Here is a 72,089-nt window from a genome sequence, read left to right as displayed (position 1 = left end):
ATTCGATCCAGCAACCTTTCGGTTACTAGTCCAACACTCTAACCACTAGGCTACCTGCCTCCCCCCTCTAACCGCTAAGCTACCTGCCTCCCCCCTCTAACCGCTAGGCTACCTGCCTCCCCCCTCTAACCGCTAGGCTACCTGCCTCCCCCCTCTAACCGCTAGGCTACCTGCCTCCCCCCTCTAACCGCTAGGCTACCTGCCTCCCCCCTCTAACCGCTAGGCTACCTGCCTCCCCCCTCTAACCGCTAGGCTACCTGCCTCCCCCCTCTAACCGCTAGGCTACCTGCCTCCCCCCTCTAACCGCTAGGCTACCTGCCTCCCCCCTCTAACCGCTAGGCTACCTGCCTCCCCCCTCTAACCGCTAGGCTACCTGCCTCCCCCCTCTAACCGCTAGGCTACCTGCCTCCCCCCTCTAACCGCTAGGCTACCTGCCTCCCCCCTCTAACCGCTAGGCTACCTGCCTCCCCCCTCTAACCGCTAGGCTACCTGCCTCCCCCCTCTAACCGCTAGGCTACCTGCCTCCCCCCTCTAACCGCTAGGTTACCTGCCTCCCCCCTCTAACCACTAGACTACCTGCCTCCCCCCTCTAACCACTAGGCTACCTGCCGTCCCTCCACTCTAACCACTAGGCTACCTGCCGTCCCTCCACTCTAACCACTAGGCAACCTGCCGTCCCTCCACTCTAACCACTAGGCTACCTGCCGTCCCTCCACTCTAACCACTAGGCAACCTGCCGTCCCTCCACTCTAACCACTAGGCAACCTGCCGTCCCTCCACTCTAACCACTAGGCTACCTGCCGTCCCTCCACTCTAACCACTAGGCTACCTGCCGTCCCTCCCCTCTAACCACTAGGCTACCTGCCGCCCCTCCACTCTAACCACTAGGCTACCTGCCTCCCCCCTCTAACCACTAGGCTACCTGCCGTCCCTACACTCTAACCACTAGGCTACCTGCCATCCCTCCACTCTAACCACTAGGCTACCTGCCGTCCCTCCACTCTAACCACTAGGCTACCTGCCGTCCCTCCACTCTAACCACTAGGCTACCTGCCGTCCCTCCACTCTAACCACTAGGCTACCTGCCGTCCCTCCCCTCTAACCACTAGGCTACCTGCCGCCCCTCCACTCTAACCACTAGGCTACCTGCCTCCCCCCTCTAACCACTAGGCTACCTGCCGTCCCTACACTCTAACCACTAGGCTACCTGCCATCCCTCCACTCTAACCACTAGGCTACCTGCCGTCCCTCCACTCTAACCACTAGGCTACCTGCCGTCCCTCCACTCTAACCACTAGGCTACCTGCCGTCCCTCCACTCTAACCACTAGGCTACCTGCCGTCCCTCCCCTCTAACCACTAGGCTACCTGCCGCCCCTCCACTCTAACCACTAGGCTACCTGCCTCCCCTCCACTCTAACCACTAGGCTACCTGCCGTCCCTCCACTCTAACCACTAGACTACCTGCCGTCCCTCCACTCTAACCACTAGGCTACCTGCCGTCCCTCCCCTCTAACCACTAGACTACCTGCCGTCCCTCCACTCTAACCACTAGGCTACCTGCCTCCCCCCTCTAACCACTAGGCTACCTGCCGTCCCTCCACTCTAACCACTAGGTTACCTGCCTGCCCCCTCTAACCGCTAGGCTACCTGCCTCCCCCCTCTAACCGCTAGGCTACCTGCCTCCCCCCTCTAACCGCTAGGCTACCTGCCTCCCCCCTCTAACCGCTAGGCTACCTGCCTCCCCCCTCTAACCGCTAGGTTACCTGCCTGCCGCCCCCACTGTTCTCTGAAGTGCATCCAATAACTTCATTAATAGGTAAATTGTATCAAAACCTTTATTTAACTGACTGAAACAGATGAATCCCTTAAGTATAAATAAAGAGAGGTTTTTGTTACAGAAAACTTCAGAATACCACAATTCTGTGATGAACAAATACGATCAGACACGGCAGCAAGATAACATTTGGTCACAACAACAACAACAAGTCATGTTTTTTCCCTCAATGAATTCAAAAGTCAAATTATTATTGTCAGGATTGATGAGTTGGCGTATCCCAGAATGATGCCTTGGTAGTCTACCTCTTCTGTATCTGTCTCTTCATAATCTGATCTAAGATCAGGTCTCCCTGCTTCACGTCCGTGTTGCCACAGCCAACCACCGGACAGCTGTGGGACGGAGAAAGGAATATTATGCTAATCAATCAATCTGATGTTTTACTGCAACAGTTGTTTTAAGTGTAAAACAAGGTAGAGAGGACAGAGAGATGACATCACATCCTGATTGACAAGGTGCTATAGCAACAGGGGTAAAACAAGGTAGAGAGGACAGAGAGATGACATCACATCCTGATTGACAAGGTGCTATAGCAACAGGGGTAAAACAAGGTAGAGAGGACAGAGAGATGACATCACATCCTGATTGACAAGGTGCTATAGCAACAGGGGTAAAACAAGGTGAGAGGACAGAGATGACATCACATCCTGAATGACAAGGTGCTATAGCAACAGGGGTAAAACAAGGTGAGAGGACAGAGAGATGACATCACATCCTGATTGACAAGGTGCTATAGCAACAGGGGTAAAACAAGGTGAGAGGACGGAGAGATGACATCACATCCTGATTGACAAGGTGCTATAGCAACAGGGGTAGGACGGAGAGACGACATCACATCCTGATTGACAAGGTGCTATAGCAACAGGGGTAGGACAGAGAGATGACATCACATCCTGATTGACAAGGTGCTATAGCAACAGGGGTAAAACAAGGTGAGAAACAGAGATATGACATCACATCCTGATTGACAAGGTGCTATAGCAACAGGGGCAGGACAGAGAGATGACATCACATCCTGATTGACAAGGTGCTATAGCAACAGGGGTAAAACAAGGTAGAGAGGACAGAGAGATGACATCACATCCTGATTGACAAGGTGCTATAGCAACAGGGGTAGGACAGAGAGATGACATCACATCCTGATTGACAAGGTGCTATAGCAACAGGGGTAAAACAAGGTGAGAGGACAGAGAGATGACATCACATCCTGATTGACAAGGTGCTATAGCAACAGGGGCAGGACAGAGAGACGACATCACATCCTGATTGACAAGGTGCTATAGCAACAGGGGCAGGACAGAGAGACGACATCACATCCTGATTGACAAGGTGCTATAGCAACAGGGGCAGGACAGAGAGATGACATCACATCCTGATTGACAAGGTGCTATAGCAACAGGGGTAGGACAGAGAGACGACATCACATCCTGAATGACAAGGTGCTATAGCAACAGGGGCAGGACAGACTCAAGACAACAGATGTAGTGTAAATGAAATGACTAAACCAGCCAATAGGAGCATCACGTCTCACCGTAACTTCTTCTTCTGGTTTTGCCTGGCCTTGATCATCCCCATAATGGCGTCCCGGTCGTAGTGGTGGTTACACTTCTTGTTCTTCATTGGGTTCACCATCTCCACCTGCAGGGACACACAACAAAATGGACAAAACCAGACTGGAACGCTTTATGGTCCTGTTGCCGGGCAGTTTAGTTTACAGTGGTAAAGAAATACCAAACATACTCATTATGAATTAGTGAAATGGGAAAAACACAAGACAACAACCACATTCAAGTGAAATGGAGGTTGTCAGATGACAAGTCAAGACCTACATAGTAACAACACTGACAGGAGGAGTAGAGACCAACCTGAGTGAGGGGACAGGTTACCTACTGACAGGAGGAGTAGAGACCAACCTGAGTGAGGGGACAGGTTACCTACTGACAGGAGGAGTAGAGACCAACCTGAGTGAGGGGACAGGTTACCTACTGACAGGAGGAGTAGAGACCAACCTGAGTGAGGGGACAGGTTACCTACTGACAGGAGGAGTAGAGACCAACCTGAGTGAGGGGACAGGTTACCTACTGACAGGAGGAGTAGAGACCAACCTGAGTGAGGGGACAGGTTACCTACTGACAGGAGGAGTAGAGACCAACCTGAGTGAGGGGACAGGTTACCTACTGACAGGAGGAGTAGAGACCAACCTGAGTGAGGGGACAGGTTACCTACTGACAGGAGGAGTAGAGACCAACCTGAGTGAGGGGACAGGTTACCTACTGACAGGAGGAGTAGAGACCAACCTGAGTGAGGGGACAGGTTACCTACTGACAGGAGGAGTAGAGACCAACCTGAGTGAGGGGACAGGTTACCTACTGACAGGAGGAGTAGAGACCAACCTGAGTGAGGGGACAGGTTACCTACTGACAGGAGGAGTAGAGACCAACCTGAGTGAGGGGACAGGTTACCTACTGACAGGAGGAGTAGAGACCAACCTGAGTGAGGGGACAGGTTACCTACTGACAGGAGGAGTAGAGACCAACCTGAGTGAGGGGACAGGTTACCTACTGACAGGAGGAGTAGAGACCAACCTGAGTGAGGGGACAGGTTACCTACTGACAGGAGGAGTAGAGACCAACCTGAGTGAGGGGACAGGTTACCTACTGACAGGAGGAGTAGAGACCAACCTGAGTGAGGGGACAGGTTACCTACTGACAGGAGGAGTAGAGACCAACCTGAGTGAGGGGACAGGTTACCTACTGACAGGAGGAGTAGAGACCAACCTGAGTGAGGGGACAGGTTACCTACTGACAGGAGGAGTAGAGACCAACCTGAGTGAGGGGACAGGTTACCTACTGACAGGAGGAGTAGAGACCAACCTGAGTGAGGGGACAGGTTACCTACTGACAGGAGGAGTAGAGACCAACCTGAGTGAGGGGACAGGTTACCTACTGACAGGAGGAGTAGAGACCAACCTGAGTGAGGGGACAGGTTACCTACTGACAGGAGGAGTAGAGACCAACCTGAGTGAGGGGACAGGTTACCTACTGACAGGAGGAGTAGAGACCAACCTGAGTGAGGGGACAGGTTACCTACTGACAGGAGGAGTAGAGACCAACCTGAGTGAGGGGACAGGTTACCTACTGACAGGAGGAGTAGAGACCAACCTGAGTGAGGGGACAGGTTACCTACTGACAGGAGGAGTAGAGACCAACCTGAGTGAGGGGACAGGTTACCTACTGACAGGAGGAGTAGAGACCAACCTGAGTGAGGGGACAGGTTACCTACTGACAGGAGGAGTAGAGACCAACCTGAGTGAGGGGACAGGTTACCTACTGACAGGAGGAGTAGAGACCAACCTGAGTGAGGGGACAGGTTACCTACTGACAGGAGGAGTAGAGACCAACCTGAGTGAGGGGACAGGTTACCTACTGACAGGAGGAGTAGAGACCAACCTGAGTGAGGGGACAGGTTACCTACTGACAGGAGGAGTAGAGACCAACCTGAGTGAGGGGACAGGTTACCTACTGACAGGAGGAGTAGAGACCAACCTGAGTGAGGGGACAGGTTACCTACTGACAGGAGGAGTAGAGACCAACCTGAGTGAGGGGACAGGTTACCTACTGACAGGAGGAGTAGAGACCAACCTGAGTGAGGGGACAGGTTACCTACTGACAGGAGGAGTAGAGACCAACCTGAGTGAGGGGACAGGTTACCTACTGACAGGAGGAGTAGAGACCAACCTGAGTGAGGGGACAGGTTACCTACTGACAGGAGGAGTAGAGACCAACCTGAGTGAGGGGACAGGTTACCTACTGACAGGAGGAGTAGAGACCAACCTGAGTGAGGGGACAGGTTACCTACTGACAGGAGGAGTAGAGACCAACCTGAGTGAGGGGACAGGTTACCTACTGACAGGAGGAGTAGAGACCAACCTGAGTGAGGGGACAGGTTACCTACTGACAGGAGGAGTAGAGACCAACCTGAGTGAGGGGACAGGTTACCTACTGACAGGAGGAGTAGAGACCAACCTGAGTGAGGGGACAGGTTACCTACTGACAGGAGGAGTAGAGACCAACCTGAGTGAGGGGACAGGTTACCTACTGACAGGAGGAGTAGAGACCAACCTGAGTGAGGGGACAGGTTACCTACTGACAGGAGGAGTAGAGACCAACCTGAGTGAGGGGACAGGTTACCTACTGACAGGAGGAGTAGAGACCAACCTGAGTGAGGGGACAGGTTACCTACTGACAGGAGGAGTAGAGACCAACCTGAGTGAGGGGACAGGTTACCTACTGACAGGAGGAGTAGAGACCAACCTGAGTGAGGGGACAGGTTACCTACTGACAGGAGGAGTAGAGACCAACCTGAGTGAGGGGACAGGTTACCTACTGACAGGAGGAGTAGAGACCAACCTGAGTGAGGGGACAGGTTACCTACTGACAGGAGGAGTAGAGACCAACCTGAGTGAGGGGACAGGTTACCTACTGACAGGAGGAGTAGAGACCAACCTGAGTGAGGGGACAGGTTACCTACTGACAGGAGGAGTAGAGACCAACCTGAGTGAGGGGACAGGTTACCTACTGACAGGAGGAGTAGAGACCAACCTGAGTGAGGGGACAGGTTACCTACTGACAGGAGGAGTAGAGACCAACCTGAGTGAGGGGACAGGTTACCTACTGACAGGAGGAGTAGAGACCAACCTGAGTGAGGGGACAGGTTACCTACTGACAGGAGGAGTAGAGACCAACCTGAGTGAGGGGACAGGTTACCTACTGACAGGAGGAGTAGAGACCAACCTGAGTGAGGGGACAGGTTACCTACTGACAGGAGGAGTAGAGACCAACCTGAGTGAGGGGACAGGTTACCTACTGACAGGAGGAGTAGAGACCAACCTGAGTGAGGGGACAGGTGAAGTTAACCTCACTCTGCGTCACAGCAATGTCCTCATCCAGCTCCTCCTCCATATTCTCTGCTGCGTCGGGGTTCACTGATGGAGACAGAACATACACACAAGACAGGTTTACCAGTCACCATGTGGGACATGCTGCTAGTCTCTAGTCTACATACAACTTGTGTGTGTGTGTGTGTGTGTGTGTGTGTGTGTGTGTGTGTGTGTGTGTGTGTGTGTGTGTGTGTGTGCCTCACCCGTTTTGAGTGCGTTTGTGACGTTCTCCTTAAAGCTGACCATCTTGCCGTGGTTCTGTATCTCTCCCTCAGACAGTCTGCTGTGTCTCTCAGTGAACTTGTCCTTCACCAGAGACTTCAGTCTGAACATGGCCTCCGGCTCCTGGTTCCTCACCTGGAGAACAGGAGACAGGTATCATCAGACAGGTGCTGCTGGGGGCAGCAGACAGGTGCTGCTGGGGGCAGCAGACAGGTGCTGCTGGGGGCAGCAGACAGGTGCTGCTGGGGGCAGCTGGGGGCAGCAGACAGGTGCTCTGGGGGCAGCAGACAGGTGCTCTGGGGGCAGCAGACAGGTGCTGCTGGGGGCAGCAGACAGGTGCTGCTGGGGGCAGCAGACAGGTGCTCTGGGGGCAGCAGACAGGTGCTCTGGGGGCAGCAGACAGGTGCTGCTGGGGGCAGCAGACAGGTGCTGCAGGTGCTCTGGGGGCAGCAGACAGGTGCTCTGGGGGCAGCAGACAGGTGCTCTGGGAAGAGCAGACAGGTGCTCTGGGGGCAGACGACAGGTGCAGGGGGCAGACAGGTGAGTTAACCCTAACCTCCTGGTTCCTCAGCTGGTGGACAGGAGCCAATCAGCATATAATCATCAAGCTGTTGATTAGTTGAATCAGGGTCATATTCATTAGTGCACAGCGTAGCAAAAAGCTTAGCAATGGAAATTAAAACTAAGAGTTTCACATTGGACATGATCAGTTAGTCCCTCCCTGTTTCAGACGGCTCTGATACGTTTGGTGCCAAAGGAATTCGACCTGGGTGTTATAGAGCTCCACCGTGGAGGTGTCATAATACCCAGAAAACCTAGCGTTCAAACAGGGAAATGGTTCCAATCGTTTTCCCACCATACATTTTTCCCCATAGGGAGTTTTAGAAACATTTAAAATAAGGGCTGTGTTTGGTGTAGGTTTACCCCGGCGTGACGTTTTGATAACCGTGTAAATCTCTCTAGGACAAGGTGACTTTTATCAATATATTTGGCTCTATTTAGTCTCAGATTTGAAAATGCTAATTAGCATCAAAGTAGACATGCAAAACTACAAATCCCAGCATGCTCCTGCACGGCATCTCTAGCTGACACCTTTGCTAACAGGTATTATGCAATGACATTTTTTAAAGAAATGTAACAAATGTATTTATTACTACATTGTTCTATGGGCTTGTCTGGTTTAGTATAATAACACCATTACAGGACTAGTTAGATGTCTGGTTTAGTTTAATAACACCATTACAGGACTAGTTAGATGTCTGGTTTAGTTTAATAACACCATTACAGGACTAGTTAGATGTCTGGTTTAGTATAATAACACCATTACAGGACTAGTTAGATGTCTGGTTTAGTTTAATAACACCATTACAGGACTAGTTAGATGTCTGGTTTAGTTTAATAACACCATTACAGGACTAGTTAGATGTCTGGTTTAGTTTAATAACACCATTACAGGACTAGTTAGATGTCTGGTTTAGTTTAATAACACCATTACAGGACTAGTTAGATGTCTGGTTTAGTTTAATAACACCATTACAGGACTAGTTAGATGTCTGGTTTAGTTTAATAACACCATTACAGGACTAGTTAGATGTCTGGTTTAGTTTAATAACACCATTACAGGACTAGTTAGATGTCTGGTTTAGTTTAATAACACCATTACAGGACTAGTTAGATGTCTGGTTTAGTTTAATAACACCATTACAGGACTAGTTAGATGTCTGGTTTAGTTTAATAACACCATTACAGGACTAGTTAGATGTCTGGTTTAGTTTAATAACACCATTACAGGACTAGTTAGATGTCTGGTTTAGTTTAATAACACCATTACAGGACTAGTTAGATGTCTGGTTTAGTTTAATAACACCATTACAGGACTAGTTAGATGTCTGGTTTAGTTTAATAACACCATTACAGGACTAGTATCACTGGAAAGTGACATTCTGAGTGATAACGTAGAGGATTTGATGTACTTATCCAACAGCTACAGTAGACTACACACTGATCTCCAAAACGACATCTCCAGAATCCATCCGATGGGAGAAATCGGTCACGATGAAGGACAACTTCGACCTCTGCAGTGACACAGTTCACCACCTCACCTCCGCAGTGACACAGTTCACCACCTCATCTCCGCAGTGACAGTTCACCACCTCACCTCCGCAGTGACACAGTTCACCACCTCACCTCCGCAGTGACACAGTTCACCACCTCATCTCCGCAGTGACACAGTTCACCACCTCACCTCCGCAGTGACACAGTTCACCACCTCACCTCCGCAGTGACACAGTTCACCACCTCACCTCCGCAGTGACACAGTTCACCACCTCACCTCCGCAGTGACACAGTTCACCACCTCACCTCCGCAGTGACACAGTTCACCACCTCACCTCCGCAGTGACACAGTTCACCACCTCACCTCCGCAGTGACACAGTTCACCACCTCACCTCCGCAGTGACACAGTTCACCACCTCACCTCCGCAGTGACACAGTTCACCACCTCACCTCCGCAGTGACACAGTTCACCACCTCACCTCCGCAGTGACACAGTTCACCACCTCACCTCCGCAGTGACACAGTTCAGCACCTCACCTCCGCAGTGACACAGTTCACCACCTCACCTCCGCAGTGACACAGTTCACCACCTCACCTCCGCAGTGACACAGTTCACCACCTCACCTCCGCAGTGACACAGTTCACCACCTCATCTCCGCAGTGACACAGTTCACCACCTCACCTCCGCAGTGACACAGTTCACCACCTCACCTCCGCAGTGACACAGTTCACCACCTCACCTCCGCAGTGACACAGTTCACCACCTCACCTCCGCAGTGACACAGTTCACCACCTCACCTCCGCAGTGACACAGTTCACCACCTCACCTCCGCAGTGACACAGTTCACCACCTCACCTCCGCAGTGACACAGTTCACCACCTCACCTCCGCAGTGACACAGTTCACCACCTCACCTCCGCAGTGACACAGTTCACCACCTCACCTCCGCAGTGACACAGTTCACCACCTCACCTCCGCAGTGACACAGTTCACCACCTCACCTCCGCAGTGACACAGTTCACCACCTCACCTCCGCAGTGACACAGTTCACCACCTCACCTCCGCAGTGACACAGTTCACCACCTCACCTCCGCAGTGACACAGTTCACCACCTCACCTCCGCAGTGACACAGTTCACCACCTCACCTCTGCAGTGACACAGTTCACCACCTCACCTCCGCAGTGACACAGTTCACCACATCGACGAAGCAGTTGATCTCCTGGTCCAGTTTGGCACACTCCAGCATCATCAACTCCAGCTTCTTCAGGACTGCATCATTCTCACTTCCTGGAACAATAATAATAATAATAATAATAATAATACTAATACAAAATAATTCATATCTTGTATACTGTTGGTTATGGGGACACAAGCTTCCAAATGATGGAATGCCATAGCTCTCCGTCTTCTCTGTTCTTTGTAGAAATTAGAAAACCCCAAACTGGAATGCTATACTCACAACTCAATTATTGTTAAAGTACTTGAACTGGACAATTGTATGGGAGATGGACAGCTGTGTACCCAGGGATGAAAATTAAGGTATCCCGCTGGCTAGTGCTTTTCAGACCGAGCTAGTAGAAAATGCATCCAACTAGCCCGCTGGCTAGTGCTTTTCAGACCGAGCTAGTAGAAAATGCATCCAACTAGCCCGCTGGCTAGTGCTTTTCAGACCGAGCTAGTAGAAAATGCATCCAACTAGCCCGCTGGCTAGTGCTTTTCAGACCGAGCTAGTAGAAAATGCATCCAACTAGCCCGCTGGCTAGTGCTTTTCAGACCGAGCTAGTAGAAAATGCATCCAACTAGCCCGCTGGCTAGTGCTTTTCAGACCGAGCTAGTAGAAAATGCATCCAACTAGCCCGCTGGCTAGTGCTTTTCAGACCGAGCTAGTAGAAAATGCATCCAACTAGCCCACTGGCTAGTGCTTTTCAGACCGAGCTAGTAGAAAATGCATCCAACTAGGCCGCTGGCTAGTGCTTTTCAGACCGAGCTAGTAGAAAATGCATCCAACTAGGCCAATGGCTAGTGCTTTTCAGACCGAGCAAGTAGAAAATGCATACAACTAGGCTGCTGGCTAGTGCTTTTCAGACCGAGCTAGTAGAAAATGCATCCAACTAGCCCGCTGGCTAGTGCTTTTCAGACCGAGCTAGTAGAAAATGCATCCAACTAGCCCGCTGGCTAGTGCTTTTCAGACCGAGCTAGTAGAACATGCATCCAACTAGCCCGCTGGCTAGTGCTTTTCAGACCGAGCTAGTAGAACATGCATCCAACTAGCCCGCTGGCTAGTGCTTTTCAGACCGAGCTAGTAGAAAATATGTCCAACTAGCCCGCTGGCTAGTGCTTTTCAGACCGAGCTTGTAGAAAATGTGTCCAACTAGCCCGCTGGCTAGCGAGATTTAATATTTTCAAATACCACATGACACAGATTTTTGACCTGGATTAGTAAAAATATCAATATACTTGCACGGCTGACCAGTTCCCAAAATCCTGAAGTTACATCCTTGTGTGTACCGTTCCACTTCCTAGTTACATCCTTGTGTGTACCGTTCCACTTCCTAGTTACATCCTTGTGTGTACCGTTCCACTTCCTAGTTACATCCTTGTGTGTACCGTTCCACTTCCTAGTTACATCCTTGTGTGTACCGTTCCACTTCCTAGTTACATCCTTGTGTGTACCGTTCCACTTCCTAGTTACATCCTTGTGTGTACCGTTCCACTTCCTAGTTACATCCTTGTGTGTACCGTTCCACTTCCTAGTTACGTCAGTCAGTCTCAGCCAGCCAGCCAGCCAGTCCCATTGACTATATATACAAAGAGCCTGTCCAGTGAGAAGGATTCGACAAAGATATTATCAGCACAGTAAAGTGTCTCTCTGATAGAGATGTGCTATTAACTTACCTGCTGTTTCTGCCACGTCCAGAGCAACGTCTGTCACAATGTCCATCCCTGTTCCAATATCTGTCTGGCATGTTTTCAGACTAGACAGTGTGGAGTGGACTGTACTCAAGGACATGTTGACATCTAAAACATGAAAGTATCTGAAACAAGACATGCAAGTTGTTATAATATTAGGGCCCTGTGTTTTTGGTTAATCGTGTTTTGTCACATGACATGGGTTTTAACCTTTTATTTAAAAGATTTTTCATCAAACGGCCTTCTTTCTTTTCATGTCAGATGGTCCAACAACATCCTCAGATAACTGCTTTCATTTTTGTTCTAATTCAAATTCCTAGAAAAGGCTTGAAATAAAAAAATGTTAAATTCCAGGTCATGTGACATGATTAACCAAAACACAGGGACCTGGTTATAATGAATCAACATGATTAACCAAAACACAGGGACCTAGTTATAATGGATCAACCAAAACACAGGGACCTAGTTATAATGAATCAACCAAAACACAGGGACCTGGTTATAATGGATCAACCAAAACACAGGGACCTAGTTATAATGAATCAACATGATTAACCAAAACACAGGGACCTAGTTATAATGGATCAACATGATTAACCAAAACACAGGGACCTAGTTATAATGGATCAACATGATTAACCAAAACACAGGGACCTAGTTATAATGAATCAACATGATTAACCAAAACACAGGGTCCTAGTTATAATGAATCAACATGATTAACCAAAACACAGGGACCTAGTTATAATGAATTAACCAAAACACAGGGTCCTAGTTATAATGAATCAACATGATTAACCAAAACACAGGGACCTAGTTATAATGAATTAACCAAAACACAGGGTCCTAGTTATAATGAATCAACATGATTAACCAAAACACAGGGAACTAGTTATAATGAATCAACATGATTAACCAAAACACAGGGACCTGGTTATAATGAATCAACATGATTAACCAAAACACAGGGTCCTAGTTATAATGAATCAACATGATTAACCAAAACACAGGGACCTAGTTATAATGAATCAACATGATTAACCAAAACACAGGGACCTAGTTATAATGAATCAACATGATTAACCAAAACACAGGGACCTAGTTATAATGAATTAACCAAAACACAGGGTCCTAGTTATAATGAATCAACATGATTAACCAAAACACAGGGACCTAGTTATAATGGATCAACCAAAACACAGGGACCTAGTTATAATGAATCAACCAAAACACAGGGACCTGGTTATAATGGATCAACATGATTAACCAAAACACAGGGTCCTAGTTATAATGGATCAAGCCACCCTCGGTATATTGGAGCAGATGCCAGGATGTCAAACCCTAACCCCAGGAGAACTGGTGTGCAGGTTTTTGTTCCAGCCCTGCTCAAAAAACACCTGATTCAGTTGCTCACCGAGACCTTGATTAGTTGAGTTAACGTTAGAGCAAGGTTGTAATAATAACCTGCATACGGTCACAAAACAAGTTATCTGTAGCTACCTTCAAGTTGAATCCACGTATCACCAACAAGTGCACTGACTAGCTATGTATGTTGATATCTGGCTAGCCGGCTAACGTTACGTTAAAATCACTAACTATGGTTAAGCAAGCATGCCAATAAATAGCTTGCTAACCTCACGACTTTCCCCACTGGGATGGGATAAACTAGTTGTAGAAGTGTTCTTTAATGTGTTGGTGCCTAAATAAGAGAAAACGCTAAACAACTTTAGCTACCTACAGTAGCTGCATAAAATTACCGGGAAAAAGTTTGTTGTTGCTACCTTTTCCGGTTTCTCTTGAGTCGGGCTGACCTTCTTCTTCTTCGACGGGGTTTAACGGCGGTTGGCATCTAATGTTAATGGTGCATTACCGCCACCAGCTGGACGGGGTACTGAATAACAAACAAACAGACAAAAACGTTTCAGGAAAGCGGGGAAAACGATATCATACAAAATAAAAAACGTCAACTAAAAAAACCATATATATTTATTAATTATACTTATTCAATCACAGTCCACTCCAAAATACTTCCCTGGACAGGCTCAGGGGCCTGTGATGGGCTACGTTAACCGATGTGATCTAATCTCAAGGCCATCCTTCCAATTCTCAACTCATAATGTGTCATTAAGATGAGGAATATAACTTCTAGAAATTGTATATCTATACATAATGTGTAATTAAGATGAGGAATATGACTTCTAGAAATGGTATATCTATACATAATGTATCATTAAGATGAGGGATATAACTTCTAGAAATGGTATATCTATACATAATGAGGAATATAACTTCTAGAAATTGTATATCTATACATAATGTATCGTTAAAATGAGGAATATAACTTCTAGAAATGGTATATCTATACATAATGTGTCGTTACTGTTGCATTCGATTTTTTATTATTATATATTTATTTATTTATTTAACCTTTATTTAACTAGGCAAGTCAGTTACGAACAAATTCTTATTTACAATGACGGCCTACCGGGGAACAGTGGGTTAACTGCCTTGTTCAGGGGCAGAACGACAGATTTTTACCTTGGTGCTGGATCGAATCCCCGAGCTGACCTTTCGGTTACTGGCCCAACGCTCTAACCACTAGGTTACCTGCCACCCCAGAATGTATCTAAATATAACATACATTTTGCTGTGATGTGGCTGGCAATGGATTGATTTAAAGAAAGAGAGCGCAAACTCCATACATGATGCACATTCTAAAATGATTCATAACAATAAAGAGCAATATTCATCAATGTTGCTGGAATTAAGGGGTGCAGTGATATCCAGAAAGTGTCAGGCAAGTCCTCCCACTCTTTCTCTACACACCGCTGCACCATGGTTAGCAATCAGCCATGTCACAGAATGTGTAGCAGCAGGTTCATTGCTATCAGCCTGGACTTAGTGTAAGCTCTCTGTCGGAGGAGAGAGAGAAGCAGAGAGAGAGAGAGAAGCAGAGAGAGAGAGAGAGAAGCAGAGAGAGAGAAGCAGAGAGTGAGAGAGAAGCAGAGAGAGAGAGAGAGAAGCAGAGAGAGAGAGAGAGAAGCAGAGAGAGAGAGAAGCAGAGAGAGAGAGAGAGAGAACCTTGACAAAGTACAGGCTCAGTGAGCACAGCCTTGCCATTGAGAAGGGTAGACACAGGAAAACCTGGCTCCCTGTAGAGGAAAGGCTGTGCAACCACTGCACAACAGCAGAACCTGAGACAGAGCTGCATTTCCTGACAAAATGTCAAAAATATAAAACAATTAGAGTGTCATTTCCCCAAATTTGAAACCCTTATTCAAGGTTTCAAAGACCTCTCTGATGAGAGTAGGCTACCCGTCCTGTTGGGGGAGGACGCAGAGAGCTGTGGGTTGGCAGCGCACTACATTGCTGCCTGCCATAAGATGAGGGACATCGTCTGACAGACCAATCAACCTGCACATGTCCTCTACTGTATGCTTATTGTTATTGTTGAATGTATGGTTATTTTAACCCTTGGTTACTGTTGTTACTGTTGTCCCGTTGACAATTTTGATTCTCATTTTTGATTCTCACATTGCTACGTCATGCCAATAAAGCAAATTGAGAGAGAGAGAGAGAGAGAGAGAGAGAGAGAGAGAGAGAGAGAGAGAGAGAGAGAGAGAGAGAGAGAGGGAGGATGGGAGCATGTGAGAGGAGAGCAAGAAAGGACGGGAGCATGAGATGAGAGAGAGGATGGGAGCATGATAGGCAGAGAGGATGGGAGCATGAGAGAGGATGGGAGCATGAGAGAGGATGGGAGCATGAGAGAGGATGGGAGAATGAGAGAGGCAGAGAGAGGATAGGAGCATGAGAGGAGAGAGAGAGGATGGGAGCATGAGAGAGGATGGGAGCATGAGAGGCAGAGAGAGGATGGGAGCATGAGAGAGGATGGGAGCATGAGAGGCAGAGAGAGGATGGGAGCATGAGAGAGGATGGGAGCATGAGAGGCAGAGAGAGGATGGGAGCATGAGAGAGGATGGGAGCATGAGAGGCAGAGTGAGGATGGGAGCATGAGAGGCAGAGAGAGGATGGGAGCATGAGAGAGGATGGGAGCATGAGAGGCAGAGAGAGCATGAGAGGCAGAGAGAGGATGGGAGCATGAGAGGCAGAGAGAGGATGGGAGCATGAGAGGCAGAGAGGATGGGAGCATGAGAGAGGATGGGAGCATGAGAGGCAGAGAGAGGATGGGAGCAGGAGAGAGGATGGGAGCATGAGAGGCAGAGAGAGGTTAGGAGCATGAGAGAGGATGGGAGCATGAGAGAGGCAGAGAGAGGACGGGAGCGTGAGAGAGGCAGAGAGAGAGATCAGTGTGTGCAGGTGCAGAGAAACACAGCTCTGGCTGGCAGGTCATTCTAAACTATCTCTGCTGTCAGTACATATTAAGGGGAGGAAGCTATTATACCTGAAGCAGTCGCTGTTCAGTCAGACAGTCGCTGTTCAGTCAGACAGTCGCTGTTCAGTCAGACAGATTATACAGAGTATCACACCAGCTATAGTATGATTAGGAATCTATTAGGATCCACATTATATGATGTAGCAATGTGGTGCCCGGCGGCACAGTTTATGATGTGGCACGCAACCATTGGTCGTGTTCCTCTGCTTAGACGTTGCAGACGCACGCCAGATCTTACAACGCCTGGATAGGTAGTTAACCTATCAGCTAACCACATCATCTGATACCTGGATAGGTAGTTAACATATCAGCTAACCACATCATCTGATACCTGGATAGGTAGTTAACATATCAGCTAACCACATTATCTGATACCTGGATAGGTAGTTAACATATCAGCTAACCACATCATCTGATACCTGGATAGGTAGTTAACATATCAGCTAACCACATCATCTGATACCTGGATAGGTAGTTAACATATCAGTACCTGGATAGGTAGTTAACATATCAGCTAACCACATCATCTGATACCTGGATAGGTAGTTAACATATCAGCTAACCACATCATCTGATACCTGGATAGGTAGTTAACGTAGCAGCTAACCCACATCATCTGATACCTGGATAGGTAGTTAACCATATCATCTGATACCTGGATAGGTAGTTAACATATCAGCTAACCACATCAGCTGATACCTGGATAGGTAGTTAACATATCAGCTAACCACATCATCTGATACCTAGATAGGTAGTTAACCACATCATCTGATACCTGGATAGGTAGTTAACGTAGCAGCTAACCACATCATCTGATACCTGGAAAGGTAGTTAACATATCATCTGATACCTGGATAGGTAGTTAACATATCAGCTAACCACATCATCTGATACCTGGATAGGTAGTTAACATATCAGCTAACCACATCATCTGATACCTGGATAGGTAGTTAACATATCAGCTAACCACATCATCTGATATAGTCATCTTGTGCCCGGCGGCTCAGTCTATGACGTGGCACGCAACCATTGGTCAATGCAACACCTGCTCATGTCGTCCGGCAGGATCTGGACCAATGAATCCAGTCTCATTGAGGAAGGAGGAAGTCCAGCCAGACATTCCTTCAAAATAAAAGACACCCAAACTACTGTAAATTGCTTGGATTTTAAAATGTTTTTAAAAAGTTCTGTTATATGAAATAAAAAAGAAATTAAAAATCAAGAAAATGATATATCATTAGATTTATTCAAAGCCTCTTTTGTATTTAATTTATGACATATTACCACAGTGACATTATACCAAGGTTGGCAACAAATGATGTTATTAAAAACCATTAAGCTATTTACAGTGTTACTAAAGAATTAGCACATTAAAGGTCATTACGTAAGGAAGAGCTTTAATTAAAGTCAAAATGAATGAATCAACAGAAAGTTAAAGGAAGAGGCCTTTATCCAGATCTTCACAGGACCGTCCTGAACTCGAGGTCTTTATCCAGATCTTCACAGGACTGTCCTGAACTCGAGTCCTTTATCCAGATCTTCACAGGACTGTCCTGAACTCGAGTCCTTTATCCAGATCTTCACAGGACCATCCTGAACTCGAGTCCTTTATCCAGATCTTCACAGGACCATCCTGAACTCGAGTCCTTTATCCAGATCTTCACAGGACTGTCCTGAACTCGAGGCCTTTATCCAGATCTTCACAGGACTGTCCTGAACTCGAGTCCTTTATCCAGATCTTCACAGGACCATCCTGAACTCGAGGTCCTTTATCCAGATCTTCACAGGACTGTCCTGAACTCGTCGAAGATGAAACTTGGCACATGGGCCTCGGCCACCTTTAAAAAACAGAAAAACAACACGATTATTATATGTATGTAAAATGTAATATTCCAGATAAATATCTATAGTATTTTCTTTCCCCCATGGGTGTTGTTGCTAATCCTGATCCTAATCTAATCCTAATCCAATCCTAATCCAATCCTAATCTAATCCAATCCTAATCTAATCCTAATCTAATCCAATCCCTAATCCAATCCTAATCCAACCATCTAATCCAATCCCTCCAATCTAATCCTAATCCAATCCTAATCCAATCCTAATCCAATCATAATCCAATCCTAATGCTACCTTGCGAGGCAGTTTGGTGTAGCGTACGTAATCCTCCAGAAACATCAGAGCTCCCACCACATCAGACGGCATGTCCGGGATCTTCTGACTGTAAAATAATGATTTACCCAAAATCTCAATTTCATTGAATTTGAAGCAGAATATAATCCACATATAATAGCACAGTGATCCACAAATGTACTTAATTTTACATTTCAAATTGTATTTATACAGATTAGATCTATGGAGATAACATTTGGGGGGTTTTTTTGCAAGAAAGAGCTGTTTGAAATAGCAGCCTTGGGCAACATTACAACACTAGCACTAAATGTATTATATATAAATACATCTGACTTTACTGTGATATCACTGTCACGTTCTTAAAATTAATGTGTATATGTGAGGTTTTTAAACTGGCAAATAAAAAAATCAATCAATCAATCAATCAATCAAAGGATGGATGGAGGGAGGGAGGGAGGGGAGGGAGGGATAGAGGGATGGAGGGATGGAGGGAGGGAGGGATGGATGGAGGGATGGAGGGAGGGAGGGAGGGAGGGATGGATGGAGGGATGGATGGAGGGAGGGATGGAGGGATGGATGGATGGAGGGGAGGGATGGATGGTGGAGGGAGGGATGGATGGAGGGAGGGATGGAGGGAGGGATAGAGGGATAGAGGGAGGGATGGAGGGAGGGAGGGAGGGAGGGAGGGAGGGAGGGAGGGAGGGAGGGAGGGAGGGAGGGAGGGATGGATGAGTGGATGGATGGATGGAGGGATGGAGTGGATGGATGGATGGATGGATGGATGGATGGATGGAGGGATGGATGAGTGGATGGATGGAGGGGAGGGTGGATGAGTGGATGGATGGATGGATGATGGAGGGATGGATGAAGGGATGGATGAAGGGATGGATGGATGGATGGATGGATGGAGGGATGGATGGATGGATGGATGGATGGATGGAGGGATGGAGGGATGGATGGATGGATGGATGGAGGGATGGACGGATGGATGGATGGATGGAGGGATGGACATGTACCTGGTGCACTGTTCCATGACAGAGCGTATGAATTGCCCAATGAGAGCCAGGAACTGCTCTGTGTATCTGGAGTGGAACTGCTTGAGCAGAGTGAGCAGGCCCAGAACCAGAGGAGACCAGTCGACCGGGTCGGTGGCTTTCCTGCACGTCATCCCTGGACAAATAGGAGAACAGCCAATCACGTGGTGGACGCACTCAACATGGGTCAGGACCAGCCAATCACATGGTGGACGCACTCAACATGGGGTCAGGACCAGCCAATCACATGGTGGACGCACTCAACATGGGGTCAGGACCAGCCAATCACATGGTGGACGCACTCAACATGGGGTCAGGACCAGCCAATCACATGGTGGACGCACTCAACATGGGGTCAGGACCAGCCAATCACATGGTGGACACATTCAACATGGGGTCAGGACCAGCCATTCACATGGTGGACACACTCAACATGGGGTCAGGACCAGCCAATCACATGGTGGACGCACTCAACATGGGGTCAGGACCAGCCAATCACATGGTGGACACATTCAACATGGGGTCAGGACCAGCCATTCACATGGTGGACACACTCAACATGGGGTCAGGACCAGCCAATCACATGGTGGACACATTCAACATGGGGTCAGGACCAGCCAATCACATGGTGGACGCATTCGACATGGGGTCAGGACCAGCCAATCACATGGTGGACGCACTCAACATGGGGTCAGGACCAGCCAATCATATGGTGGACACACTAAACATGGGGTCAGGACCAGCCAATCACATGGTGGACACATTCAACATGGGGTCAGGACCAACCAATCACATGGTGGACACATTCAACATGGGGTCAGGACCAGCCAATCACATGGTGGACGCACTCAACATGGGGTCAGGACCAGCCAATCACATGGTGGACGCACTCAACATGGGGTCAGGACCAGCCAATCACATGGTGGACGCACTCAACATGGGGTCAGGACCAGCCAATCACATGGTGGACACATTCCACATGGGGTCAGGACCAGCCAATCACATGGTGGACGCACTCAACATGGGGTCAGGACCAGCCAATCACATGGTGGACGCACTCAACATGGGGTCAGGACCAGCCAATCACATGGTGGACGCACTCAACATGGGGTCAGGACCAGCCAATCACATGGTGGACACACTCAACATGGGGTCAGGACCAGCCAATCACATGGTGGACACACTCAACATGGGGTCAGGACCAGCCAATCACATGGTGGACACACTCAACATGGGGTCAGGACCAGCCAATCACATGGTGGACACACTCAACATGGGGTCAGGACCAGATATTACTTTTTTTTGTTAATTACATTTTTTGGGGGATTACTTATTTATATATTTTTTTACTGACGGATAAAATCAAATCAAGAGAGCAGAACATATGAAAGCATTACGCAACACTTATCCCCAATGTGGTCCTACATGGACAATTCAGACAGGAAGATGAATGAAAACACATCACCATGGTAACCGTTCCCCCTGGTTGTTCTGGAGAGGATGTGTCTCATTGGTCGCCTTTACACAGGCACTCATTGGTCGCCTTTACACAGGCACCCAGTAGCGTTGCAGTTCTTGACAAACCGGTGTTCCTGGCACTAGAGGTCTGCGCAGGACTGACTTCTTCATCCCTACTACCCTACCACCATACCATCAGGACCCAGGGGAACCCAGCCCTCTACCTGGTACCTACTACCATCAGGACCCAGGGGAACCCAGCCCTCTACCTGGTACCTACTACCATCAGGACCCAGGGGAACCCAGCCCTCTACCTGGTACCTACTACCATCAGGACCCAGGGGAACCCAGCCCTCTACCTGGTACCTACTACCATCAGGACCCAGGGGAACCCAGCCCTCTACCTGGTACCTACTACCATCAGGACCCAGGGGAACCCAGCCCTCTACCTGGTACCTACTACCATCAGGACCCAGGGGAACCCAGCCCTCTACCTGGTACCTACTACCATACCATCAGGACCCAGGGAACCCAGCCCTCTACCTGGTACCTACTACCATCAGGACCCAGGGAACCCAGCCCTCTACCTGGTACCTACTACCATCAGGACCCAGGGGAACCCAGCCCTCTACCTGGTACCTACTACCATCAGGACCCAGGGGAACCCAGCCCTCTACCTGGTACCTACTACCATCAGGACCCAGGGGAACCCAGCCCTCTACCTGGTACCTACTACCATACCATCAGGACCCAGGGAACCCAGCCCTCTACCTGGTACCAACTACCATCAGGACCCAGGGGAACCCAGCCCTCTACCTGGTACCTACTACCATCAGGACCCAGGGGAACCCAGCCCTCTACCTGGTACCTACTACCATACAATCAGGACCCAGGGGAACCCAGCCCTCTACCTGGTACCTACTACCATCAGGACCCAGGGGAACCCAGCCCTCTACCTGGTACCTACTACCATCAGGACCCAGGGGAACCCAGCCCTCTACCTGGTACCTACTACCATCAGGACCCAGGGGAACCCAGCCCTCTACCTGGTACCTACTACCATCAGGACCCAGGGGAACCCAGCCCTCTACCTGGTACCTACTACCATCAGGACCCAGGGGAACCCAGCCCTCTACCTGGTACCTACTACCATCAGGACCCAGGGGAACCCAGCCCTCTACCTGGTACCTACTACCATCAGGACCCAGGGGAACCCAGCCCTCTACCTGGTACCTACTACCATCAGGACCCAGGGGAACCCAGCCCTCTACCTGGTACCTACTACCATCAGGACCCAGAGGAACCCAGCCCTCTACCTGGTACCTACTACCATCAGGACCCAGGGGAACCCAGCCCTCTACCTGGTACCTACTACCATCAGGACCCAGGGGAACCCAGCCCTCTACCTGGTACCTACTACCATCAGGACCCAGGGGAACCCAGCCCTCTACCTGGTACCTACTACCATCAGGACCCAGGGGAACCCAGCCCTCTACCTGGTACCTACTACCATCAGGACCCAGGGGAACCCAGCCCTCTACCTGGTACCTACTACCATCAGGACCCAGGGGAACCCAGCCCTCTACCTGGTACCTACTACCATCAGGACCCAGGGGAACCCAGCCCTCTACCTGGTACCTACTACCATCAGGACCCAGAGGAACCCAGCCCTCTACCTGGTACCTACTACCATCAGGACCCAGGGGAACCCAGCCCTCTACCTGGTACCTACTACCATACCATCTTCAAAGGTTCTTAAATCTTTTGTCTTGCCCGTTCACCCTCTGAATGGCAGACATACACAATCCATGTCTCAATTGTTTCAAGGCTTAAAAATCCTTCTTTAACTCGTCTCCTCCCCTTCATCTACACTGATTGAAGTGAATTTAACAAGTGACATCAATAAGGGATCATACCTTTCACATGGAAAGAGCAGGTGTCCTTAATGTTTTGTATACTCAGTGTATATGTCATATGATGGTGAAAAATTGAATTTCCCCTGTGAGTATCAATAAAGTTGCTTGAAACTCACCTTGATTTCCCGTGAGTACCGTAATTTCCGGACTATAAGCCGCAACTTTTTTTCCCATGCTTTGAACAATGACGCGGCTAATATATGGATTTTTCCCGCTTTCAATTTTTTTTCTCTCCAAAAAAAACACATTCTGTGACGTGCTCAGTTTTTTGGCGGCATGAAGCTTTCATTAGACCAATGAAATTGCCGAACGGGTTAAGGTCAAACAACTTTGTTTAGATTAAATCGAGCGCTCTCAAACTTCCCATCATTGTGATTACGGTAGTCATTTTGTCACCCTCATCATGGCAAAGACACGGAGAAATGCATATGATGCCGCTTTCAAGTTGAAGGCGATTGATCTGGCTGTTGGAAAAGGAAATAGAGCTGCTGCACGGGAGCTTGGTCTTAATGAGTCGATGATAAGACGTTTGAAACAGCATCGTGAGGAATTGACTCAGTGCAAAAAGACAACTAAAGCTTACTGCTAATTTTGTATTTTTTGTTACAAGCCGTGTTTCGTTAAAGCCTGTGTAAAGTTCATTTGTTTCAATGTACCGGTAGGCACCTGCGGCTTATAGACATGTGCGGCTTATTTATGTTCAAAATAATAATTTTCAAAAAATTCAGTGGGTGCGGCTTATATTCAGGTGCGCTTAATAGTCCGGAAATTACGGTATCAATAAAGTTGATTCAAACTCACCTTGATTTCCCCTGTCAGTATCAATAATGTTGACTGAAACTCACCTTGGTTTTTGCTGTACTGCAGTTTAGGCAGCTGAGCGATGATGAAGAGGAAGTTGACGATAGGAAAGTAAGGCAGGCGCTTGGTTGTAATGTAGATCTACAACATATAGAACAGGTGAAGTAAGGGAGGTGCTGGGTTGTAATGTAGATCTACAACATATAGAACAGCTGATGTAAGGGAGGTGCTGGGTTGTAATGTAGATCTACAACATATAGTATTAATAGTAGTGGTAGTAGTATTAACAGTAGTAGTAGTAGTATTAATAGTAGTAGTAGCAGTAGTATTAACAGTAGTAGCAGCAGTATTAATAGTAGTAGTAGCAGTATTGACAGTAGTAGTAGTAGCAGTATTGACAGTAGTAGTAGTAGTAGTAGTAGTATTAACAGTAGTAGTAGTAGTAGTATTAACAGTAGTAGTAGTAGTAGTAGTATTAACAGTAGTAGTAGTAGTAGTATTAACAGTAGTAGTAGTAGTATTAACAGTAGTAGTAGTAGTATTAGTAGTAGTAGTAGAATTAGTAGTAGTAGTATTAACAGTAGTAGTAGTAGTAGTATTAATAGTAGTAGTAGCAGTATTAATAATAGTAGTAGCAGTATTAACAGTAGTAGTAGCAGTAGTAATAGCAGTAGTAATAGTAGTAGTATTAATAATAGTAGCAGCAGTAGCAGTAGTAGAAATAATAATAGTAGTAGTATTAATAATAGTAGCAGTAATAATAGTAGCAGTAATAATAGTAATAATAATTAGAAGCCAGACCTTGTTGAGTGGGTTGTGAATGCCTGCTGCCTCCAGAGAGGCTGTGATCTCATACAGCAGGTTGTTGTCCTCCTTGGGGTATGGAAGGCTGGGGTCCTGGTAGTGGGCTTCTATATCAGCCAGTAGAGACCTACGGTAGAAACAGCAGACACCTGACTATTCAACACAGCCTTTAAATGACAGATAAAAACTATTATAGCAACATTACTTTACCGGGTTCACACTTTTAGGCCGAGTTTACACACGCAGACAAATTCTGAACTTTTGCCCGATTACTGGTAAAAGAGCTGATCCGATTGGTCAAAAGACCAATTAGTGGTAAAAGAGCTGATCTGATTGGTCAAAAGATCAATTAGTGGTAAAAGAGCTGATCTGATTGGTCAAAAGACCAATTAGTGGTAAAAGAGTTGATCTGATTGGTCATATGATCAATTAGTGGTAAAAGAGCTGATCTGATTGGTCAAAAGATCAATTATTGGTAAAAGAGCTGATCCGATTGGTCAAAAGATCAATTAGTGGTAAAAGAGCTGATCCGATTGGTCAAAATACCAATTAGTTGTAAAAGAGCTGATCCGATTGGTCAAAAGACCAATTAGTAGAAACATGCATGTTAAAATTAAATATGTTCTGACTTTTCCATGTCTAGTGATAAGAAACTCCATGACAACGGCCATCCCTTTCATGACAAGCAACAATCACTCTTCCCCGTTTCAAATGAACAGTAAAACCCTTTACTTTTAAAGCCTGCAAGGTATACCATCTTTTATTAATAATTAAAACATGTACGAGCCTTCATAACGTCTTATAACAAAAGACTTATAACAAAATGTCATGTCTCTCTAACGCATCATCTCAGATGGGCACTGACTTGTTGAGGTTCTCCAGCGCAGCGGCCAGGTGTTTGGAGTCAAACTTGCAGGAGTAGTTCAGCTCGTTGGCGATCTGTTGCCTCAGGATCTGCATCTGACCAACCTGAGGGAAAACAACCCCGTGTCACTTCCATACAGGGATTGAACCCCGCTCTCCCCGGTGGGGAAGGGTATATACACACGCGTCTCTACGTCAAGACTTGAGACCTCCAGAGACTTCTAGAAGATTAGAATTGTTTTTTCCTTCTTCTTCTTCAAGTCACTTTGATCTCCCTTTTTGTCTGTATACCGCAATTCAGCGTTTAGACTGTGAGTGTGTAGAAGACAGCTCAACTTGTAATAAACCTTGGAGGTACAGTTGAAGTGGGAAGTTTACATACACCTTAGCCAAATACATTTAAACTCAGTTTCACACAGTCCCTGACATTTAATCCTAGTAAAAATTCCCTGTCTTAGGTCAGTTAGGATCACCACTTTATTTTAAGAATGTGAAATGTCAGAATAATAGTAGAGAGAATGACTTATTTCAGCTTTTATTTCTTTCATCACATTCCCAGTGGGTTAGAAGTTTACATACAATCAATTAGTATTTGGTAGCATTGCCTTTAAATTGTTTAACTGGGGTCAAACGTTTCGGGTAGCCTTCCACAAGCGTCCCACAAAAAGTTCTTCCTGACAGAGCTGGTGTAACTGAGTCAGGTTTGTAGGCCTCCTTGCTCGCAAACACTTTTTCAGTTCTGCCCACAAATGTTCTATGGGATTGAGGTCAGGGCTTTGTGATGGCCACTCAAATACCTTGACTTTGTTGTCCTTAAGCCATTTTGCCACAACTTTGTAAGTATGCTTGGGGTCATTGTCCATTTGGAAGACCCATTTGCGACCAAGCTTTAACTTCCTGACTGAAGTCTTGAGATTTTGCTTCAATATAGCCACATAATTCTCCTTCCTCATGATCTCATGATGCCATCTATTTTGTGAAGTGCACCAGTCCCTCCTGCAGCAAAGCACCCCCACAACATGATGCTGCCACCCCCGTGCTTCACGGTTGGGATGGTGTTCTTCGGCTTGCAAGCCTCCCCCCTTTTCCTCCAAACATAACGATGGTCATTATGGCCAAACAGTTCTATTTTTGTTTCATCAGACCAGAGACATTTCTCCAAAAAGTACAATCTCTGTCCCCATGTGCAGATGCAAACCGTAGTCTGGCTTTTTTATGGCGGTTTTGGAGCAGTGGCTTCTTCCTTGCTGAGCGGCCTTTCAGGTTATGTTGATATAGGACTCGTTTTACTGTGGATATAGATAGAGTGTCCTGACTCTCTGAGGTCATTAAAGATCCCATGACACTTATTGTAAGAGTAGGGGTGTTAACCCCTGGTGTCCTGGCTAAATTCCCAATCTGGCCTTCATACCGTCACGCCCACCTAATCATCCCCAGCATACAATTGGCTCATTCATCCCCCTCCTCTCCCCTGTAACTATTCCCCAGGTCGCTGCTGTAAATGAGAACATGTTCTCAGTCAACTTACCTGGTAAAATAACGGTAAAATAAAAAATAAAAAAGGTACACCTCCAATTGACTCAAATGATGTCAATTAGCCTATCAGAAGCTTCTAAAGCCATGACATATTTTTCTGGAATTTTCCAAGCTGTTTAAAGGCACAGTCAACTTAGTGTATGTAAACTTCTGACCCACATTGTGTTACAGTGAATTATAAGTGAAATCATCTGTCTGTAAACAATTGTTGGAAAAATTACTTGTGTCATGCACAAAGTAGATGTCCTAACCGACTTGCCAAAACTATAGTTTACTAACAAGAAATTTGTGGAGTGGTTGAAAAACAAGTTTTAATGACTCCAACCTAAGTGTATGTAAACTTCCGACTTCAACTGTACATGTTATTGTGGCCAGTGTGTTAACCCTACAGCAGGTTCTGCACCGTCACCCATCTTAGATTATAGTAATCTAGAGAACGATCACTGAACGAAGAGGTTGTGTAGTTCATAACATTAAGTTGGTATTGCTAAAACAGGTCAACGAAACACAGTACCTTCATGATGGATTCCAAGTACGGACCCCAGATCTTCTGCGTTTTGGCGACAGCGTTGGCGTAGACTTTACTGGCATTTGCTGACAGAAAGAAGACAAAGAAATGCAACAGTGAGTGATGACGGCCTGGACAGTCATAACCAGAGGATAATGTTCCCTGGTCATAATCTCCTGTTCACTGGGAGGATAATGTTCCCTGGTCATAATCTCCTGTTCACTGGGAGGATAATGTTCCCTGGTCATAATCTCCTGTTCACTGGGAGGATAATGTTCCCTGGTCATAATCTCCTGTTCACTGGGAGGATAATGTTCCCTGGTCATAATCTCCTGTTCACTGGGAGGATAATGTTCCCTGGTCATAATCTCCTGTTCACTGGGAGGATAATGTTCCCTGGTCATAATCTCCTGTTCAGTGGGAGGATAATGTTCCCTGGTCATAATCTCCTGTTCACTGGGAGGATAATGTTCCCTGGTCATAATCTCTGGGTCCTGTTCAGTGGGAGGATAATGTTCCCTGGTCATAATCTCCTGTTCAGTGGGAGCCTAATGTTCCCTGGTCATAATCTCCTGTTCACTGGGAGGATAATGTTCCCTGGTCATAATCTCCTGTTCAGTGGGAGGATAATGTTCCCTGGTCATAATCTCCTGTTCACTGGGAGGATAATGTTCCCTGGTCATAATCTCTGGGTCCTGTTCAGTGGGAGGATAATGTTCCCTGGTCATAATCCCCTGTTCAGTGGGAGGATAATGTTCCCTGGTCATAATCTCTGGGTCCTGTTCAGTGGGAGGATAATGTTCCCTGGTCATAATCTCTGGGTCCTGTTCAGTGGGAGGATAATGTTCCCTGTTCAGAATCTCCTGTTCAGTGGGAGGATAATGTTCCCTGGTCATAATCTCCTGTTCACTGGGAGGATAATGTTCCCTGGTCATAATCTCCTGTTCAGTGGGAGGATAATGTTCCCTGGTCATAATCTCCTGTTCAGTGGGAGGATAATGTTCCCTGGTCATAATCTCCTGTTCACTGGGAGGATAATGTTCCCTGGTCATAATCTCTGGGTCCTGTTCAGTGGGAGGATAATGTTCCCTGGTCATAATCTCCTGTTCAGTGGGAGGATAATGTTCCCTGGTCATAATCTCCTGTTCAGTGGGAGGATAATGTTCCCTGGTCATAATCTCCTGTTCACTGGGAGGATAATGTTCCCTGGTCATAATCTCTGGGTCCTGTTCACTTGGCACCAAATGGAAGAAAATGACAATTTTTTTTGGTTTCCACTGCAAAAAGTTGTACACAACCCTGGTAAGAATCCTTCCTGAGCTGTTGATACCTACCCACAATACCTTTGACGGGATTGACAGCGCTCAGCATGGCTTTAAAGACATCCACCATAGCCTTGTCTCTCAGGATGGTCTTCTGAAACACCGACAGGAAGTTCTAACGGAACAAAAAACCTGTCATGTTACGGAACCTTGAGGGGAAGCAATAACAAACCCGGAAACACTTGAATGACTCTAAATGTATTCAAGATTTAAAAACAGGTCAGCCGACTCACACTGCAATATGTGCTTGTTGAATGATAATGACTGGCGTTGTCTCTACAGAAAAGTGAAGCTACGAATGACAGTATCTGTATTAAAACATAACAGCAAACTCATATTGACCTCAATATCATGATTGTTTGAAGTACAAAAAAAATGGGTACAAGCTGGTTAAATAAAAAGGTTAAATAGTTGTTAGGACTGAGGTAGTAAGGTTCCATAGCATCCTAATAGATAGGAGAGTTGTATTCATAGGCTGGCAGGCTGGGTTTCATAATATCATGTGACCTGCAGTTCCTTGACGATCATGAAGCAGAGTAGCCTGTCGAGCCCGTTGAGGCCGAAGGTCCCCAAGGTGTCCTGTATCTCAGAGAACAGACGGTTGTTGGTCACTTCCTGGTGGGTCTTCAGGTCGTACCAGGTGTTCAACTGGTCCATGTAACACGTCACTCTGGGAACACAGGTAACAGGTCAACCGTAGCATTATTAAGACATATTTTCAAAGCACTGAGAAGAGAGTAAACCCAAAACAGACGTGTTAAAAGAACACCAACGCTACCTTCCATAACTAATCTTCAAATAGCCACCCTTTAGCCTTGATGACTGTTGGAAAAGCATTCCAGGTGAAGCTGGTTGAGAGAATGCCAAGAGTGTGCAAAGCTGTCATCAAGGCAAAGGGTGGCTATTAACTTGTTTGGTTACTACATGACTCCATATGTGTAATTTCATCGTTTAAAAAAAAATTATATATATATATATATATTCTACAATGTAGAAAATAGTACAAATAAATACCCTTGAATGAGAAGGCAGTGTACCTATAAGCTAACAGACTGATGCCACCAAGATGACATGGAGAGAGATACCTACTTGGGGTCTGTGATGCGGAGGATCTCTCTACAGAGTCGTCCTATGAAGGTGGCCGACTCATCGACCGAGGGGAACTTGGGGATGGGGATATGAGTCGACTGGTAGACACTCTGCCAATCCTGGATCTAAGAAACACAAAGAGCTAAACATTAGCCGTTTAAATAGTACGTATATCATTTAAACCAGGGCTTTCCCAACCCCGTTTCTGGAGAGCTACTCTCCTGTATGGTTTTCAATCCAACGCCCAGTTGTAACTAACCTGATTCAACCAGCTAATATATACTGTTTATAGCCTCTCTACTCTATATAGCCTCTCTACTGTCCATAGCCTCTCTACTGCGTATAGCCTCTCTAATGTATGCAGCCTCTCTACTGTATATAGCCTCTCTACTGCGTGTAGCCTCTCTAATGTATGCAGCCTCTCTACTGTATATAGCCTCTACTGTGTATAGCCTCTCTACTGCGTATAGCCTCTCTAATGTATGCAGCCTCTCTACTGTATATATCCTCTCTACTGTATATATCCTCTCTACTGTATATATCCTCTCTACTGTATATAGCCTCTACTGTGTATAGCCTCTCTACTGCGTATAGCCTCTCTACTGTATATAGCCTCTCTACTGTATATAGCCTCTCTACTGTATATAACCTCTCTACTGTATATAGCCTCGCTACTGTATATAGCCTCTACTGTATATAGCCTCTCTACTGTATATATCCTCTCTACTGTATATATCCTCTCTACTCTATATAGCCTCTCTACTGCGTGTAGCCTCGCTACTGTATATAGCCTCTCTACTGTATATAGCCTCTCTACTGTATATAGCCTCTCTACTGTATATAGCCTCTACTGTATGCAGCCTCTCTACTGTTTATAGCCTCTCTACTGTATATAGCCTCGCTACTGTATATAGCCTCTCTACTGTATATAGCCTCTCTACTGTATATATCCTCTCTACTGTATATATCCTCTCTACTGTATATAGCCTCTCTACTGTATATAACCTCTCTACTGTATATAGCATCTCTACTGTATATAGCCTCTCTACTGTGTATAGCCTCTCTACTGTATATAACCTCTCTACTGTGTATAGCCTCTCTACTGTATATATCCTCTCTACTGTGTATAGCCTCTCTACTGTATATAGCCTCTCTACTGTATATAACCTCTACTGTATATATCCTCTCTACTGTGTATAGCCTCTCTACTGTATATAACCTCTACTGTATATAGCCTCTCTACTGTATATAACCTCTCTACTGTATATAGCCTCTCTACTGTATATAGCCTCTCTACTGTATATAACCTCTCTACTGTATATAGCTTCTCTACTGTATATAGCCTCTCTACTGTATATAACCTCTCTACTGTATATAGCCTCTCTACTGTATATAGCCTCTCTACTGTATATAACCTCTCTACTGTATATAACCTCTCTACTGTATATAACCTCTCTACTGTATATAACCTCTCTACTGTATATAGCCTCTCTACTGTGTATAGCCTCTCTACTGTATATAACCTCTACTGTATATATCCTCTCTACTGTGTATAGCCTCTCTACTGTATATAACCTCTCTACTGTATATAGCCTCTCTACTGTATATAGCCTCTCTACTGTATATAACCTCTACTGTATATATCCTCTCTACTGTGTATAGCCTCTCTACTGTATATAACCTCTACTGTATATATCCTCTCTACTGTGTATAGCCTCTCTACTGTATATAACCTCTACTGTATATAGCCTCTCTACTGTATATAACCTCTCTACTGTATATAGCCTCTCTACTGTATATAGCCTCTCTACTGTATATAGTCTCTCTACTGTATATAGCCTCTCTACTGTATATAGCCTCTCTACTGTATATAGCCTCTCTACTGTATATAGTCTCTCTACTGTATATAGCCTCTACTGTATATAACCTCTACTGTATATATCCTCTCTACTGTATATAACCTCTCTACTGTATTTATCCTCTCTACTGTGTATATCCTGTCTTTTTACTGTTGTTTTATTTCTTTACCTACCTATTGTTCACCTAATACCTTTTTTGCACTGTTGGTTAGAGCCTGTCAGTAAACATTTCACTGTATTCGGCGCACGTGACAAATAAACTTTGATTTAATTAGTAGACGGGAGGCTTGGACCTTCTCCTCCAATACGATTGAGAACGAGGCGAGGAATGTAATGTTTCCTCGTTCGTTTTGGATGATGTTTTAATGTTTAAAGGAATCAACCAGACCAACTGAGAAAGAGCCATGTGACTATATATATATATATATATATATATATATATATATAAATAAATAAAAGGTCCAACCTTGGTGCGCAGGAAACTGTTGCATTCCTGCTCCACGTTGTAGTTGATGATACGAGAGACTTCCTCCTGCCAGATCTTCAGGCCGTAGATGGAGACGTAATCCTGGATGTACTCAAAGGACCGGTAGAAGCCATCCATGGTGGCTGCCATCTCCTTCAGCTTCAGCATCAACTCACTGGTCTGACCAGGTGTGAGATTGAAATTTACCACGATTCATATTCTGTAACACTTCATTTCTTTTTTACATTTTCAAGTTAGCAGACAAGTTTGTTTTGTATTCTGTCATGAATAAAACCTGAACAAACTTAGAAAGTTTTGAAAGTGACGGTTAACATTGTGCTGAATGGTACTGAGGATATATTTATAAATGTAACTTATTTAACTAGGCAAGTCAGTTAAGAAACAATTCTTATTTACAATGGACGGCCTACCCCCGGCCAAACCCGGACGACGCTGGGTCAATTGTGCGCCACCCTATGGGACTCCCAATCACGGCCGGGATGTGATACAGCCTGGAATCGAACCAGGGACTGTAGTGACTCCTCTAGCACTGAGATGCAGTGCCTTAGACCGCTGCGCCACTCGGGAGCCCCACGGAACGGTTGATATTGTGCTGTGTCATGGTCAGATATCTCACCTTAGCCTTGGGGTTAAAGATAAGTCCTTTGTGTAGAGCGTAGGCTACTCTTCTCACCAACTCCTTCCTGATACCATCTTCCAGGAGCTGCTTGGGATCCACCTGAAGAGACGCCATGAAAAAGGTAAGACTTATGCATTTAGACACATTTTCTCAATTATAAAAATATATATTTTTATTTTATTTAACTTTTATTTAAAACGAGGCAAGTCAGTTAAGAACAAATTCTTATTTTACAATGACGACCACCATGACGAACAGTGGGTTAACTGCCTTGTTGATAAAGGAATTTATATGTTTAAAGTAATGACTAAAGAATTCCACCCTGAAACGTATTTAACGGTGTGAAATGTATTAGAATTATAAGACTATAATCCAATAATGTGTGTGAGACAAGTTAAGGGTGAGAAAGGTATGGTTGAGAAAACAAAGGACAACTGAACTACACATGACCTGGTTGTAACTCTGAAAACTGACAACAGGAAGGAGGGCCTTTCCAAGGCCCCTCTAATCTAGGGAGGAGAGAAACGGCTAGAAACTGCCAGGCTGGTACAAAAGTGATAAACTGTGTGTGTGTGTGTGTGTGTGTAGGTGGGAGTTATAAAATGACTGTGTTTGCATTTTTTGACTTCAGAGCTCTCGTGAATAAAGAACAATGAACCATTTGGAGAATCTGAGACTTAGCCTAATTATTATTAAATCCCAGGGTCTTATAAACCTCGGGGGATTGGTCAAAGCTTAAATTACTGTTTAGTTATCGTCACTGGGATTGAACATTCTCGTGACGCTTGTTCAGGGGCAGAACGACAGATTGTTTTACCTTGTTCAGGGGCAGAACGACAGATTGTTTTACCTTGTTCAGGGGCAGAACGACAGATTGTTATACCTTGTTCAGGGGCAGAACGACAGATTGTTTTACCTTGTTCAGGGGCAGAACGACAGATTGTTTTACCTTGTTCAGGGGCAGAACGACAGATTGTTTTACCTTGTTCAGGGGCAGAACGACAGATTGTTTTACCTTGTTCAGGGGCAGAACGACAGATTGTTTTACCTTGTTCAGGGGCAGAACGACAGATTGTTTTACCTTGTTCAGGGGCAGAACGACAGATTGTTTTACCTTGTTCAGGGGCAGAACGACAGATTGTTTTACCTTGTTCAGGGGCAGAACGACAGATTGTTTTACCTTGTTCAGGGGCAGAACGACAGATTGTTATACCTTGTTCAGGGGCAGAACGACAGATTGTTATACCTTGTTCAGGGGCAGAACGACAGATTGTTTTACCTTGTTCAGGGGCAGAACGACAGATTGTTATACCTTGTTCAGGGGCAGAACGACAGATTGTTATACCTTGTTCAGGGGCAGAACGACAGATTGTTTTACCTTGTTCAGGGACAGAACGACAGATTGTTTTACCTTGTTCAGGGGCAGAACGACAGATTGTTTTACCTTGTTCAGGGGCAGAACGACAGATTGTTTTACCTTGTTCAGGGGCAGAACGACAGATTGTTATACCTTGTTCAGGGGCAGAACGACAGATTGTTATACCTTGTTCAGGGGCAGAACGACAGATTGTTATACCTTGTTCAGGGGCAGAACGACAGATTGTTTTACCTTGTTCAGGGGCAGAACGACAGATTGTTATACCTTGTTCAGGGGCAGAACGACAGATTGTTTTACCTTGTTCAGGGGCAGAACGACAGATTGTTTTACCTTGTTCAGGGGCAGAACGACAGATTGTTATACCTTGTTCAGGGGCAGAACGACAGATTGTTTTACCTTGTTCAGGGGCAGAACGACAGATTGTTTTACCTTGTTCAGGGGCAGAACGACAGATTGTTTTACCTTGTTCAGGGGCAGAACGACAGATTGTTTTACCTTGTTCAGGGGCAGAACGACAGATTGTTTTACCTTGTTCAGGGGCAGAACGACAGATTGTTTTACCTTGTTCAGGGGCAGAACGACAGATTGTTATACCTTGTTCAGGGGCAGAACGACAGATTGTTTATGCCTTGTTCAGGGGCAGAACGACAGATTGTTTTACCTTGTTCAGGGGCAGAACGACAGATTGTTTTACCTTGTTCAGGGGCAGAACGACAGATTGTTTTACCTTGTTCAGGGGCAGAACGACAGATTGTTATACCTTGTTCAGGGGCAGAACGACAGATTGTTTTACCTTGTTCAGGGGCAGAACGACAGATTGTTATACCTTGTTCAGGGGCAGAACGACAGATTGTTATACCTTGTTCAGGGGCAGAACGACAGATTGTTTTACCTTGTTCAGGGGCAGAACGACAGATTGTTTTACCTTGTTCAGGGGCAGAACGACAGATTGTTTTACCTTGTTCAGGGGCAGAACGACAGATTGTTATACCTTGTTCAGGGGCAGAACGACAGATTGTTTTACCTTGTTCAGGGGCAGAACGACAGATTGTTTTACCTTGTTCAGGGGCAGAACGACAGATTGTTTTACCTTGTTCAGGGGCAGAACGACAGATTGTTTTACCTTGTTCAGGGGCAGAACGACAGATTGTTATACCTTGTTCAGGGGCAGAACGACAGATTGTTTTACCTTGTTCAGGGGCAGAACGACAGATTGTTTTACCTTGTTCAGGGGCAGAACGACAGATTGTTTTACCTTGTTCAGGGGCAGAACGACAGATTGTTTTACCTTGTTCAGGGGCAGAACGACAGATTGTTTTACCTTGTTCAGGGGCAGAACGACAGATTGTTTTACCTTGTTCAGGGGCAGAACGACAGATTGTTTTACCTTGTTCAGGGGCAGAACGACAGATTGTTTTACCTTGTTCAGGGGCAGAACGACAGATTGTTTTACCTTGTTCAGGGGCAGAACGACAGATTGTTTTACCTTGTTCAGGGGCAGAACGACAGATTGTTTTACCTTGTTCAGGGGCAGAACGACAGATTGTTTTACCTTGTTCAGGGGCAGAACGACAGATTGTTATACCTTGTTCAGGGGCAGAACGACAGATTGTTTTACCTTGTTCAGGGGCAGAACGACAGATTGTTTTACCTTGTTCAGGGGCAGAACGACAGATTGTTTACCTTGTTCAGGGGCAGAACGACAGATTGTTATACCTTGTTCAGGGGCAGAACGACAGATTGTTATACCTTGTTCAGGGGCAGAACGACAGATTGTTATACCTTGTTCAGGGGCAGAACGACAGATTGTTATACCTTGTTCAGGGGCAGAACGACAGATTGTTATACCTTGTTCAGGGGCAGAACGACAGATTGTTTTACCTTGTTCAGGGGCAGAACGACAGATTGTTTACCTTGTTCAGGGGCAGAACGACAGATTGTTATACCTTGTTCAGGGGCAGAACGACAGATTGATTTACCTTGTTCAGGGGCAGAACGACAGATTGTTATACCTTGTTCAGGGGCAGAACGACAGATTGTTTTACCTTGTTCAGGGGCAGAACGACAGATTGTTTTACCTTGTTCAGGGGCAGAACGACAGATTGTTTTACCTTGTTCAGGGGCAGAACGACAGATTGTTATACCTTGTTCAGGGGCAGAACGACAGATTGTTTTACCTTGTTCAGGGGCAGAACGACAGATTGTTATACCTTGTTCAGGGGCAGAACGACAGATTGATTTACCTTGTTCAGGGGCAGAACGACAGATTGTTATACCTTGTTCAGGGGCAGAACGACAGATTGTTATACCTTGTTCAGGGGCAGAACGACAGATTGTTATACCTTGTTCAGGGGCAGAACGACAGATTGTTATACCTTGTTCAGGGGCAGAACGACAGATTGTTATACCTTGTTCAGGGGCAGAACGACAGATTGTTTTACCTTGTTCAGGGGCAGAACGACAGATTGTTTACCTTGTTCAGGGGCAGAACGACAGATTGTTATACCTTGTTCAGGGGCAGAACGACAGATTGATTTACCTTGTTCAGGGGCAGAACGACAGATTGTTATACCTTGTTCAGGGGCAGAACGACAGATTGTTTTACCTTGTTCAGGGGCAGAACGACAGATTGTTTTACCTTGTTCAGGGGCAGAACGACAGATTGTTATACCTTGTTCAGGGGCAGAACGACAGATTGTTATACCTTGTTCAGGGGCAGAACGACAGATTGTTATACCTTGTTCAGGGGCAGAACGACAGATTGTTTTACCTTGTTCAGGGGCAGAACGACAGATTGTTATACCTTGTTCAGGGGCAGAACGACAGATTGTTTTACCTTGTTCAGGGGCAGAACGACAGATTGTTATACCTTGTTCAGGGGCAGAACGACAGATTGTTTTACCTTGTTCAGGGGCAGAACGACAGATTGTTTTACCTTGTTCAGGGGCAGAACGACAGATTGTTTTACCTTGTTCAGGGGCAGAACGACAGATTGTTTTACCTTGTTCAGGGGCAGAACGACAGATTGTTTTACCTTGTTCAGGGGCAGAACGACAGATTGTTTTACCTTGTTCAGGGGCAGAACGACAGATTGTTATACCTTGTTCAGGGGCAGAACGACAGATTGATTTACCTTGTTCAGGGGCAGAACGACAGATTGATTTACCTTGTTCAGGGGCAGAACGACAGATTGTTATACCTTGTTCAGGGGCAGAACGACAGATTGTTATACCTTGTTCAGGGGCAGAACGACAGATTGTTATACCTTGTTCAGGGGCAGAACGACAGATTGTTTTACCTTGTTCAGGGGCAGAACGACAGATTGTTATACCTTGTTCAGGGGCAGAACGACAGATTGATTTACCTTGTTCAGGGGCAGAACGACAGATTGTTTTACCTTGTTCAGGGGCAGAACGACAGATTGTTTTACCTTGTTCAGGGGCAGAACGACAGATTGTTATACCTTGTTCAGGGGCAGAACGACAGATTTATTTACCTTGTCAGCTCGGGGGATTCGATCTAGCAACCTTTCGGTTACTGGCCCAACGCTCTAACCACTAGGCTACCCTGCCGCCCCTCCACTCTAACCACTAGGCTACCTGCCGTCCCTCCACTCTAACCACTAGGCTACCTGCCGTCCCTCCACTCTAACCACTAGGCTACCTGCCGTCCCTCCACTCTAACCACTAGGCTACCTGCCGTCCCTCCACTCTAACCACTAGGCTACCTGCCGTCCCTCCACTCTAACCACTAGGCTACCTGCCGTCCCTCCACTCTAACCACTAGGCTACCTGCCGTCCCTCCACTCTAACCACTAGGCTACCTGCCGTCCCTCCACTCTAACCACTAGGCTACCTGCCGTCCCTCCACTCTAACCACTAGGCTACCTGCCGTCCCTCCACTCTAACCACTAGGCTACCTGCCGTCCCTCCACTCTAACCACTAGGCTACCTGCCGTCCCTCCACTCTAACCACTAGGCTACCTGCCGTCCCTCCACTCTAACCACTAGGCTACCTGCCGTCCCTCCACTCTAACCACTAGGCTACCTGCCGTCCCTCCACTCTAACCACTAGGCTACCTGCCGTCCCTCCACTCTAACCACTAGGCTACCCGCCGTCCCTCCACTCTAACCACTAGGCTACCTGCCGTCCCTCCACTCTAACCACTAGGCTACCTGCCGTCCCTCCACTCTAACCACTAGGCTACCTGCCGTCCCTCCACTCTAACCACTAGGCTACCTGCCGTCCCTCCACTCTAACCACTAGGCTACCTGCCGTCCCTCCACTCTAACCACTAGGCTACCTGCCGCCCCTCCACTCTAACCACTAGGCTACCTGCCGTCCCTCCACTCTAACCACTAGGCTACCTGCCTCCCCCCTCTAACCACTAGGCTACCTGCCGTCCCTCCACTCTAACCACTAGGCTACCTGCCGTCCCTCCACTCTAACCACTAGGCTACCTGCCGACCCTCCACTCTAACCACTAGGCTACCTGCCGTCCCTCCACTCTAACCACTAGGCTACCTGCCTCCCCCCCTCTAACCACTAGGCTACCTGCCGTCCCTCCACTCTAACCACTAGGCTACCTGCCGACCCTCCACTCTAACCACTAGGCTACCTGCCGTCCCTCCACTCTAACCACTAGGCTACCTGCCGTCCCTCCACTCTAACCACTAGGCTACCTGCCTCCCCCCTCTAACCACTAGGCTACCTGCCGTCCCTCCACTCTAACCACTAGGCTACCTGCCGTCCCTCCACTCTAACCACTAGGCTACCTGCCGTCCCTCCACTCTAACCACTAGGCTACCTGCCGTCCCTCCACTCTAACCACTAGGCTACCTGCCGTCCCTCCACTCTAACCACTAGGCTACCTGCCGTCCCTCCACTCTAACCACTAGGCTACCTGCCTCCCCCACTCTAACCACTAGGCTACCTGCCTCCCCCCTCTAACCACTAGGCTACCTGCCTCCCCCACTCTAACCACTAGGCTACCTGCCTCCCCCCTCTAACCACTAGGCTACCTGCCGTCCCTCCACTCTAACCACTAGGCTACCTGCCGTCCCTCCACTCTAACCACTAGGCTACCTGCCGTCCCTCCACTCTAACCACTAGGCTACCTGCCGTCCCTCCACTCTAACCACTAGTCTACCTGCCGTCCCTCCACTCTAACCACTAGGCTACCTGCCGTCCCTCCACTCTAACCACTAGGCTACCTGCCGTCCCTCCACTCTAACCACTAGGCTACCTGCCGTCCCTCCACTCTAACCACTAGGCTACCTGCCGTCCCTCCACTCTAACCACTAGGCTACCTGCCGTCCCTCCACTCTAACCACTAGGCTACCTGCCTCCCCCACTCTAACCACTAGGCTACCTGCCTCCCCCCTCTAACCACTAGGCTACCTGCCGTCCCCCACTCTAACCACTAGGCTACCTGCCTCCCCCCTCTAACCACTAGGCTACCTGCCGTCCCTCCACTCTAACCACTAGGCTACCTGCCGTCCCTCCACTCTAACCACTAGGCTACCTGCCGTCCCTCCACTCTAACCACTAGGCTACCTGCCGTCCCTCCACTCTAACCACTAGGCTACCTGCCGTCCCTCCACTCTAACCACTAGGCTACCTGCCGTCCCTCCACTCTAACCACTAGGCTACCTGCCGCCCCTCCACTCTAACCACTAGGCTACCTGCCGTCCCTCCACTCTAACCACTAGGCTACCTGCCGCCCCTCCACTCTAACCACTAGGCTACCTGCCGTCCCTCCACTCTAACCACTAGGCTACCTGCCGTCCCTCCACTCTAACCACTAGGCTACCTGCCGTCCCTCCACTCTAACCACTAGTCTACCTGCCGTCCCTCCACTCTAACCACTAGGCTACCTGCCGTCCCTCCACTCTAACCACTAGGCTACCTGCCGTCCCTCCCCTCTAACCACTAGGCTACCTGCCGTCCCTCCCCTCTAACCACTAGGCTACCTGCCGCCCCTCCACTCTAACCACTAGACTACCTGCCGTCCCTCCACTCTAACCACTAGGCTACCTGCCGTCCCTCCACTCTAACCACTAGGCTACCTGCCGCCCCTCCACTCTAACCACTAGGCTACCTGCCGCCCCTCCACTCTAACCACTAGGCTACCTGCCGTCCCTCCACTCTAACCACTAGACTACCTGCCGCCCCTCCACTCTAACCACTAGTCTACCTGCCGTCCCTCCACTCTAACCACTAGGCTACCTGCCGTCCCTCCACTCTAACCACTAGGCTACCTGCCGCCCCTCCACTCTAACCACTAGGCTACCTGCCGCCCCTCCACTCTAACCACTAGGCTACCTGCCGTCCCTCCACTCTAACCACTAGACTACCTGCCGCCCCTCCACTCTAACCACTAGGCTACCTGCCGTCCCTCCACTCTAACCACTAGGCTACCTGCCGTCCCTCCACTCTAACCACTAGGCTACCTGCCTCCCCCCTCTAACCACTAGGCTACCTGCCGCCCCTCCACTCTAACCACTAGACTACCTGCCGTCCCTCCCCTCTAACCACTAGACTACCTGCCGTCCCTCCACTCTAACCACTAGACTACCTGCCGTCCCTCCCCTCTAACCACTAGGCTACCTGCCGTCCCTCCCCTCTAACCACTAGGCTACCTGCAGTCATCATATCTAAAGCCGTTTTAATTTAAAAACTGACCTTGATGATTCCAACCAGCGTAGTCTTCATCATCAGAATCCCTTCAGTAAAGATGGAGATGGCGTGGGTGAGTTTGGCAACCTGGGAGAAAAATCAAGAACGAAATAACAAGTCGAGGATGTTCAGCTGTAGAAAACCCACTGCCTCTCACCAACACTGCTCCATTCAGCCAGAGAGGAACGGTTTGGGGAGACTCAGTGAGCATCTGTTCCCTCTGCACAGTTAGGGGCCAGGAACCTAGTCAGGGACACTCTGGCTCATAGTTATAGTCACTACTATAGGTCCTCGCTATAGACACTACTATAGGTCCTAGTTATAGTATAGGTCCTAGTTATAGTCACTACTATAGGTCCTCGCTATAGACACTACTATAGGTCCTAGTTATAGTCACTACTATAGGTCCTAGTTATAGTCACTACTATAGGTCCTAGTTATAGTATAGGTCCTAGTTATAGTACACTACTATAGGTCCTAGTTATAGTCACTACTATAGGTCCTAGTTATAGTCACTACTATAGGTCCTAGTTATAGTATAGGTCCTAGTTATAGTCACTACTATAGGTCCTAGTTATAGTCACTACTATAGGTCCTAGTTATAGTCACTACTATAGGTCCTAGTTATAGTCACTACTATAGGTCCTAGTTATAGACACTACTATAGGTCCTAGTTATAGTCACTACTATAGGTCCTAGTTATAGTCACTACTATAGGTCCTAGTTATAGTCACTACTATAGGTCCTAGTTATAGTCACTACTATAGGTCCTAGTTATAGTCACTACTATAGGTCCTAGTTATAGTCACTACTATAGGTCCTAGTTATAGTCACTACTATAGGTCCTAGTTATAGTCACTACTATAGGTCCTAGTTATAGACACTACTATAGGTCCTAGTTATAGTCACTACTATAGGTCCTAGTTATAGTATAGGTCCTAGTTATAGTCACTACTATAGGTCCTAGTTATAGTATAGGTCCTAGTTATAGTCACTACTATAGGTCCTAGTTATAGTCACTACTATAGGTCCTAGTTATAGTCACTACTATAGGTCCTAGTTATAGTCACTACTATAGGTCCTAGTTATAGTCACTACTATAGGTCCTAGTTATAGACACTACTATAGGTCCTAGTTATAGTCACTACTATAGGTCCTCGTTATAGACACTACTATAGGTCCTAGTTATAGTCACTACTATAGGTCCTAGTTATAGTATAGGTCCTAGTTATAGTCACTACTATAGGTCCTAGTTATAGTCACTACTATAGGTCCTAGTTATAGTCACTACTATAGGTCCTAGTTATAGTCACTACTATAGGTCCTAGTTATAGTCACTACTATAGGTCCTAGTTATAGTCACTACTATAGGTCCTAGTTATAGTCACTACTATAGGTCCTAGTTATAGTCACTACTATAGGTCCTAGTTATAGTCACTACTATAGGTCCTAGTTATAGTATAGGTCCTAGTTATAGTCACTACTATAGGTCCTAGTTATAGTATAGGTCCTAGTTATAGTCACTACTATAGGTCCTAGTTATAGTCACTACTATAGGTCCTAGTTATAGTCACTACTATAGGTCCTAGTTATAGTATAGGTCCTAGTTATAGTCACTACTATAGGTCCTAGTTATAGTCACTACTATAGGTCCTAGTTATAGTCACTACTATAGGTCCTAGTTATAGTCACTACTATAGGTCCTAGTTATAGTCACTACTATAGGTCCTAGTTATAGTCACTACTATAGGTCCTAGTTATAGTATAGGTCCTAGTTATAGTCACTACTATAGGTCCTAGTTATAGTCACTACTATAGGTCCTAGTTATAGTCACTACTATAGGTCCTAGTTATAGTCACTACTATAGGTCCTAGTTATAGTCACTACTATAGGTCCTAGTTATAGTCACTACTATAGGTCCTAGTTATAGTCACTACTATAGGTCCTAGTTATAGTACTAGGTCCTAGTTATAGTATAGGTCCTAGTTATAGTCACTACTATAGGTCCTAGTTATAGTCACTACTATAGGTCCTAGTTATAGTCACTACTATAGGTCCTAGTTATAGTCACTACTATAGGTCCTAGTTATAGTCACTACTATAGGTCCTAGTTATAGTATAGGTCCTAGTTATAGTCACTACTATAGGTCCTAGTTATAGTCACTACTATAGGTCCTAGTTATAGTCACTACTATAGGTCCTAGTTATAGTCACTACTATAGGTCCTAGTTATAGTCACTACTATAGGTCCTAGTTATAGTCACTACTATAGGTCCTAGTTATAGTCACTACTATAGGTCCTAGTTATAGTATAGGTCCTAGTTATAGTCACTACTATAGGTCCTAGTTATAGTCACTACTATAGGTCCTAGTTATAGTCACTACTATAGGTCCTAGTTATAGTCACTACTATAGGTCCTAGTTATAGTCACTACTATAGGTCCTAGTTATAGTCACTACTATAGGTCCTAGTTATAGTCACTACTATAGGTCCTAGTTATAGTCACTACTATAGGTCCTAGTTATAGTCACTACTATAGGTCCTAGTTATAGTCACTACTATAGGTCCTAGTTATAGTCACTACTATAGGTCCTAGTTATAGTCACTACTATAGGTCCTAGTTATAGTCACTACTATAGGTCCTAGTTATAGTCACTACTATAGGTCCTAGTTATAGTCACTACTATAGGTCCTAGTTATAGTCACTACTATAGGTCCTAGTTATAGTCACTACTATAGGTCCTAGTTATAGTCACTACTATAGGTCCTAGTTATAGTCACTACTATAGGTCCTAGTTATAGTCACTACTATAGGTCCTAGTTATAGACACTACTATAGGTCCTAGTTATAGTATAGGTCCTAGTTATAGTCACTACTATAGGTCCTAGTTATAGTCACTACTATAGGTCCTAGTTATAGTCACTACTATAGGTCCTAGTTATAGTCACTACTATAGGTCCTAGTTATAGTCACTACTATAGGTCCTAGTTATAGTCACTACTATAGGTCCTAGTTATAGTCACTACTATAGGTCCTAGTTATAGTCACTACTATAGGTCCTAGTTATAGTCACTACTATAGGTCCTAGTTATAGTCACTACTATAGGTCCTAGTTATAGTCACTACTATAGGTCCTAGTTATAGTATAGGTCCTAGTTATAGTCACTACTATAGGTCCTAGTTATAGTCACTACTATAGGTCCTAGTTATAGTCACTACTATAGGTCCTAGTTATAGTCACTACTATAGGTCCTAGTTATAGTCACTACTATAGGTCCTAGTTATAGTCACTACTATAGGTCCTAGTTATAGTCACTACTATAGGTCCTAGTTATAGTCACTACTATAGGTCCTAGTTATAGTCACTACTATAGGTCCTAGTTATAGTCACTACTATAGGTCCTAGTTATAGTCACTACTATAGGTCCTAGTTATAGTCACTACTATAGGTCCTAGTTATAGTCACTACTATAGGTCCTAGTTATAGTCACTACTATAGGTCCTAGTTATAGTCACTACTATAGGTCCTAGTTATAGTCACTACTATAGGTCCTAGTTATAGTCACTACTATAGGTCCTAGTTATAGTCACTACTATAGGTCCTAGTTATAGTCACTACTATAGGTCCTAGTTATAGTCACTACTATAGGTCCTAGTTATAGTCACTACTATAGGTCCTAGTTATAGACACTACTATAGGTCCTAGTTATAGTATAGGTCCTAGTTATAGTCACTACTATAGGTCCTAGTTATAGTCACTACTATAGGTCCTAGTTATAGTCACTACTATAGGTCCTAGTTATAGTATAGGTCCTAGTTATAGTCACTACTATAGGTCCTAGTTATAGTCACTACTATAGGTCCTAGTTATAGTCACTACTATAGGTCCTAGTTATAGTCACTACTATAGGTCCTAGTTATAGTCACTACTATAGGTCCTAGTTATAGTCACTACTATAGGTCCTAGTTATAGACACTACTATAGGTCCTAGTTATAGTCACTACTATAGGTCCTAGTTATAGTCACTACTATAGGTCCTAGTTATAGTCACTACTATAGGTCCTAGTTATAGTATAGGTCCTAGTTATAGTCACTACTATAGGTCCTAGTTATAGTATAGGTCCTAGTTATAGTCACTACTATAGGTCCTAGTTATAGTATAGGTCCTAGTTATAGTCACTACTATAGGTCCTAGTTATAGTATAGGTCCTAGTTATAGTCACTACTATAGGTCCTAGTTATAGTATAGGTCCTAGTTATAGTCACTACTATAGGTCCTAGTTATAGTCACTACTATAGGTCCTAGTTATAGTATAGGTCCTAGTTATAGTCACTACTATAGGTCCTAGTTATAGTATAGGTCCTAGTTATAGTCACTACTATAGGTCCTAGTTATAGTCACTACTATAGGTCCTAGTTATAGTATAGGTCCTAGTTATAGTCACTACTATAGGTCCTAGTTATAGTATAGGTCCTAGTTATAGTCACTACTATAGGTCCTAGTTATAGTATAGGTCCTAGTTATAGTCACTACTATAGGTCCTAGTTATAGACACTACTATAGGTCCTAGTTATAGTCACTACTATAGGTCCTAGTTATAGTCACTACTATAGGTCCTAGTTATAGTCACTACTATAGGTCCTAGTTATAGTCACTACTATAGGTCCTAGTTATAGTCACTACTATAGGTCCTAGTTATAGTCACTACTATAGGTCCTAGTTATAGTCACTACTATAGGTCCTAGTTATAGTCACTACTATAGGTCCTAGTTATAGTCACTACTATAGGTCCTAGTTATAGTCACTACTATAGGTCCTAGTTATAGTCACTACTATAGGTCCTAGTTATAGTCACTACTATAGGTCCTAGTTATAGTCACTACTATAGGTCCTAGTTATAGTCACTACTATAGGTCCTAGTTATAGTCACTACTATAGGTCCTAGTTATAGTCACTACTATAGGTCCTAGTTATAGTCACTACTATAGGTCCTAGTTATAGTCACTACTATAGGTCCTAGTTATAGTCACTACTATAGGTCCTAGTTATAGTATAGGTCCTAGTTATAGTCACTACTATAGGTCCTAGTTATAGTCACTACTATAGGTCCTAGTTATAGTCACTACTATAGGTCCTAGTTATAGTCACTACTATAGGTCCTAGTTATAGTCACTACTATAGGTCCTAGTTATAGTCACTACTATAGGTCCTAGTTATAGTATAGGTCCTAGTTATAGTCACTACTATAGGTCCTAGTTATAGTATAGGTCCTAGTTATAGTCACTACTATAGGTCCTAGTTATAGTCACTACTATAGGTCCTAGTTATAGTCACTACTATAGGTCCTAGTTATAGTCACTACTATAGGTCCTAGTTATAGTCACTACTATAGGTCCTAGTTATAGTCACTACTATAGGTCCTAGTTATAGTATAGGTCCTAGTTATAGTCACTACTATAGGTCCTAGTTATAGTCACTACTATAGGTCCTAGTTATAGTCACTACTATAGGTCCTAGTTATAGTCACTACTATAGGTCCTAGTTATAGTCACTACTATAGGTCCTAGTTATAGTCACTACTATAGGTCCTAGTTATAGTATAGGTCCTAGTTATAGTCACTACTATAGGTCCTAGTTATAGCACTATAGGTCCTAGTTATAGTCACTACTATAGGTCCTAGTTATAGTATAGGTCCTAGTTATAGTCACTACTATAGGTCCTAGTTATAGTATAGGTCCTAGTTATAGTCACTACTATAGGTCCTAGTTATAGTCACTACTATAGGTCCTAGTGATAGTCACTACTATAGGTCCTAGTTATAGTCACTACTATAGGTCCTAGTTATAGTATAGGTCCTAGTTATAGTCACTACTATAGGTCCTAGTTATAGTCACTACTATAGGTCCTAGTTATAGTCACTACTATAGGTCCTAGTTATAGTCACTACTATAGGTCCTAGTTATAGTCACTACTATAGGTCCTAGTTATAGTCACTACTATAGGTCCTAGTTATAGTCACTACTATAGGTCCTAGTTATAGTCACTACTATAGGTCCTAGTTATAGTCACTACTATAGGTCCTAGTTATAGTCACTACTATAGGTCCTAGTTATAGTATAGGTCCTAGTTATAGTCACTACTATAGGTCCTAGTTATAGTCACTACTATAGGTCCTAGTTATAGTCACTACTATAGGTCCTAGTTATAGTCACTACTATAGGTCCTAGTTATAGTATAGGTCCTAGTTATAGTCACTACTATAGGTCCTAGTTATAGTCACTACTATAGGTCCTAGTTATAGTCACTACTATAGGTCCTAGTTATAGTATAGGTCCTAGTTATAGTCACTACTATAGGTCCTCGTTATAGACACTACTATAGGTCCTAGTTATAGTATAGGTCCTAGTTATAGTCACTACTATAGGTCCTAGTTATAGACACTACTATAGGTCCTAGTTATAGTATAGGTCCTCTGAGAGACCCCCCATCTTGTTCCCTGCACCAGTCTAACACTAGCAGTGTGTGTCTGGTGTAGTACTGACCTCTATATCTGCCATTTCGGAGACACTTTTTAACAAAGACACTAACAGTCATGTGTGATTATATTTTTCATATGGGTGGCCCCAGCGGGAATCGAACCCACAACCTTTTGTCATCGCAAGCGCCCATGCTCATCCGACTGATTCACACAGGACCATAAAGCTGTTTCTAAAACGACCTCTGACCTCGTAGCGAGCCCCCAGCTGGGCGTAGTCCTTCAGCTTGTCCTTGTCCAGTCTGGTGGGAACCTCCATGATGGCATGGATCTGCAGCTTGATGATCTTAGCCAGGGAGGTGAACATGCTCTCAGGGATGATCTGTAACACCTAGTGGAGAGTAGAGGAAACATGCTCTCAGGGATGATCTGTAACACCTAGTGGAGAGTAGAGGAAACATGCTCTCAGGGATGATCTGTAACACCTAGTGGAGAGTAGAGGAAACATGCTCTCAGGGATGATCTGTAACACCTAGTGGAGAGTAGAGGAAACATGCTCTCAGGGATGATCTGTAACACCTAGTGGAGAGTAGAGGAAACATGCTCTCAGGGATGATCTGTAACACCTAGTGGAGAGTAGAGGAAACATGCTCTCAGGGATGATCTGTAACACCTAGTGGAGAGTAGAGGAAACATGCTCTCAGGGATGATGATCTGTAACACCTAGTGGAGAGTAGAGGAAACATGCTCTCAGGGATGATCTGTAACACCTAGTGGAGAGTAGAGGAAACATGCTCTCAGGGATGATCTGTAACACCTAGTGGAGAGTAGAGGAAACATGCTCTCAGGGATGATCTGTAACACCTAGTGGAGAGGAGAGGAAACATGCTCTCAGGGACGATGATCTGTAACACCTAGTGGAGAGTAGAGGAAACATGCTCTCAGGGATGATCTGTAACACCTAGTGGAGAGTAGAGGAAACATGCTCTCAGGGATGATCTGTAACACCTAGTGGAGAGTAGAGGAAACATGCTCTCAGGGATGATCTGTAACACCTAGTGGAGAGGAGAGGAAACATGCTCTCAGGGACGATGATCTGTAACACCTAGTGGAGAGTAGAGGAAACATGCTCTCAGGGATGATGATCTGTAACACCTAGTGGAGAGTAGAGGAAACATGCTCTCAGGGATGATCTGTAACACCTAGTGGAGAGTAGAGGAAACATGCTCTCAGGGATGATCTGTAACACCTAGTGGAGAGTAGAGGAAACATGCTCTCAGGGATGATCTGTAACACCTAGTGGAGAGTAGAGGAAACATGCTCTCAGGGATGATCTGTAACACCTAGTGGAGAGTAGAGGAAACATGCTCTCAGGGATGATCTGTAACACCTAGTGGAGAGTAGAGGAAACATGCTCTCAGGGATGATCTGTAACACCTAGTGGAGAGTAGAGGAAACATGCTCTCAGGGATGATCTGTAACACCTAGTGGAGAGTAGAGGAAACATGCTCTCAGGGATGATCTGTAACACCTAGTGGAGAGTAGAGGAAACATGCTCTCAGGGATGATCTGTAACACCTAGTGGAGAGTAGAGGAAACATGCTCTCAGGGATGATCTGTAACACCTAGTGGAGAGTAGAGGAAACATGCTCTCAGGGATGATCTGTAACACCTAGTGGAGAGTAGAGGAAACATGCTCTCAGGGATGATCTGTAACACCTAGTGGAGAGTAGAGGAAACATGCTCTCAGGGATGATCTGTAACACCTAGTGGAGAGTAGAGGAAACATGCTCTCAGGGATGATCTGTAACACCTAGTGGAGAGGAGAGGAAACATGCTCTCAGGGATGATCTGTAACACCTAGTGGAGAGTAGAGGAAACATGCTCTCAGGGACGATGATCTGTAACACCTAGTGGAGAGTAGAGGAAACATGCTCTCAGGGATGATCTGTAACACCTAGTGGAGAGTAGAGGAAACATGCTCTCAGGGATGATCTGTAACACCTAGTGGAGAGTAGAGGAAACATGCTCTCAGGGATGATCTGTAACACCTAGTGGAGAGTAGAGGAAACATGCTCTCAGGGATGATCTGTAACACCTAGTGGAGAGTAGAGGAAACATGCTCTCAGGGATGATCTGTAACACCTAGTGGAGAGTAGAGGAAACATGCTCTCAGGGATGATCTGTAACACCTAGTGGAGAGTAGAGGAAACATGCTCTCAGGGATGATCTGTAACACCTAGTGGAGAGTAGAGGAAACATGCTCTCAGGGATGATCTGTAACACCTAGTGGAGAGTAGAGGAAACATGCTCTCAGGGATGATCTGTAACACCTAGTGGAGAGTAGAGGAAACATGCTCTCAGGGATGATCTGTAACACCTAGTGGAGAGTAGAGGAAACATGCTCTCAGGGATGATCTGTAACACCTAGTGGAGAGGAGAGGAAACATGCTCTCAGGGACGATGATCTGTAACACCTAGTGGAGAGTAGAGGAAACATGCTCTCAGGGATGATCTGTAACACCTAGTGGAGAGTAGAGGAAACATGCTCTCAGGGATGATCTGTAACACCTAGTGGAGAGTAGAGGAAACATGCTCTCAGGGATGATCTGTAACACCTAGTGGAGAGTAGAGGAAACATGCTCTCAGGGATGATGATCTGTAACACCTAGTGGAGAGTAGAGGAAACATGCTCTCAGGGATGATCTGTAACACCTAGTGGAGAGGAGAGGAAACATGCTCTCAGGGATGATCTGTAACACCTAGTGGAGAGTAGAGGAAACATGCTCTCAGGGACGATGATCTGTAACACCTAGTGGAGAGTAGAGGAAACATGCTCTCAGGGATGATCTGTAACACCTAGTGGAGAGTAGAGGAAACATGCTCTCAGGGATGATCTGTAACACCTAGTGGAGAGTAGAGGAAACATGCTCTCAGGGATGATCTGTAACACCTAGTGGAGAGTAGAGGAAACATGCTCTCAGGGATGATCTGTAACACCTAGTGGAGAGTAGAGGAAACATGCTCTCAGGGATGATGATCTGTAACACCTAGTGGAGAGTAGAGGAAACATGCTCTCAGGGATGATCTGTAACACCTAGTGGAGAGTAGAGGAAACATGCTCTCAGGGATGATCTGTAACACCTAGTGGAGAGTAGAGGAAACATGCTCTCAGGGATGATCTGTAACACCTAGTGGAGAGTAGAGGAAACATGCTCTCAGGGATGATCTGTAACACCTAGTGGAGAGTAGAGGAAACATGCTCTCAGGGATGATCTGTAACACCTAGTGGAGAGTAGAGGAAACATGCTCTCAGGGATGATCTGTAACACCTAGTGGAGAGTAGAGGAAACATGCTCTCAGGGATGATCTGTAACACCTAGTGGAGAGTAGAGGAAACATGCTCTCAGGGATGATCTGTAACACCTAGTGGAGAGTAGAGGAAACATGCTCTCAGGGATGATCTGTAACACCTAGTGGAGAGTAGAGGAAACATGCTCTCAGGGATGATGATCTGTAACACCTAGTGGAGAGTAGAGGAAACATGCTCTCAGGGATGATCTGTAACACCTAGTGGAGAGTAGAGGAAACATGCTCTCAGGGATGATCTGTAACACCTAGTGGAGAGTAGAGGAAACATGCTCTCAGGGATGATCTGTAACACCTAGTGGAGAGTAGAGGAAACATGCTCTCAGGGATGATCTGTAACACCTAGTGGAGAGTAGAGGAAACATGCTCTCAGGGATGATCTGTAACACCTAGTGGAGAGTAGAGGAAACATGCTCTCAGGGATGATGATCTGTAACACCTAGTGGAGAGTAGAGGAAACATGCTCTCAGGGATGATCTGTAACACCTAGTGGAGAGTAGAGGAAACATGCTCTCAGGGATGATCTGTAACACCTAGTGGAGAGTAGAGGAAACATGCTCTCAGGGATGATCTGTAACACCTAGTGGAGAGTAGAGGAAACATGCTCTCAGGGATGATCTGTAACACCTAGTGGAGAGTAGAGGAAACATGCTCTCAGGGATGATCTGTAACACCTAGTGGAGAGTAGAGGAAACATGCTCTCAGGGATGATCTGTAACACCTAGTGGAGAGTAGAGGAAACATGCTCTCAGGGATGATGATCTGTAACACCTAGTGGAGAGTAGAGGAAACATGCTCTCAGGGATGATCTGTAACACCTAGTGGAGAGGAGAGGAAACATGCTCTCAGGGATGATGATCTGTAACACCTAGTGGAGAGTAGAGGAAACATGCTCTCAGGGATGATCTGTAACACCTAGTGGAGAGTAGAGGAAACATGCTCTCAGGGATGATCTGTAACACCTAGTGGAGAGTAGAGGAAACATGCTCTCAGGGATGATCTGTAACACCTAGTGGAGAGTAGAGGAAACATGCTCTCAGGGATGATCTGTAACACCTAGTGGAGAGTAGAGGAAACATGCTCTCAGGGATGATCTGTAACACCTAGTGGAGAGTAGAGGAAACATGCTCTCAGGGATGATCTGTAACACCTAGTGGAGAGTAGAGGAAACATGCTCTCAGGGATGATCTGTAACACCTAGTGGAGAGTAGAGGAAACATGCTCTCAGGGATGATCTGTAACACCTAGTGGAGAGTAGAGGAAACATGCTCTCAGGGATGATCTGTAACACCTAGTGGAGAGTAGAGGAAACATGCTCTCAGGTATGATCTGTAACACCTAGTGGAGAGTAGAGGAAACATGCTCTCAGGGATGATCTGTAACACCTAGTGGAGAGTAGAGGAAACATGCTCTCAGGGATGATGATCTGTTGGGGTAGAGAGTAGAGACTAGGGGCTGGGGGTAGGGAGTAGAGACTAGGGGCTGGGGGTAGAGACTAGGGGCTGGGGGTAGGGAGTAGAGGCTGGGGGTAGAGACTAGGGGCTGGGGGTAGAGAGTAGAGACTAGGGGCTGGGGTAGGGAGTAGAGACTAGGGGCTGGGGGTAGAGAGTAGAGACTAGGGGCTGGGGGTAGAGACTAGGGGCGAAACATGCTCTCAGGGATGATGATCTGTAACACCTAGTGGAGAGTAGAGGAAACATGCTCTCAGGGATGATCTGTAACACCTAGTGGAGAGGAGAGGAAACATGCTCTCAGGGATGATGATCTGTAACACCTAGTGGAGAGTAGAGGAAACATGCTCTCAGGTATGATCTGTAACACCTAGTGGAGAGTAGAGGAAACATGCTCTCAGGGATGATCTGTAACACCTAGAGGCTGGGGGTAGAGACTAGGGGCTGGGGGTAGAGAATAGAGACTAGGGTAGAGAGTAGAGACTAGGGGCTGAGGGTAGAGAGTAGAGACTAGGGGTAGAGAGTAGAGACTAGGGGCTGGGGGTAGAGGGGAGAGGCTAGGGGCAGAGAGTAGAGGCTAGGGGCAGAGACTAGAGGCTAGGGGCTGGGAGTAGAGACTAGGGGCTGGGGGTAGAGAGTAGAGACTAGGGGTAGAGAGTAGAGACTAGGGGCTTGGGGTAGAGGGGAGAGGCTAGGGGCAGAGAGTAGAGGCTAGGGGCTGGGAGTAGAGACTAGGGGCTGGGGGTAGAGAGTAGAGACTAGGGGCTGGGGGTAGAGAGTAGAGACTAGGGGCTGGGGGTAGGGAGTAGAGACTAGGAGCTGGGGGTAGAGAGTAGAGACTAGGGGCTGGGGGTAGAGAGTAGAGACTAGGGGCTGGGGGTAGAGGGGAGAGGCTAGGGGCAGAGAGTAGAGGCTAGGGGCTGGGGGAAGAGAGTAGAGACTAGGGGTAGAGAGTAGAGACTAGGGGCTGGGGGTAGAGAGTAGAGACTAGGGGCTGGGGTAGAGAGTAGAGACTAGGGGCTCAGGGGTGAGCGGTAGAGAGCCTAGGGCTGGAGAGTAGAGGAAGCAGGCTCTCAGGTATGATCTGTAGCAGCTAGGGGCTGGAGGGTAGAGAGAGAGACTAGGGCTGGGTCAGGGAGTGAGTCTAGGGCTTTCAGCTAGACTGGAGATTGTATTTTGTTTACGGATTAGAGCTAGTGCTCGGGTCAGGGACTAGCTATGATATACTAGGGTCTGGGGTAGAGAGTAGAGACTAGGGGCTGGGGGTAGAGAGTAGAGACTAGGGGCTGGGGGTAGAGAGTAGAGGACTAGGGGCTGGGGGTAGGGAGTAGAGGCTAGGGAGGGAGTAGGCTGGGGGTAGAGACTAGGGGCTGGGGGTAGAGAGTAGAGACTAGGGGCTGGGGTAGGGAGTAGAGACTAGGGGCTGGGGGTAGAGAGTAGAGACTAGGGGCTGGGGGTAGAGACTAGGGGCTGGGGGTAGGGAGTAGAGGCTGGCTAGGGGCTGGGGGTAGAGGGGCTGGGGGTAGAGAGTAGAGACTAGGGGCTGGGGGTAGAGAGTAGAGACTAGGGGCTGGGGGTAGAGACTAGGGGCTGGGAGTAGAGACTAGGGGCTGGGGGTAGGGAGTAGAGACTAGGGGCTGGGGGTAGAGAGTAGAGACTAGGGGCTGGGGGTAGGGAGTAGAGACTAGGCGTAGGGAGTGGGGACCGGGGGTTGATTTGAGATTCAGCATTCCTCGTCCCCCGGGACCGTACCTTCCTGACGTAGGTCACCAGTTCCCCGGAGTAGAACTGAGAAACACTAAGCAGATCTGGACTGTTAGCCTGGTTGATTCGCAGCAGAGGCAGATCCAACGCAGACGCCAACTGGAAACATACATCAATAAAAAACACGCGTTACAGACTGCATGTTTTCAAAACAGTAAAAGACCTTTTGAACCTGTGTCCTCTACTAAATGAAGTGTTTTTCTGAGAGGTGAACGGTTGACCTTTAGGAAGGTTGCTCGTAGTTTGGTCACCATGGATGGATTCACTCTGATACTCTCCTGCATGATGGACGTGAAGCTGGGAAACAACCAGAGAAAAACATTCAAAATGGCAAATTTAGATCTTTTTTTTTTATTTGACCAGGTTAGTCTCACTGGGTTGACCAGGTTAGTCTCACTGGGTTGACCAGGTTAGTCTCACTGGGTTGACCAGGTTAGTCTCACTGGGTTGACCAGGTTAGTCTCACTGAGATCTTATTTGACCAGGTTAGTCTCACTGGGTTGACCAGGTTAGTCTCACTGGGTTGACCAGGTTAGTCTCACTGGGTTGACCAGGTTAGTCTCACTGGGTTGACCAGGTTAGTCTCACTGGGTTGACCAGGTTAGTCTCACTGGGTTGACCAGGTTAGTCTCACTGAGATCTTATTTGACCAGGTTAGTCTCACTGGGTTGACCAGGTTAGTCTCACTGGGTTGACCAGGTTAGTCTCACTGGGTTGACCAGGTTAGTCTCACTGGGTTGACCAGGTTAGTCTCACTGGGTTGACCAGGTTAGTCTCACTGAGATCTTATTTGACCAGGTTAGTCTCACTGGGTTGACCAGGTTAGTCTCACTGGGTTGACCAGGTTAGTCTCACTGGGTTGACCAGGTTAGTCTCACTGGGTTGACCAGGTTAGTCTCACTGGGTTGACCAGGTTAGTCTCACTGAGATCTTATTTGACCAGGTTAGTCTCACTGGGTTGACCAGGTTAGTCTCACTGGGTTGACCAGGTTAGTCTCACTGGGTTGACCAGGTTAGTCTCACTGGGTTGACCAGGTTAGTCTCACTGAGATCTTATTTGACCAGGTTAGTCTCACTGGGTTGACCAGGTTAGTCTCACTGGGTTGACCAGGTTAGTCTCACTGGGTTGACCAGGTTAGTCTCACTGGGTTGACCAGGTTAGTCTCACTGAGATCTTATTTGACCAGGTTAGTCTCACTGGGTTGACCAGGTTAGTCTCACTGGGTTGACCAGGTTAGTCTCACTGGGTTGACCAGGTTAGTCTCACTGGGTTGACCAGGTTAGTCTCACTGGGTTGACCAGGTTAGTCTCACTGAGATCTTATTTGACCAGGTTAGTCTCACTGGGTTGACCAGGTTAGTCTCACTGGGTTGACCAGGTTAGTCTCACTGGGTTGACCAGGTTAGTCTCACTGGGTTGACCAGGTTAGTCTCACTGGGTTGACCAGGTTAGTCTCACTGGGTTGACCAGGTTAGTCTCACTGGGTTGACCAGGTTAGTCTCACTGGGATCTTATTTGCAAGAGAGACCTGACTATGTCATCATGAAACTGGTAATATGTAGTTGGTCAGTGTGTACCTGTCTATGATCTGCCATGCATAGGACAGGTCTACTACTATCTGCATGGTGATCAGGACCATTCATAACCCATTATTAACCCATAAATAACCCATTCATAAGACATTTATAACCCCTACCTGTCTATGATCTGCCAAGCGTAGGAGAGGTCTCCTACTATCTGCATGGTGATCAGGACCATTCATAACCCATACATAACCCACCCATTCATAAGACATTTATAACCCCTACCTGTCTATGATCTGCCAAGCGTAGGACAGGTCTCCTACTATCTGCATGGTGATCAGGACCATTCATAACCCATACATAACCCACCCATTCATAAGACATTTATAACCCCTACCTGTCTATGATCTGCCAAGCGTAGGACAGGTCTCCTACTATCTGCATGGTGATCAGGACCTCCTCCTTGATGTTGATCGTCCTGATCATCTGGTGAAGGAACTTCCTGGTGTCAGCCAGGAACTGACACACCTGCAGGTTGGACTCCAACTGGTGGAACTCTTGAACCTGAGCACAGGTAAGGAGAGGACAGGAAGTCAGGGTTTATAGGTAAGGAGAGGACAGGAAGTCAGGGTTTATAGGTAAGGAGAGGACAGGAAGTCAGGGTTTATAGGTAAGGAGAGGACAGGAAGTCAGGGTTTATAGGTAAGGAGAGGACAGGAAGTCAGGGTTTATAGGTAAGGAGAGGACAGGAAGTCAGGGTTTATAGGTAAGGAGAGGACAGCAAGTCAGGGTTTATAGGTAAGGAGAGGACAGCAAGTCAGGGTTTATACGTAAGGAGAGGACAGGAAGTCAGGGTTTATTGGTAAGGAGAGGACAGGAAGTCAGGTTTTATTGGTAAGGAGAGGACAGGAAGTCGTGGTTTATTGGTAAGGAGAGGAAGTCAGGGTTTATTAGTAAGGAGGGGACAGGAAGTCGGGGTTTACAGGTAAGGTGAGGAAGTCAGGCTATATAGGTAAGGAGAGGACAAGAAAATCAGGGTTTATTGGTAAGGAGAGGACAGGAAGACAGGGTTATATAGTCTCCTGTTTCCACACTTCCAAGTCTCTTATCCAATTGGCTGTTAGAATGAACATGAGAAAAGTTGAGCTTTTCACTGAAAAGTTACAACATATTTTTGGACAAAGCAACACCATTGTATATTAAATCGAAGGAATACAAATGTAACCACCGTGTAATATAATGATCATGTAACGGTCACTAAGTGTGTTACCATGTACTCACCGTGTAATATAATGATCATGTAACGGTCACTAAGTGTGTAACCGTGTAATATAATGATCATGTAACGGTCACTAAGTGTGTTACCATGTAATATAATGATCATGTAACGGTCACTAAGTGTGTTACCATGTAATATAATGATCATGTAACGGTCACTAAGTGTGTTACCATGTAATATAATGATCATGTAACGGTCACTAAGTGTGTTACCATGTAATATAATGATCATGTAACGGTCACTAAGTGTGTTACCATGTAATATAATGATCATGTAACGGTCACTAAGTGTGTTACCATGTAATATAATGATCATGTAACGGTCACTAAGTGTGTTACCATGTAATATAATGATCATGTAACGGTCACTAAGTGTGTTACCATGTAATATAATGATCATGTAACGGTCACTAAGTGTGTCACCATGTAATATAATGATCATGTAACGGTCACTAAGTGTGTTACCATGTAATATAATGATCATGTAACGGTCACTAAGTGTGTTACCATGTAATATAATGATCATGTAACGGTCACTAAGTGTGTTACCATGTAATATAATGATCATGTAACGGTCACTAAGTGTGTTACCGTGTAATAAAATGATCATGTAACGGTCACTAAGTGAATGTACTCTTGTTCACTTTCTAGTCGTTGTCGTTTGTGGTGAATTTCCAAGCCTCACCTCTACGAGGGCCTGTATCAGCTGAACGGTCTTCCTGCCTGCAGCGGTGGAGTCCTCGTAGTTCAGAGACTCTATCTGCTTAGAGATCTCCCTGAACCATGCCTGCAGGTTCTCTGTCCAACAACAACAACAACCATGTCAACAACACATCAACATCTAACACGTTTAGAATGGGAGGAAGTATGGCACAGTGAGATCAGCTTATTGCCACAGGAATAGGTATGGTACAGTGAGATCAGCTTATTGCCACAGGAATAAGTATGGTACAGTGAGCCCCCAACAGGAATAGGTATGGTGCAGTGAGCCCGCAACAGGAATAGGTATGGTACAGTGAGATCAGCTTATTGCCACAGGAATAGGTATGGTGCAGTGAGCCCGCAACAGGAATAAGTATGGTACAGTGAGCCTGCAACAGGAATAAGTATGGTACAGTGAGATCAGCTTTCACTATTGAGACAGGAATAGGTATGGTACAGTGAGCCTGCAACAGGAATAAGTATGGTACAGTGAGCCTGCAACAGGAATAAGTATGGTACAGTGAGCCCGCAACAGGAATAAGTATGGTACAGTGAGCCTGCAACAGGAATAAGTATGGTACAGTGAGCCCGCAACAGGAATAAGTATGGTACAGTGAGCCCGCAACAGGAATAAGTATGGTACAGTGAGCCCGCAACAGGAATAGGTATGGTACAGTGAGCCTGCAACAGGAATAGGTATGGTACAGTGAGCCTGCAACAGGAATAGGTATGGTACAGTGAGCCTGCAACAGGAGTAGGTATGGTACAGTGAGCCCCCAACAGGAATAAGTATGGTACAGTGAGCCCGCAACAGGAATAAGTATGGTACAGTGAGCCCGCAACAGGAATAAGTATGGTACAGTGAGCCCCCAACAGGAATAGGTATGGTACAGTGAGCCTGCAACAGGAATAGGTACGGTACAGTGAGCCTGCAACAGGAATAAGTATGGTACAGTGAGCCGGCAACAGGAATAAGTATGGTACAGTGAGCCGGCAACAGGAATAAGTATGGTACAGTGAGCCGGCAACAGGAATAAGTATGGTACAGTGAGCCTGCAACAGGAATAAGTATGGTACAGTGAGCCCGCAACAGGAATAAGTATGGTACAGTGAGCCGGCAACAGGAATAAGTATGGTACAGTGAGCCCGCAACAGGAATAGGTATGGTACAATGAGCCCCCAACAGGAATAGGTATGGTACAGTGAGACTGCAACAGGAGTAGGTATGGTACAGTGAGCCCGCAACAGGAATAAGTATGGTACAGTGAGCCTGCAACAGGAATAGGTATGGTACAGTGAGCCTGCAACAGGAATAAGTATGGTACAGTGAGCCTGCAACAGGAATAAGTATGGCACAGTGAGCCCGCAACAGGAATAAGTATGGTACAGTGAGCCTGCAACAGGAATAGGTATGGTACAGTGAGCCACTTTTAACAGAAAAACATTAGGAATGCCTTCCTAATATTGAGGAAGGTATTCTGCCCCCTGAACTGCCTCAGGTTGTTGGGACATGGACTCTACAAGGTGTCCAAAGCACTCCAATGCTTCCCACAGGTGTGTTAAGTTGGCTGGGTGTTGGCTGGGTGTTGGCTGGGTGTTGGCTGGGTGTTGGCTGGGTGTTGGCTGGGTGTTGGCTGGGTGGGGGACCATTCTTCATACAGAAGGGGGACTTTTGAGTGTGACAGAAAGCGGTGAGCCTGGAACCTACTACCATATCCTGTTCAAAGATACTTACATCTTCTGTCTGGAACCTACTACCATATCCTGTTCAAAGATACTTACATCTTCTGTCTGGAACCTACTACCATATCCTGTTCAAAGATACTTACATCTTCTGTCTGGAACCTACTACCATATCCTGTTCAAAGATACTTACATCTTCTGTCTGGAACCTACTACCATATCCTGTTCAAAGATACTTACATCTTCTGTCTTGTCCATTCACCCCCTTGTCCATTTCACCCCCTTGTCCATTTTACCCCCTTGTCCATTTCACCCCCTTGTCCATTTCACCCCCTTGTCCATTTCACCCTCTATATATGTGTGGGGTATACACTGACTGGACACCTGCTCTTTCCATGACATAGACTGACCAGGTGAATCCAGGTGAAAGCTATGATCCCTTATTGATGTCACTTGTTAAATCCACTTCAATCAGTGAAGACGAAGGGGAAGAGACAGGTTAAAGAAGGATTTTTTTTAAAGCCTTGAGACATGGATTGTGTATTTTTGTGCCATTCAAACAGTTTCAGTGATTGACTCCAACTAAAAGGATTTTACAAGCAGTCACAATAAGAGCAGGGAGTCCAGATTGTGAACTACAATAAGAGCAGGGAGTCCAGATTGTGAACTACAATAAGAGCAGGGAGTCCAGATTGTGAACTACAATAAGAGCAGGGAGTCCAGATTGTGAACTACAATAAGAGCAGGGAGTCCAGATTGTGAACTACAATAAGAGCAGGGAGTCCAGATTGTGAACTACAATAAGAGCAGGGAGTCCAGATTGTGAACTACAATAAGAGCAGGGAGTCCAGATTGTGAACTACAATAAGAGCAGGGAGTCCAGATTGTGAACTACAATAAGAGCAGGGAGTCCAGATTGTGAACTACAATAAGAGCAGGGAGTCCAGATTGTGAACTACAAAAAGAGCAGGGAGTCCAGATTGTGAACTACAATAAGAGCAGGGAGTCCAGATTGTGAACTACAATAAGAGCAGGGAGTCCAGATTGTGAACTACAATAAGAGCAGGGAGTCCAGATTGTGAACTACAAAAAGAGCAGGGAGTCCAGATTGTGAACTACAATAAGAGCAGGGAGTCCAGATTGTGAACTACAATAAGAGTAGGGAGTCCAGATTGTGAACTACAATAAGAGCAGGGAGTCCAGATTGTGAACTACAATAAGAGCAGGGAGTCCAGATTGTGAACTACCAGTTGTGGTAATGATGTGTGTTTTTATGTTGTAGCTAGTTCTGTTATCCATCTCACCATTCTTCTCCACTCTGGTTAGAGGCTTGACCCCAGAGAAGACCTCAGCCAGCTCGGTCATCCTCTCTGATCCCTCTGTTCTATAACTCTCCCATTTCAGCTGCTTCTCTGACAGCATCTGCTTGAACATCTGAGAGAGGAAGAGAAAAAAAAACCAGGGGGAACACAGATGGTGAATTCACCATTTATATTCAGAGACCCGACACGTTTTTTTTTAATTGTGTAATTACAACTTGGCATCAAATCATATATGATATTGTTGAGACTGACCTCTTTGAGAGTGAACTCGAACTGGGCGGTGTCGAGGAGTAACTGGAAGAGGATCTTGGGGTTGTACTTGGAGTCGTTGATCACCTGATCTTTGATCTGGCGCAGACGCTTGTTGTTGGGATCATAGGCTGCAAGAAGACAACACAGCACAGTTTAGGAATATAGTATCACCTGGCATGACACAGTATCACCTGACATGACACAGAGTATCACCTGGCATGGCATGACATAGTATCACCTGGCATGGCATGACACAGTATCACCTGGCATGGCATAGTATCACCTGGCATTACACCTGGCATGGCATGACATAGTATCGCATGACATGACAGTATGACCTGGCATGACATAGTATCACGACACAGTGTCACCTGGTATGGCATGACATAGTATCACCTGGCATGGCATGACATAGTGCCACCTGGCATGACATAGTTAACCTGGCACGACACAGTGCAGCCCAGCACGATTACACCCGAGGTTCTGTCTGATATGACTATACCTGAGGTTCTGCTCTACCTGGTTTTGATACTAGTTCTCATTCCCACTTTAATCATTTTACATTTTAGTCATTTAGCAGACGCTCTTATCCAGAGCGACTTACAGTAGTGAATGCATACATTTCATACATTTTTTTCCCTTTTTTTCTCCGTACTGGTCCCCCGTGGGAATTGAACCCACAACCCTGGCGTTGCAAACACCATGCTCTACCAACTGAGCCACACGGGACCTTAAAAATAAATCAATACAAAATGCTTCATGAACCCTTTATAAGGCCTTTATGGATGCTTCATGAACCCTTTATAAGGCCTTTATGGACGCTTCATGAACCCTTTATAAGGCCTTTATGGATGCTTCATGAACCCTTTATAAGGCCTTTATGGATGCTTCATGAACCCTTTATAAGGCCTTTATGGATGCTTCATGAACCCTTTATAAGGCCTTTATGGATGCTTCATGAACCCTTTATAAGGCCTTTATGGATGCTTCATGAACCCTTTATAAGGCCTTTATGGATGCTTCATGAACCCTTTATAAGGCCTTTATGGATGCTTCATGAACCCTTTATAAGGCCTTTATGGATGCTTCATAAATCAGTTGTAAGCCCATTTCATGCATGGACCTAGAGGTCTATAGAAAGACCTACCTGAGTCTGCAGTGTGTAGCATCAGCCAGCGTATAGAAACGTTACAGTCCCGTAGACAGTTGAGCAGCTTGGGGATGTTATCCAGGACGATCTCCTCCCTCAGAAACCCTTCCTTCAGCAGCTGCTGAATCTGTGGCCTCAGGCCCTCCATACTGACTGAATAACGACTGGCCTAGAGGAGGGTTAATGTATGGTTAGTTACAGGGTGTTATAACATGGCAGTGGGGGGGGGGGGGGTCATAAGCAGTCCTCTAACCTTCCACATTTTCACAACAACTTGTGAAGGATATGATGGGAGACTCACGTCTATAACAAGTGAAAACCATTTCATGTTAGTAGACGTTTTGTCAGTAAGCCTGTTAGCCTCTATACCTGCTCTCTGATATTGGCCGAGTCCAGGGTGTAGTTGAGGGCGATCTTGGCAGCTTTATACGGTTCCCAAGCCTCCACCAGATTCACAGTGATTCCCATGTAGACACTGATGACCTGCAGCAGGAGAAATTGTAAATACTTTAAACCAGCGTAATGGCTGGTGGCCGAGGGAAATATACTGCATCAAGATAAACAAGTACACTAAATGTTTTTTTTCCCCCTAGTATTCAGGGAAGTACAGTTTAGATGGTGTCTCTCACCCAGTTATCAGGGAAGTACTTGTCCACTATCTCCCTCATCTTGGCCTGTTGAGTCTGAAGTATGGAGGGAATGAAGTAGAGACAGACATACAGCATGGCAGCCTGGTTAGCTAAGGCTGTGCTGCGATGCTCAGGCAGAGGGTACGCAGACACCTGGGGGGAGACAGAGGACATCTTTAGAGACAGGACTAAACATGGATCTGAGACTGGTTATGCTAACGCTGTGCTGCGATGCTCAGACACCTGGGGGGAGACAGAGGACATCTTTAGAGACAGGACTAAACATGGATCTGAGACTGGTTATGCTAACGCTGTGCTGCGATGCTCAGACACCTGGGTGGGAGACAGAGGACATCTTTAGAGACAGGACTAAACATGGATCTGAGACTGGTTATGCTAACGCTGTGCTGCGATGCTCAGACACCTGGGGGGGAGACAGAGGACATCTTTAGAGACAGGACTAAACATGGATCTGAGACTGGTTATGCTAACGCTGTGCTGCGATGCTCAGACACCTGGGGGGAGACAGAGGACATCTTTAGAGACAGGACTAAACATGGATCTGAGACTGGTTATGCTAACGCTGTGCTGCGATGCTCAGACACCTGGGTGGGAGACAGAGGACATCTTTAGAGACAGGACTAAACATGGATCTGAGACTGGTTATGCTAACGCTGTGCTGCGATGCTCAGACACCTGGGTGGGAGACAGAGGACATCTTTAGAGACAGGACTAAACATGGATCTGAGACTGGTTATGCTAACGCTGTGCTGCGATGCTCAGACACCTGGGGGGAGACAGAGGACATCTTTAGAGACAGGACTAAACATGGATCTGAGACTGGTTATGCTAACGCTGTGCTGCGATGCTCAGACACCTGGGTGGGAGACAGAGGACATCTTTAGAGACAGGACTAAACATGGATCTGAGACTGGTTATGCTAACGCTGTGCTGCGATGCTCAGACACCTGGGTGGGAGACAGAGGACATCTTTAGAGACAGGACTAAACATGGATCTGAGAATCAGACGATTACATGATAAATAACATACAAATAGATAATAATAAAACATTCAAGACAACGTAATATTGTAGCATTAGTCGGGGTGTAAGAACTGTCATTCAGCTCTAGGATACTAACCACCCAAAGGGAACCAATGGAGTGTTTACGTTACCAACTAGGAAAAACAGTGACACGACAAACTCCTTTTAAAAAAAAAGGTAAGAAAACAAAATGGTTATAAAAAACAATTTAAAAAAATGCAGGAAATGATCCGTTTGAGTCTTACCTGGTTATAGATGTCATCAGAACGCAGCCTGCCGATCACCATGCTGATGAAGGTAGAACTGATAGGCACTCTCTGGAAGTAGCTCTCAGGGTAGTTAGCTGGCCGTTTGGCCCCTGACTGGCTGGAGTAGCCTGTACTACGCAGCAGCTTACAGATGTCATCCAGGTTAGAGTCTGCTGAGGAGCGGGCAGCACTGGATAGACAAACAGGACATGTATTGTTAGGAACACGGTCCATTTTAACTCAAGATGTTTTGTTTTCTTTCATTAAAATAACTTTTTAGCTCTCTCTTGTACTACGCATTAGATTTCAGCCTGTGAAATGTTTTCAAATCAAAATGTTATTGGTCACATACATATATTTAGCAGATGTTATTGTGTGTGTGAAGTGAAATGCTTGTGCAAAATTGCTTAGGAGCTAAAAGCAGAGCTTCCATGTCTGTCAGCGCTATCTTACTGTCCTAGTACTATAGATAGTATTATGGTATTATAGACATTATTATAGTATTATAGATATTATAGTATTATAATATTATAGATATTATTATAGTATTATAGATATTATTGACAGCATTAAACAGTCCCTGACAAAATAACAAAGAAGATTGATTCTTAAAAGGGTTGAACTGTATAAAGGATGTAGAAGCCATTTCCCCCCAAAAAGAGCAGCAAAAGTCTGACCTGTATCTATAGTAGGACACCAGCATCCTCTCTCTGACCTCTCCCTCCATCTTCTGGTCAATAACCAACAGCATGACTCCATAGAGATACAGCGCTTCACACTGGTTAACAAGGACAAACACCACATCATAGGACTGTTACATACCTTCTGGACATCACCAAACATACAGGGCATCACACTGGTTAACAAGGACAAACACCACATCATAGGACTGTTACATACCTTCTGGACATCCCAAACATACAGGGCATCACACTGGTTAACAAGGACAAACACCACATCATAGGACTGTTACATACCTTCTGGACATCCCAAACATACAGGGACGATTTTCATGAAATGTATAAAAGTTGATCTTAGAGCTACAAAGCTTCCAGGGAACCCGACCCCCAGGGCCCCTCTACAAAATATAAGTCATTACAAGAGATTGGGGCGGCAGGGTAGCCTAGTGGTTAGAGCGTTGGACTAGTAACCCGAAAGGTTGCTAGATCGAATCCCCCCCGAGCTGACAAGGTAAGAAAATCTGTCGCTCTGCCCCCATGAAAAAGGCAGTTAACCGTCATTGAAAATAAGAATTTGTTCTTAACTGACTTGCCTAGTAAAATAAAAATTAAATAAATATTTTTTTTTACCAGGAGTTGTTTTCCATCCTCATTCAGCAGCACAGTCTCCAGGGTCTGTTGAATGTAAACTCCTTCATACAGGTCATCCAGGTACCTGGAGAGAAGAACGGCTGATTAAATAAAGCATGGTGAGGAAATGTTATGGACAGACAGACTACTTGACACACCACACATTAAGGCTTCAGGCTCAATGAAATGGTGAGACAGACAGACTACTTGACACACCACACATTAAGGCTTCAGGCTCAATGAAATGGTGAGACAGACAGACTACTTGACACACCACACATTAAGGCTTCAGGCTCAATGAAATGGTGAGACAGACAGACTACTTGACACACCACACATTAAGGCTTCAGGCTCAATGAAATGGTGAGACAGACAGACTACTTGACACACCACACATTAAGGCTTCAGGCTCAATGAAATGGTGAGACAGACAGACTACTTGACACACCACACATTAAGGCTTCAGGCTCAATGAAATGGTGAGACAGACAGACTACTTGACACACCACACATTAAGGCTTCAGGCTCAATGAAATGGTGAGACAGACAGACTACTTGACACACCACACATTAAGGCTTCAGGCTCAATGAAATGGTGAGACAGACAGACTACTTGACACACCACACATTAAGGCTTCAGGCTCAATGAAATGGTGAGACAGACAGACTACTTGACACACCACACATTAAGGCTTCAGGCTCAATGAAATGGTGAGACAGACAGACTACTTGACACACCACACATTAAGGCTTCAGGCTCAATGAAATGGTGAGACAGACAGACTACTTGACACACCACACATTAAGGCTTCAGGCTCAATGAAATGGTGAGACAGACAGACTACTTGACACACCACACATTAAGGCTTCAGGCTCAATGAAATGGTGAGACAGACAGACTACTTGACACACCACACATTAAGGCTTCAGGCTCAATGAAATGGTGAGACAGACAGACTACTTGACACACCACACATTAAGGCTTCAGGCTCAATGAGTGAACAAACCAAAATATCTCAATCCAAAACAGACACCCTGGTTGATATCGGAAGGAAGTAATTCTAGATCACCTGATCAGATCAACGATGTACTTGTGGACACTTTCAAACGCCAGGTAGAATCGTGAAAGTATCTCTATGTTGTTCTCCCGGAACTCATCGTCCAAATCCTGCAGATCTGGTTTGGCTTCTAGCTTACTGTCGTAGTACTCTGGACCCTGGAAGGCAGCGGGAGAATATAAAAAGGTTACTTATGGACATAACGTTATCCCTGTACTTCTTCATCATCATGCCATAACACATTGTAAATAATTGAGTTCATGGATGACGGATGGAAATCAAATAACTTGAAAGACCTAACCATGACCCTGGCGGTGTCTGTCCATTATCTAAGGAGGTGCACCGCAAATGATGTCCTTTCACTGTGATCTCATCTCATACCTATTTAACAAGACAATCCCCCCCCCCCCCCATCTCACCTTGAAGTAGCTGAAATCACAGATGATGTCTCCATATTTCTGCTGGTCGCTCTTGTCTTTGAGCCTGAAGACAGCAGGGATGAAGTCTGAGAGGCGGAGGAGCTCGGCTATGATAGCGTTACCCCGGGACACGATCCTCAGCACCGCCTGACCACACAGGTTGTTCTCCGCCAGGAAATCCACCATGGCGGCGGTCTGGGTCTACAAGGCACCGCTGCAAATCGGGCTCTGGCCCCCCACTTCTACACAAAGAGAGACACAGCTGCCACAGGTTAAACCAGGGACTAAAACTGCATCTCTAAATAGTATTCATTTGTATAACGTTAACGAGTTCAGCTAACTACGTGAAACAATTGTACATTTAACGTTAGTTATCACCGGCAGGCTAGTTGAAGCTAGTGGCCGGTAAGATATTTTGCAACAAGCGGTTTATTCTACCGAGCCGAGCGAGTTTCTATATATTTTACATGCATCATTTCACAACAGTAACTCACATTATTAAGGTATACACCTATAGTATAGTGTAGCTGCTAGCTAAATGTTGACCGTTTATAAGGTATACACCTATAGTATAGTGTAGTTGCTAGCTAAATGTTGACCGTTTCAGGTTTTTCAATTCAATTCCTGTTTACCGTCACATGACAAACCACATGATTCCCCCGCTGCCTCCCGGCAGAGTGTTAGTGGACCACAAGATGGCGACGAAGTCAAGACTAAGAGCAGGGGGCTTCTTCTTCGTGTGAATGTTCTGCCGGCTGGGAGACGCTTCTTCTTCTTCGTTGCTATTATGGCCGCCCGCAAACAAATATTATAGGTGCATGCCGCCACCTACTGTATTGGCTATGTATCAGCCTACGATTCTGTGGTATGAATTCATTACTTTGTGAAAAAAATTGGCCTACTAACTAACTAACCCTGCACCCATTAAAACCTCACCACTATACTAACTAACCCTACACCCATTAAAACCTCACCACTATACCAACTAACCCTGCACCCATTAAAACCTCACCACTATACCAACTAACCCTGCACCCATTAAAACCTCACCACTATACCAACTAACCCTGCACCCATTAAAACCTCACCACTATACCAACTAACCCTGCACCCATTAAAACCTCACCACTATACCAACTAACCCTACACCCATTAAAACCTCACCACTATACCAACTAACCCTGCACCCATTAAAACCTCACCACTATACCAACTAACCCTACACCCATTAAAACCTCACCACTATACCAACTAACCCTGCACCCATTAAAACCTCACCACTATACCAACTAACCCTGCACCCATTAAAACCTCACCACTATACCAACTAACCCTGCACCCATTAAAACCTCACCACTATACCAACTAACCCTACACCCATTAAAACCTCACCACTATACCAACTAACCCTGCACCCATTAAAACCTCACCACTATACCAACTAACCCTACACCCATTAAAACCTCACCACTATAGCAACTAACCCTGCACCCATTAAAACCTCACCACTATACTAACTAACCCTACACCCATTAAAACCTCACCACTATACCAACTAACCCTGCACCCATTAAAATCTCACCACTATACCAACTAACCCTGCACCCATTAAAACATCACCACTATACTAACTAACTCTAACTCATCTAGGAATCTCCCTCCTACAGACATCTAGAATCACCCTCCTACAGACATCTAGAATCTCCCCCCTACAGACATCTAGAATCTCCCTCCTACAGACATCTAGAATCTCCCACCTACAGACATCTAGAATCACCCTCCTACAGACATCTAGAATCTCCCCCCTACAGACATCTAGAATCTCCCTCCTACAGACATCTAGAATCTCCCCCCTACAGACATCTAGAATCTCCCTCCTACAGACATCTAGAATCTCCCCCCTACAGACATCTAGAATCTCCCCCCTACAGACATCTAGAATCTCCCCCCTACAGACATCTAGAATCTCCCTCCTACAGACATCTAGAATCTCCCCCCTACAGACATCTAGAATCTCCCCCCTACAGACATCTAGAATCTCCCCCCTACAGACATCTAGAATCTCCCCCCTACAGACATCTAGAATCTCCCTCCTACAGACATCTAGAATCTCCCTCCTACAGACATCTAGAATCTCCCCCCTACAGACATCTAGAATCTCCCCCCTACAGACATCTAGAATCTCCCCCTACAGACATCTAGAATCTCCCTCCTACAGACATCTAGAATCTCCCCCCTACAGACATCTAGAATCTCCCCCCTACAGACATCTAGAATCTCCCCCCTACAGACATCTAGAATCTCCCCCCTACAGACATCTAGAATCTCCCCCCTACAGACATCTAGAATCTCCCTCCTACAGACATCTAGAATCTCCCCCCTACAGACATCTAGAATCTCCCATCTAGGCACGGTGTCAGTATGGTTTGCTACCTTTAGCAGGTCAGAACGCGGACTTGCAAATTTCGGTAACAAAATAAAGGGAAATGGGGAAGGACAAAATCTTGAACAGCACCACTATCGAACCCTGTACCTATACACTATCTAACCCTGTACCTATACACTATCTACTATCTAACCCTGTACCTATACACTATCTAACCCTGTACCTATACACTATCTAACCCTGTACCTATACACTATCTACTATCTAACCCTGTACCTATACACTATCTAACCCTGTACCTATACACTATCTAACCCTGTACCTATACACTATCTACTATCTAACCCTGTACCTATACACTATCTACTATCTAACCCTGTACCTATACACTATCTAACCCTGTACCTATACACTATCTAACCCTGTACCTATACACTATCTACTATCTAACCCTGTACCTATACACTATCTACTATCTAACCCTGTACCTATACACTATCTAACCCTGTACCTATACACTATCTACTATCTAACCCTGTACCTATACACTATCTAACCCTGTACCTATACACTATCTACTATCTAACCCTGTACCTATACACTATCTACTATCTAACCCTGTACCTATACACTATCTACTATCTAACCCTGTACCTATACACTATCTAACCCTGTACCTATACACTATCTACTATCTAACCCTGTACCTACACACTATCTACTATCTAACCCTGTACCTATACACTATCTACTATCTAACCCTGTACCTATACACTATCTACTATCTAACCCTGTACCTTTACACTATCTACTATCTAACCCTGTACCTACACACTATCTACTATCTAACCCTGTACCTATACACTATCTACTATCTAACCCTGTACCTATACACTATCTACTATCTAACCCTGTACCTATACACTATCTGCTATCTAACCCTGTACCTATACACTATCTACTATCTAACCCTGTACCTATACACTATCTACCATCTAACCCTGTACCTATACACTATCTAACCCTGTACCTATACACTATCTACTATCTAACCCTGTACCTATACACTATCTACTATCTAACCCTGTACCTATACACTATCTACCATCTAACCCTGTACCTATACACTATCTACTATCTAACCCTGTACCTATACACTATCTACTATCTAACCCTGTACCTATACACTATCTACTATCTAACCCTGTACCTATACACTATCTACCATCTAACCCTGTACCTATACACTATCTACTATCTAACCCTGTACCTATACACTATCTACTATCTAACCCTGTACCTATACACTATCTACTATCTAACCCTGTACCTATACACTATCTACTATCTAACCCTGTACCTATACACTATCTACTATCTAACCCTGTACCTATACACTATCTACTATCTAACCCTGTACCTATACACTATCTACTATCTAACCCTGTACCTATACACTATCTACTATCTAACCCTGTACCTATACACTATCTACTATCTAACCCTGTACCTATACACTATCTACTATCTAACCCTGTACCTATACACTATCTACTATCTAACCCTGTACCTATACACTATCTACTATCTAACCCTGTACCTATACACTATCTACCATCTAACCCTGTACCTATACACTATCTACTATCTAACCCTGTACCTATACACTGTCTACATCTAACCCTGTACCTATACACTATCTAACCCTGTACCTATACACTATCTACTATCTAACCCTGTACCTATACACTATCTACTATCTAACCCTGTACCTATACACTATCTACCATCTAACCCTGTACCTATACACTATCTAACCCTGTACCTATACACTATCTACTATCTAACCCTGTACCTATACACTATCTACTATCTAACCCTGTACCTATACACTATCTACTATCTAACCCTGTACCTATACACTATCTACTATCTAACCCTGTACCTATACACTATCTAACCCTGTACCCCTATACACTATACTACTATCTAACCCTGTACCTATACACTATCTACTATCTAACCCTGTACCTATACACTATCTACTATCTAACCCTGTACCTATACACTATCTACTATCTAACCCTGTACCTATACACTATCTAACCCTGTACCTATACACTATCTAACCCTGTACCTATACACTATCTACTATCTAACCCTGTACCTATACACTATCTACTATCTAACCCTGTACCTATACACTATCTACTATCTAACCCTGTACCTATACACTATCTACATCTAACCCTGTACCTATACACTCCCACTTCTTTGGCCCTGAACATCAGCCTGGGAGGATGTAAACTCTCTTCTCTAAACTTCTTGCAGATCTTCGACACTAAAATCTCTCACACACAAATATTTCTCTGCTGCTGCAACTCCCTCATCCATCTTCTATGGTTTCTGCTCCATCAGCGCAGTACAGTGGATCATCATGGCAACAAACGCAAGAAATCCAACCTTACTTCAGGCCTACTCAGTGGGGGGGAGCTCCCAGTCAAATCACTCACCCTTGGGCTGTCCGTTACTCTCTTCACTGCCTCAGCATAGGAAACTTTCTACCCCACTCAAACTCCGGCAATCTCAACCTGTCTCTCTCTCTCTGTCTGTTCTCTCTCTCTGTCTCTCTCTGTCTCTCTCTCTGTCTCTCTCTCTCTCTTTCTCTCTCTCTCTCTCTCTCTTTCTCTTTCTCTTTCTCTCTCTCTCTCTCTCTCTCTCTCTCTCTCTCTCTCTCTCTCTCTCTCTCTCTCTCTCTCTCTCTCTCTCTGTCTCTCTCTCTCTCTCTCTGTATCCCCAGCTGCATTGGCAACCCCACAGTTGACACACAGTTCTTTCTCTATCCCAGCTCTCCACTCCTATCCTGCACAGTTCTCACATCTTGGGATCTACCTTCTTCACACTGCTGCAACACCTCTGAATCCTTGGCACCTAAAGCACCGTAGCGGGTTTGGAACATACTGTAGGCCCTCACAGAATAGCAACTATAACTTAACTTCACCTTATCCAACCTGGACTCAGTGGTAGACGTAACATAGTAAATGTAACTCCAGGGTATTCCATCTAGTGTGATATGTTTAAGTTTCGCATGGTATGTATTAACTTTTGGATGTCCATTTTACATTTCCTATGATATGTTATGAATCAGAATTCGTACGATATGTTACAAATTGCAATTTAT

At 45.6% G+C, this 72,089-nt stretch overlaps 2 protein-coding genes across 7 annotated transcripts; both read right to left on the bottom strand.

Moving 5' to 3' along the window:
* Window positions 1-1,819: 1,819 nt before the first annotated feature.
* LOC106590807 (E3 SUMO-protein ligase NSE2) lies at window positions 1,820-13,835 on the bottom strand. Of its 4 annotated transcripts, XM_082976013.1 has the most exons (8): window positions 13,465-13,739; window positions 12,175-12,290; window positions 11,950-12,089; window positions 10,229-10,341; window positions 6,979-7,132; window positions 6,726-6,820; window positions 3,368-3,474; window positions 1,820-2,168 (listed from the first exon to the last, which is right to left on the bottom strand). In XM_082976013.1, exons 2-8 carry the CDS (start codon window positions 12,195-12,197, stop codon window positions 2,078-2,080), a joined length of 723 nt encoding a protein of 240 aa, XP_082832139.1. In that variant the 5' UTR covers window positions 12,198-12,290; window positions 13,465-13,739; the 3' UTR covers window positions 1,820-2,077. The 4 variants fall into 4 exon arrangements, with proteins under 4 accessions (XP_082832139.1, XP_082832138.1, XP_082832140.1 ...); XM_082976012.1 differs by lacking the exons at window positions 12,175-12,290; window positions 13,465-13,739 and adding an exon at window positions 13,746-13,835; XM_082976014.1 differs by lacking the exon at window positions 12,175-12,290.
* Window positions 13,836-17,584: 3,749 nt separating this feature from the next.
* LOC106593536 (WASH complex subunit 5) lies at window positions 17,585-67,257 on the bottom strand. 3 transcript variants are annotated; one of them, XM_082976010.1, is made up of 29 exons: window positions 67,155-67,257; window positions 66,523-66,764; window positions 66,116-66,261; window positions 65,046-65,130; window positions 64,413-64,513; window positions 63,733-63,925; window positions 62,445-62,597; window positions 62,185-62,298; window positions 61,813-61,984; window positions 60,666-60,793; window positions 60,396-60,525; window positions 57,392-57,504; window positions 55,826-55,992; window positions 54,127-54,202; window positions 53,894-54,004; window positions 47,572-47,712; window positions 40,847-40,927; window positions 32,782-32,883; window positions 32,145-32,324; window positions 29,820-29,944; window positions 29,238-29,400; window positions 28,743-28,845; window positions 27,415-27,494; window positions 25,366-25,469; window positions 24,498-24,627; window positions 23,741-23,837; window positions 19,504-19,657; window positions 18,488-18,575; window positions 17,585-18,195 (listed from the first exon to the last, which is right to left on the bottom strand). In XM_082976010.1, the coding sequence occupies exons 2-29, from the start codon at window positions 66,706-66,708 to the stop codon at window positions 18,139-18,141; spliced, it is 3,480 nt and encodes a 1,159-aa protein (XP_082832136.1). In that variant the 5' UTR covers window positions 66,709-66,764; window positions 67,155-67,257; the 3' UTR covers window positions 17,585-18,138. The 3 variants fall into 3 exon arrangements, with proteins under 3 accessions (XP_082832136.1, XP_082832135.1, XP_082832137.1); XM_082976009.1 differs by having other exon boundaries at window positions 67,017-67,166; XM_082976011.1 differs by lacking the exon at window positions 67,155-67,257 and adding an exon at window positions 67,017-67,148 and having other exon boundaries at window positions 66,523-66,761.
* Window positions 67,258-72,089: the final 4,832 nt, after the last annotated feature.

This window comes from Salmo salar, chromosome 05 (genome assembly GCF_965601325.2).
Source record: "Salmo salar chromosome 05, fSalSal1, whole genome shotgun sequence".
Classification (NCBI taxonomy): Eukaryota; Metazoa; Chordata; class Actinopteri; order Salmoniformes; family Salmonidae; genus Salmo; species Salmo salar.
The sequence above is the reverse complement of the archived record's forward strand: the minus strand, read 5'-3'. Positions and strand labels throughout refer to the sequence as shown.

What these genes read in the sequence shown, in the direction of transcription:
- LOC106590807 (XM_082976012.1), bottom strand. Translation starts at nt 13,813, where the DNA reads ATGCCAACCGCCGTTAAACCCCGTCGAAGAAGAAGAAGGTCAGCCCGA. An exon ending in CTCAAGAGAAACCGGAAAAG is followed by an intron (nt 12,090 to 13,745) that starts GTAGCAACAACA and finishes GTCTTGTTTCAG; the next exon opens with ATACTTTCATGTTTTAGATG. An exon ending in AACCAGAAGAAGAAGTTACG is followed by an intron (nt 2,169 to 3,367) that starts GTGAGACGTGAT and finishes TCCGTCCCACAG; the next exon opens with CTGTCCGGTGGTTGGCTGTG.
- LOC106593536 (XM_082976010.1), bottom strand. Translation starts at nt 66,708, where the DNA reads ATGGTGGATTTCCTGGCGGAGAACAACCTGTGTGGTCAGGCGGTGCTG. An exon ending in CGGCCAATATCAGAGAGCAG is followed by an intron (nt 61,985 to 62,184) that starts GTATAGAGGCTA and finishes ACCCTCCTCTAG; the next exon opens with GCCAGTCGTTATTCAGTCAG. An exon ending in ACAGTTTCCTGCGCACCAAG is followed by an intron (nt 29,945 to 32,144) that starts GTTGGACCTTTT and finishes TGTGTTTCTTAG; the next exon opens with ATCCAGGATTGGCAGAGTGT.